Source organism: Acartia tonsa, chromosome 12 (assembly GCF_053477335.1).
Source record: "Acartia tonsa isolate MP-2025a chromosome 12, ASM5347733v1, whole genome shotgun sequence".
NCBI classification, from domain to species: Eukaryota; Metazoa; Arthropoda; class Copepoda; order Calanoida; family Acartiidae; genus Acartia; species Acartia tonsa.
Genome location: NC_137271.1, coordinates 8,882,483 through 8,954,435, shown reverse-complemented (window position 1 = coordinate 8,954,435; position 71,953 = coordinate 8,882,483). Strand labels below are relative to the sequence as shown.

General features: G+C 31.5%; 4 protein-coding genes across 5 annotated transcripts; 2 read left to right on the top strand and 2 right to left on the bottom strand.

Moving 5' to 3' along the window:
- The first annotated feature begins 15,609 nt into the window (after nucleotides 1-15,609).
- Nucleotides 15,610-43,507, top strand: LOC145334486 (uncharacterized). Its single transcript, XM_080179950.1, has 5 exons — nucleotides 15,610-15,708; nucleotides 16,232-16,419; nucleotides 16,776-16,825; nucleotides 42,882-42,996; nucleotides 43,387-43,507. The coding sequence occupies exons 1-5, from the start codon at nucleotides 15,703-15,705 to the stop codon at nucleotides 43,505-43,507; spliced, it is 480 nt and encodes a 159-aa protein (XP_080036076.1). The 5' UTR covers nucleotides 15,610-15,702.
- A 37-nt stretch (nucleotides 43,508-43,544) lies between these two features.
- LOC145334485 (uncharacterized) lies at nucleotides 43,545-53,194 on the top strand. Its single transcript, XM_080179949.1, has 14 exons — nucleotides 43,545-43,583; nucleotides 44,171-44,247; nucleotides 44,645-44,726; nucleotides 45,337-45,535; nucleotides 45,799-45,893; nucleotides 46,692-46,933; nucleotides 47,326-47,477; nucleotides 47,735-48,456; nucleotides 49,047-49,194; nucleotides 50,037-50,108; nucleotides 50,333-50,521; nucleotides 51,341-51,438; nucleotides 51,865-52,000; nucleotides 52,487-53,194. The coding sequence occupies exons 1-14, from the start codon at nucleotides 43,545-43,547 to the stop codon at nucleotides 52,714-52,716; spliced, it is 2,481 nt and encodes an 826-aa protein (XP_080036075.1). The 3' UTR covers nucleotides 52,717-53,194.
- Nucleotides 53,195-53,429: 235 nt separating this feature from the next.
- On the bottom strand, nucleotides 53,430-58,296 carry LOC145334164 (uncharacterized). The gene is made up of 8 exons (XM_080179521.1): nucleotides 58,142-58,296; nucleotides 57,180-57,299; nucleotides 56,541-56,629; nucleotides 55,856-55,953; nucleotides 55,030-55,136; nucleotides 54,719-54,801; nucleotides 53,953-53,993; nucleotides 53,430-53,612 (listed from the first exon to the last, which is right to left on the bottom strand). Exons 1-8 carry the CDS (start codon nucleotides 58,231-58,233, stop codon nucleotides 53,589-53,591), a joined length of 654 nt encoding a protein of 217 aa, XP_080035647.1. The 5' UTR covers nucleotides 58,234-58,296; the 3' UTR covers nucleotides 53,430-53,588.
- A 1,044-nt stretch (nucleotides 58,297-59,340) lies between these two features.
- On the bottom strand, nucleotides 59,341-64,116 carry LOC145334362 (uncharacterized). Of its 2 annotated transcripts, XM_080179803.1 has the most exons (8): nucleotides 63,914-64,116; nucleotides 63,153-63,263; nucleotides 62,586-62,671; nucleotides 61,967-62,052; nucleotides 61,644-61,753; nucleotides 60,907-60,989; nucleotides 60,204-60,244; nucleotides 59,341-59,473 (listed from the first exon to the last, which is right to left on the bottom strand). In XM_080179803.1, exons 1-8 carry the CDS (start codon nucleotides 63,982-63,984, stop codon nucleotides 59,444-59,446), a joined length of 618 nt encoding a protein of 205 aa, XP_080035929.1. In that variant the 5' UTR covers nucleotides 63,985-64,116; the 3' UTR covers nucleotides 59,341-59,443. The 2 variants fall into 2 exon arrangements, with proteins under 2 accessions (XP_080035929.1, XP_080035930.1); XM_080179804.1 differs by lacking the exon at nucleotides 60,204-60,244 and having other exon boundaries at nucleotides 63,914-64,043.
- Between the last annotated feature and the right edge of the window lie 7,837 nt (nucleotides 64,117-71,953).

Here is a 71,953-nt window from a genome sequence, read left to right as displayed (position 1 = left end):
TGAACTTCTAACTGGATCGTATATAAAGTTGCACTTGGGCAAAGTCCCAAATTTATATCTTTCATTGAAATCATATCATCTTCAGTGTTTTACAGTGGCTACTAATAAGTTTCGTTTTCAACACGCTAAGTTTTAATTTGATTATAGATAATACGAAAACTAAAAAACTGAGATTCAACTAATAATATTATTGTATAGGTTGATAAGAAAATGGTTAAATCAAAACTTTAAAGATAACATATACTTTGTGCATGGCATAAATATGTAAATTATAATTTTCAAAACATTTGCCATTATATAAACACTATAATACTCAGCTGGCTCTGTAGGAGCAAAAGCAAAATGGCGCTTAACAACTTATACAGAACATATTGCAGATACAAAATGTCGTCTAATATGTAGTTGCTCAATTTAAATGATGATGAATTAATGAATTAATAATTAATGAACAATGTGCAATAATAACAACCGTTTCGCAGTAGTCTAGGAAAAGGGAATGTGATTCTGACAAACAATTCTAAGTGAATATTTCCCCTCAACCACCTTCCCTTTTTTCTCCCTTTCTTACCCACTTCCCTTTCAGCTACACCAAAAAAAAAAAATTATACTTTAACTTTACTCCAACAAAATATTTTATTTTCGGCAATTTCAAAAATGGAATTAATTGGCTGAATTACAGCATCTGAGCAGTAGTAGCCTTTAAACTTCATTGATTTTTTTAAATAAGAGTTCCCGGGAACATTTTACCGTGAACTACACCAGCGATCCAAGATACAAATAGAAATAGAAAAGTCCACTTTAGTAAACACTAATCAACCTTTTTTCCTGACTACATAATGTCAGGGGGGGGAGGACTTTGGGCTGTTTATTACACTAGTCCCCAAAAGTTTTATAATTAGTTTTCTTATTCATTGACATAACAACTTTGGGGACTATAGTAAATTTCGATTGGTTAGGTTCTTTAACTTGAGTGTTCAAGCGTTTCAACCACTAATTTTAATCTACAGAAGAGGTTATTTTGTGTATCATCATCGGGGAGGTATATCAATTTATTGACCATTGTCTTATCCCTTTAGATCCCTGACATAATGGAGCTTGGTGTAGAATTACACAATTTCAGCTCTAAAATATCATGTTTCATTACTCGATACTTCAGATATACACAATTTTAAAACTGGGCTCACTTTCTTGACGAATATTTTTTCTTTTTTGGGCTAAGATTAGAGTAAAACACTAGTGTGAGAAAGGGTTAAATAACTGTATCTCCCCATCGCAACCACCTTGCGCAACCTTTCAATGGGGTCATTGAAAATCAACTAATAATGTCACTTTATTAATACAGCCAAGTAGCAGAAAGTAATTTAGAAGCAGACAAAAGAGGTCTTTGATAAAGGAAGGGAGTTTGTTGTGTGTATACTAGATCTTTTCATGAAAATACCCTTTCTCGAATTTCATTCTTCTGCTAACCTAAAAAGTTACTTTAGGGGGCTAGAAATACATGTACAAAATTTCAGCTCTCTATCTCTACTGGCGACCTAGCGCCAGGCATGTAAAATATCAACAGATAACGGTAGCATGGCGGTTTTAATAATATCTCAGTAATGTGCAGGTTTTAAGCTCTTCTGCATATTTCAATTTAAACACATAAGGCCAATGATATTATATCCAAAAAATCTTTTGTCAAAGTCTACTCTACACCTAGCGCCAGTCAGTTTTCTAAAATCATGCATTTTATACCTGTGAAAAATGAAATCGCCAGCGCTAGGTGTAGAGAGTATCTTAGGCCTTATGTGTTTAAGTTGAAATATGCAGAACACCTAAATTTACCTTCCAAGCCATTCTCTAAGCATTTAAATTTTTTTTATGAAATAACGGGATTTCAAAACTGCCTTTTGAAAAGGCCTAAAAAATATCTTTTTTTGTTCCTTTTTTCACTGTTTATAGTTACAACTTATTAAGATATTATTCTCAGTTAAAAAAAAATTGGCGCTTCCAGCACCAAAACCAGCAAAAACAGGCAGTTAAACTTCTGTACCCCTACTTAACCCCCTAACAGACCCCCCCTCTATCTTGGCTCCTGTTACAGATAGAGACAAAAAACTTTTTTCTGGTGGTTCATATAATTAGAGAAAATTACTTTTTCTAGTCATAGCAGTCAGACCGCTCCTTATCCGTTTTTTTTCAGCCAGCCACTAAATATTAAAACTGCTGTAGAGCAGCCAATTTTAAAGATAAGAAAACCAAGTTTGGCGCTTCCAGCACCGAAACTGGCAAAAACAGGCAGTTAAACTTCTGTACCCCTACTTAACCCCCTAACAGACCTCCCTCTATCTCGGCTCCTGTTACAGATAGAGACATAAAACTTTTTTCTGTTGGTTCATGTGTATTTTTAGAGAAAATTACTTTTTTCTAGTCATAGCTGGTCAGACTGCTCCTTATCCGCTTTTTAGCAGCCAGCCGCTAAATACTAAAAAAGCTGTAGAGCGGCCAATTTTAAAGCTAGGAAAACCAAATATTATGACGAGCTATTATTTTTCATAACAAAAAAAATACTTTTTCTGACCATCGCCAAAAAACGACAAATAATGGAAACCGCCAATTTTGGCGGTAAAATGGTTGGCGGCGCTAAGAGAAGCTACCCTGTTATGGGGAACCATATCAGTTCAGCAGTTAGTGAGATCCTTCAGTACAAACAGAGAGACATAAAAACAGACATCCTGTTATCCCCCCTAAATGAAAATATCCTCCCCCCCCGCCTAATAAACAAATTGGACGCCCTTGAAGGGGAGAATGGTAATATTACTACAATTATTTTTTACACTATATTAATATTAAATATTTTACAAAAGTTTATATAAAGACAACCATAGACACAATTTTTCTTACTATCACTGATTATAAACTTTTTTTTTGTTAGATACTATAAAAATAAACACTTATTGTATCCACCTTTCAACAAAAATCAGAATACATTTCTAAAGTCTTTTTATGCATACTAGCACATAAGAATCACCAGCAACTTCGTTTTCTTTCCATGATCCAGAATCTTTCTATCAACAGCTAAATTTTTAAAATACATCTTGCATTTGAAAAGGAAAATAAGAAAGATAATATAGGATGGAAAATACACATGAACAAGTTTTACGTCTCTATCTATAACAGGAGCCGAGATAGAGGGGGGGGGTCTGTTAGGGGGTAAAGTAGGGGTAAAGAAGTTTAACTGCCTGTTTTTGTTGGGTTTGGTGCTGGAAGCGCCAATTTTTTTTTAACTGAGGATAATATCTTAATAAGTTGTAACTATAAACAGATAAAAATATTATTTAACGCCGCCAACCGCCGTTTTAACGCCAAAATTGGCGGTTTCCATTATTTTTCGTTTTTCGGCAATGGTCAGAAAAGGTATTTTTTTATTATAAAAAATAATAGTTCGTCATAAAGTTTGGTTTTCTTAGCTTTAGAATTGGCCGCTCTACAGCAGTTTAAATATTTAGCGGCTGGCCACTAAAAAGCGGATAAGGAGCGGTCTGACTTCTATGACTAGAAAAAGTAATTTTCTCTAAAAATACACATGAACCAGCAAAAATAAGTTTTACGTCTCTATCTGTAACAGGAGCCGAGATAGAGGGGGGGGGGGTCTGTTAGGGGGTTAAGTAGGGGTACAGAAGTTTAACTGCCTGTTTTTGCCGGTTTTAGTGCTTGAAGCGCCAATTTTTTTTAACTGAGAATAATATCTTAATAAGTTGTAACTATAAACAGATAAAAATATTATTTAGCACCGCCAACTGCCATTTTACCGCCAAAATTGGCGGTTTCCTTTATTTTTCATTTTTCGACGATGGTCAGAAAAAGTATTTTTTTGTTATAAAAAATAATAGTTCATCATAAAATTTGGTTTTCTTATCTTTTAAATTGGCTGCTCTACAGCAGTTTTAATATTTAGCGGCTGGCCAAAAAAAAGCGGATAAGGAGCGGTCTGACTGCTATGACTAGAAAAAGTAATTTTCTCTAATTATATGAACCACCAGAAAAAAGTTTTACGTCTCTATCTGTAACAGGAGCTAATATAGAGGGGGGGTCTGTTAGGGGGTTAAGTAGGGGTACAGAAGTTTAACTGCCTGTTTTTGCCGGTTTTGGTGCTGGAAGCGCCAATTTTTTTTTAACTGAGAATAATATATTAATAAGTTGTAACTATAAACAGTGAAAAAAGGATCAAAAAATGATATTTTTTAGGCCTTTTCAAAAGGCAGTTTTGAAATCCCGTTATTTCATAAAAAAATTTAAAATGCTTAGAGAATGGCTTGGAAGGTAAATTTAGGTGTTCTGCATATTTCAACTTAAACACATAAGGCCTAAGATATGATATCCCAAAAATCTTTTGTCAAAGTCTACTCTACACCTAGCGCTGGCGATTTCATTTTTCACAGGTATAAAATGCATGATTTTAGAAAACTGACTGGCGCTAGGTGTAGAGTAGACTTTGACAAAAGATTTTTTGGATATAATATCTTTGGCCTTATGTGTTTAAATTGAAATATGCAGAAGAGCTTAAAACCTGCACATTACTGAGATATTATTAAAACCGCCGTGCTACCGTTATCTGTTAATATTTTACATGCCTGGCGCTAGGTCGCCAGTAGAGATAAATAGCTGAAATTTTGTACATGTATTTCTAGGCCCCTAAAGTAACTTTTTAGGTTAGCAGAAAAATGAAATTCGAGAATGGGTATTTTCATGAAAAGATCTTGTGTATACACATATAAACTATAGATCTGTTGGGCTAAATATGAAAACTGCTGGAAACGCCATTAGCCACTGCTATAGGGGCTAACATATGTTTCTTACTTGAAAAAAATACTGGCAACCTCCCTGACTGTTTCTTATTGTCAGAAATTTTATGTTGGTTGGATATTACTATTTATAAGCCCACATCCCAGAAATATAGGTCAGCCAGTTCATTAGACTTTAAAAAGCAAAGCTTTCCTATAATTAGGGTTGGTCCATCCGACCGTTCATATATGCTGAAGGGTTGACTCTCTTCATTATTTTAGACATGTTAGAATTGTCCTTTAATTAATTTAATTTTAAAACTTTGCACAATAATTCCTAGCAGTTAGGTATGATTTAGGAACTGTAGCAACTATATTATCAGTTTTTGAATAATGATTCCTATGACAGCGGGGTACAATACTGTAATTAAATCCTAAAATAAAAGTAAGTATTTTTACTATATTTTCATTTATGCAATTTTGCAACAAATGTATGTACAATTTTTTTTAGACTTACAGCTTAATGTTAGTCTTATTATGTTCTGACACTCTACTTATGGCCTTCCTTCTGATGTTAAAGCTTGACTTTTATGGATGTTGTCATATTTGTTGATTTCCCTCAAACTGTCTGTAATGTAGTGGAACACCTTTCCATTTTTTTTGTAAATAAGAAGAGGCAGTAGTTTTTTTTCCTTTACCTTAACCTTGAGGTGAGTCCATACTCTGAGGCTATCCATTAGTAAACAAAAACTTCACCCAAAATTATTTTCAATTTATTTTAAAAATTAAGGAGAGGGGGCGATCAGTCTTCAACTTCAACTTAAAGGAATATTTTTTCTGAAAATGTGTAATGCATTACTGATTCACTTATCGACTAAATGCATTTTATTTAAGAAATTGGCCCATTCACACCAAAGCCCTAAAAAGAATGTATAAATTTCTCCTTAATTTTTAAGAAAGCTGTTCAAAATATAATTTTTTCTTTCACATAAATTCATTCGAGGTTAAGAAAAGATATGTAATCTGAAAAAAAGTATTTTGCCTCAAAACTTTTAAGCAAATAAGATTATTCAGAGATGTTTTTGGTGCAAACCCCGGTATTTTCAACTTTTATATAAGCCTTACGGTTATTTAAATCCTTCGGAGCCCAATTTCTACTAAACTTTCCTTGGGCTAACCTAATCTAAAATAACTATGAAAATGTCTTTTGTTTCTAATTTTCCTTCGATTAACGTGAAATTTTGAGCAGTTGTTTTTATCAATATAAAGATGATAAAGTTAATAGGAGTTGCTTTGCTTCTGAAACTGTTGCTAAAACAATTTTTTTTCTAGCGAGAATACTCTATAATTCAAAATGTACGTCCGTCCACCTGTCCGTTATAATCGGTATATGAGAAACGTGGGTTTCAAGGCTGCTATTTATTGTCTGTTATGACGGAAAATAAATTTATGAAGAAAAATTCCTTTACAACTTTAATTGACCGAATGATTTCTTGTATTGACATTTTTCATCCTTGTTGCAAAGCTGGAATAGTTATTCATCCCATCGTATCATAGACAGCTTTCCGCAGATATTAAAATGAATAATCACAAGATTAAAACTTAGAGGGGTCGAAGGCCCGGTTTAACAAAACTGTTATTCATTTTATATTTTTTTTTATTATATTAGTCGTGGAAAATTGTCTGGAATATGATGATATACATGACCTTTCAGTAGGGCTAATCCAGCGGATATTCATCGGTTTCGAAGCCATAATAAATTTTATCTTTCAAGATGTGTTATTTTCATTTGAATGTAGCATATCTGCAACAAAGCAATCTTAAATAATATTAAATTTTATTTGTTTTTCTTTGTTTAATTGTTTAATTCTAATAAACACATTTTCTAAGTAGAACATTTAAAGCAAAAATAAAGCCATTCAAGAGACTTTAATGAATATAATGAACATATTTTTAATTATTTTAATTGTTAAAATATTTTAAAATTAATTAAAACATAATAGAATACCTAATATTTGATACTCAGGATGTTAAAATTTAAATTTGTTGTCCAACCTAAGCTTATACTCTGTCAGAGATCTAGGAATAGTTATTTCTCGCATCGTATTATAAACAGCTTTCCGCAGGTATAAAAATGTACAATTATAAGAATTAAACCAGTTTTGTTAGCTTTGAGATGACGAAGGCACGGGCTATTATGTTTGTACATTTTTATTTTTGTAGAAAACTGAATATAATACGATGCTAGACATAGTTTTTTTTCGTATGGATGAGAACCGGTTCTAATCCACCGGATTTGAATGAATACGAGAATAATCTTTCCAGTATAACATCGAAGCCGATCAATATCCGCTGGATATTAAAAACAGTTTTGTTAGCCCGTGCCTTCGGAATCTCGGGTCTAACAAAACTGGTCTTAATCTGATAATATTACATTTATAAATAACTATTGTTACTTAAAAGTAACATGATCTATGTCTGTCTATCTGTGTTTATAACGAAGAACTTCGCTAACCACTGAACCGATATGGCTCTCCTTTTCAGCGTAGCTTTTATAGGGTACCAACACCCTTCAAAGAGAAATCGCCCCTTTTAATTTTTAAAAATACTTTTTCACATTAAATAAAATTGAAAATCTTAAAATGTATAACTTCATGATAGTAAATTGATGACAACATCCATTAAAGCGAAACTCTGAAATGGAAGGACAACCAACATTAACACTTGTAGAGTGTCAGAACTGAATAAGCAGAATATTAATGCATAAGTCTAAACAAAATTGTAAGTAATTTTATTGTAAAACTGCTTTAATACATGATAATGTTTAAGGACATACTTACATTTATAAAACTTGATTATAGAGATGCTTTGCGTTTAGTATTGTACCCTGTTGTAATAGGAATCAGTATTCCAAAAATCAGATGATTTGGATAATTTAACATACAATATTTGTTGTAAAAAAGTAAAAAATCAGCATGTTTAAAATAAACTTTCTTGTTACGATTATAAAGCTGCTACGCTTTCTAAATTGTACCTGACTGTTTTAGGAATAGAGAAAACTGTTACGGAAGGACCGACCCTAATTATAGAAAAGCTACGCTTTTAAATATATCTTACTTACGGAGAAGCTATCCCTATGTCCATGAAGGCTGCAGTGTTCGGTGTTCGGATGGGAGTGAGAAATTTGATACCAACATATCATATTTCAAACTAGAGACTAGAGAGATATAAGCACAGTTTTCTAAAGTTTTCTCTTCATCAGAACAACCTCAAAACGCGGTATTCCTTGCCTTCACAAACATTGGTTCGAATTTCGAGCAAGAACATGTCATAATTAAAGACGTTAAAAGTTGTAACTACTGCTGATATGTCAGATGCGCGATATTAATAATGTTGTGGAACAGGCACAACTGCACAATAATGGTCATGCTATTAAAGGGTTGGTTGTCTTTGATAGTTTGGATGTTAGTTCAAAATCTGGCCCAACATTTTTACAGTCGTTCCCCTTACTGGCCGTTTGACGGACGAACATACCAAAATCGTGGAGAATTAAAAAATTTGATAAATTCACTGAGTGAAAAAATACTTCTTAGTTATTTATTCAAATATATTTTGGTGAACATTGCACCCTCTTCAGTCTAAATGACATAAATCAAATTAATTTAATTTACATATTAAAAGATAAATAAAAATAAAGAAATTTGTAACACTATAAAGGCATAAAATGTTGATGGTAAAGGAAGTTTAGAAAAAAATGATATGATCAACCTTATAGTTTTTTTAAATAAAAAAATCCTTAAAAATCTGTGTTTATTCTCCGGGTGCTATGGACGAATGGACGGACGGACGGACCGAAGGGAGTTACAGTGTGTGAGAGAGAGCGAGGGGAAGAGAGAGAGAGAGAGAGAGAGAGAGAGAGAGAGAGAGAGAGAGAGAGAGAGAGAGAGAGAGAGAGAGAGAGAGAGAGAGAATGAAATACGAGAACAGCTTTACACTGTTCCTACAAAACCGACAGTAAAATCCAATCCAATAATATAAAGCAGTAAGGTTTTTTGTCTAAAGCTTAAGATCTCAATGACTACTCTATTGGGTTCTCTATTGAAGTAAGCTTAACATAGGTCCTGTGGTGGTTTTAGACTAATCTATTTCTAGATTAAAGTCTTGGATGTTTTTAAACTATTTTCCTATCCCCTATTTGCCCCTTATTCAAATACAGTTTCCCTAGGTGCTAGGGGCGTATTCACATGTCATAAAGAGGCATGTCTTCCTCTTTATTTACCCCCCCTTGCAAAAACCTGTGCACGTCAAAGACTTTTCTCTCATCATTGAGGTAAAAAAAATAGGTACTCTGAAGTATTAATAGATTATCTGTTATCATAACAAAGAAAAGAAAGGGAGAGAATATGTAAAAACTTAAAATCACGAAGCCTTAAAAAATAAAGCTTATGTCTTGTAAGTTGTAAAAAGAAAAGCATTTCAAATTATAGAGTAACTTCACCACTAAAATGACTAAAGCCACCTAGTGATAGAGAGCACTTCAATTTATATTTTTTTTTACTGAATTATATGCTAACCGTTTTTCCACAACAAAGTGATAAAGGGGAAGGTTTTGTTTGAATAGGGTAAAGGATATTACGTTATCATGGAGGGAGGGAAAATGTAAGAGAGATGGGGAGAGGGGGGGGGGGGTAGTTATTTCTTGTCCGTCGCCTCACCAAGGTCCTGTGAAAAAGAATAGTTAGGGCACCTAAAAAAAAATTCATTAAATCTTAATGTGACATTTTTTCAATCTTGAAAATTATTTTCTAGTACTTTTTGAGTGTGTAAAATTAAGTGATAATTATGATTCTTGTCTATGAAAAGGACAGTTATTCCCATAAGTGGCACAGCTATTAACCAACACTTATAAATTAACAAGGATGACAACATTCATAAGTAGCGAAGCACAAAATTTCGTGGATGGGACTGGGGAAAATGTAAAAAATATAAAATAGCCAAAAACCTGCAAAAAAAGGCAGTCTGACCTTCATAGTTGTTTTCTTCAAACGACGGGAAATTTGATTTTGATATCTATAACTGAAAAAATTTTGAAAATCGGATCATAAACACCAAAGATATGGGGGAAAATGTAAAAAATATAAAAATAGCCAAAAAACCTGCTAAAAAGCCGTCCGACCGCCATTGCTGTTTTATAGTTAATTGTGCTCCTTAATGATGGAAATGTTGTCAGAAAATCTCAGAATTCTATCTTTTATAGGAGCTAGCTGAGAGTAAATTCTATTTCCCCCATGGCGTTACGGACGGATGGACTGACGGACAGACAGAGGGAATTATAGAGTAGCTTCGCTACTAAAAAAAAACAGTAAAGATAATGTTATAGGCAGGGCTCGGCCGCCGTGACTAAGCCACAATCAGTTCGGATGCTTTTAGTTAATTTTTTTTAAATTTGTCAATTAAGATGAAAAATGAAAAACAGTCTAATTTTTTTTACATATTTACCTAGACGTATGGACATTCAGATCTTAGTTTTGTAGTTGCTGCGAATTTAATATGTACTTCCCTTAAAGTAAGGCTGGGGTCTTCAGGGACAATACAATGGACGATAAATTGATTTCTCGCATTCATCCATACGAAAAAACTATGTCTAGCATCGTATTATAAACGGCTTTCTACGAATATAAAAATGTACAATCATAAAATTAAAAACAGTTTTTTTAGCCCGTGCCTTCGGCACCTCGGGGCTAAAAAACTGGTTTTAATCGTATAATTGTACATTCTATATCCGCGGAAAGCCGTTTATAATACGATGTAAGAAATAACTATTAAAGTGATTTTAGATAGTGAATGTCTAAAAACTAGGAGCATTTTTTTCCTCGCGGAAATCTCTCCACGGTGTTGTTTTGCCCCCTCCAAATAGTTTAAAAACTTCCATAATCTACTGTAAAATATCCATTAAAATTGTCCTACTGGTTCAAGTATTTGCGACTTTTTTTTGTTGGCTAGCAAATTGCTTTCTGATCTTTTGTAGTGACTTGGCTGTGTTAATATTTTCTACGTTACAAGCTTATTCAAAAACCCAATTGAAAGTTGGCACAGGTCCCCCACTTCATAAACATAGAGTTAATTCACCCCTGCTCCATCTATTCTTTTACTTTAATTTTAACCATTTTCATGTGGAATTAGCGTCAAACCTTTGATCTAAATAATTTCAGATAATATTTGCCACATTTATAATACTTGCTGTATAATACTCCACTGTTATTTATCATCAATAGAATTATTATTATAATTATGAATATGAAAACCTAATTTCTTTATTTCAGTTAATTTTAAAATAAATTAGAGCAATAAACAAAATGATTTGAAGCCAGTATGTTGAAAAATAAGGCAAGTAAATTTTTCATGCGGCAACACTATTCTACAACTTGGGTTGAAGTCTGTTATGCTTTGTTAGCTCCAAACTAAATTAACTTGCTACTTTTTTTCATGAACTAGCGGCTACGCCTCTAGAGGCCTCTAGGGGCACTTTCTCCTATCCTTTTTTAGGGGGGATGGAAATTTTTTCTTCAGAATAATTCTCTTGGTCGGAGATACCCTCCCCAAAACAGTTGAAAACCTTCCCTGGACGTATAAGAAGCAGAACTACGTCAGTTCACCCAGTAGCTCTGTATTCAAAGGGATATGGAAGGGCAGAAAATAGCCTAAAACCATCTTAGGACCTATAAGGAACTTCACTGTAATGGAAAATCATATCGGTTCAGCAATTAAGGAGATCTTTAGCTTTAAACAATAATAACTTTACATCATAAATACAATCAAAAAGAATTCCCTGTCAACATTTTGTGTGGTTATGAAGTCATTAGAAAATTTAATATTTAGTTGTGTAAACAATTAGTCAGCAAAGACCCATTTTATTAAATGTCACATCGACAGCAGCTCTTACCAAAAACTAAATTATTTTGAGAAAAAATCACGAAACCTCTAAGTGATTTTCAGCTGTCGTTGTTGGACAACACTTAAATTGGCGACCTTTTTATCTTCCCCCTAAATATTATTTTAGATTTATTTCGATTAATTGTTGGTTGTATCGTCAGGAAACATTAATATGTTTTTTTTATATTGGTTGTGTTTTAAAATTTTATTTATCAGAAGGCAGAAGTTGCACAAATAGGTATATAGGAAAAAGTTTAATTCATTCTCTATTGTACTATCCCTTTATCACCATTGTGAAACTCAGAGAGAGAGAGGAGATAATGTGCTGATTATTACACTAGTACCCAAAGTTTTATCATAACGTTTTCATATTCGCTGGCTTAAAAACATTTAGGACTTTTCATTAATTTTGATTGGTTGTTTTATTAAGTTGAGTGTCCAAAAGTTTCTACACCTAATTGTAATCTAAAGAAGGGGTTATTTTGTGTATTACCATTGGGGAATGGGATGTTCATCAATTTATCAGCCATTGTACTATCCCTGTATCGCGACTGTAAAACTGTTCATATTACACCAAAATGGTATCATTTTACACAAAGATACACACAAATTCGTTCGAGAAGGGAGGGGTAAGTACCCCTCCTCCCCCCTAACCTTCTAAATTCAATTTCTCATTTATTTTTATTAAAGTGTTAGATCCATCCCCCTCCCTTAATGTAAGAATTATTAAATTCAATAGTTACTTTTATTGTTTGTAGTGAAGGATCTCGCTATCTACTAACTATTTTTGGGGGGAGGGTACCAACACCATCCCAAGAAAAATCACTCCCTAAGTATTTTTTAATTTTTTCTTTTAAAACTAAAATTAATAGTTAAGGGGTCGACTCTCCCCCCCCCCAGAGGGTATGGGGGGGGGGGGTATTGGTCCCCTTGCATTTTTTGTGGGAAACTACCACCCTAAATATTTTACCTAAAAATATTTTTTTTGTCTAAAAAGTAAAGGTCTGAAATGTCCATTAATACACATAAGATTTGACACTCACATTTTTTAGAAGCGCCTCTTCTCTAAACTAATAAACCGATTGGGTTCTCTCTTTTAGGTAAGCTTCATAAGTTCACATAGGTCCTGTGATGGTTTTAGTCTATTCTTTAACGATCTACTTTTCTTTGCTCTTCAAATACAGAGCCCCTGGATGTTACGGGCGTAGTCGCTAGTTCAACTATATATGTAAAAATTTAGGTTTATTTGTCTGAAGTTTAAGATTTCATTAAATAACCGATTGAGTTCTCCTTTTTATGGAAGCTTCTCATAGGTCCCTGGATAGTTTTAGGGTACTTAATTCTTACATTTAAGTTTGGTTTTAGGCTATTTTCCTACTTTCCCTAAGCTTCACATAGGGTCTGAGATTGTTTTAGTCTATTCTATTTTCCTATTTAAGTCTTGGGATGGTTTTAAGCTATTTTTCTTCATCGTCTCTGCCCCATTGAAACCAAATCCCCTAGCAGCTAGGGGCGTATATGGTAGTATTGAATGCAGTGCTTTTTAATCACTCTCCCTCAATATCTGAAATGCAGGAAATAAAAAAAGTACCTAAGTTTTTGAGCAAATGAATAAGATTACATGATCAAAAAGTTTGGATACCAGTGTTATTTACAGCCCAATGTCCCCTCCCTCCCTGGGTATATAACGTTAACGGTATGGTCAGGCCTAGCTATTCTAACAATCAATTCTACAAAAATCACGAAACCTTTAAAATTAAGGTGGTGGTATTTCTTGTTTTTTTTTCTCATCTAACTGAAGAGGGGTGGGTAAGAAGGGGGAGGAAAGGGGAAGGGTTTATAATTGTTTGTCAGAATATCACTCCCTTTACCCTGGGTGTAGTTAAGGGGAGAGGTTTGTTATAGCAGTTTTGATGATTTGAGAATGTGATACATGTACGGAAATGAAGGCATACCCGAGTATAGTATCAGGGAGACAGAGGACATTAGGCTGTTTATTACACTAGTCCCCAACGTTTTCTTATTTGTTGGCTCAACAACTTTGGGGAGTTTAATTAAATTTTGATTAGTTGGTTCAAAACGTTGAGTGTCAAAACGTTTCTACCACTAATTTTAATCAACAAAAGGAATAAATTTGGGTGTCATCAATGGGGATGTATATCAATTTATCGGCCATTGTCTTATCCCTTTGTATCCCTGACAGTATATTGTAGCGGATGGTATCAAATATCTAATGTAACCTGATATCTACCTACATAATCAACCTAGGCTATTCTATACACTAAAACACACACACACACACACACACACACCCATACACACATTGGATTAATAGAGGGTTTCAAACATAACTTTTTAAAATTTTGTGAAAATATGCATGATCAATAGTGGATATATCATTAAATGGATGTTACACCAGAATTTCATGTTCTCTAATAAACTGAAACACGCAGCGGCTAAATCAACGATACTTCCCTCCTTTCACCCCCTCCTACTGGATGAACTGACCAATAAATGAGTTCCATGTTAGCAAGCTAGAATGACAACTAAAAAAAATGCTAAAAAAATTAGTATGCCATTGTAGTGCTTCGTTAGTGCTGCCTTCTCTATTTAGATAATAGTTATTTATCGCATCGTATTAAAGACAGCTTTCCGTGTATACTAAAATAAAAGGTTGTAAGATTTAAACCAGTTTTGTTATCCCTGACGGGTCTAAGGTCCGGGCTATCAATACTGGCATTATTTAATGATTTTTATTTTATTAATATAGGAAAACTGTCTGTAATACGATGGCTGATAGTCGGTTCCAATCCAGTGAATATTAATCAGTTTGAAAACCATACCAGATAAAATATTCATTTGAAACCCTCTAACAAACATAGAACGCATTAAATATGCTGAATTTTTGCTGTTTTGTTAATTATAAGTTTCTATGTAATATTATATTTCATTCATTTCTTAAGCAGACATTCATGCAATTAATAATCAAACTTTTTTTTGCCATTCTAAGCATTGTTTTTTTCATATACACAGATTACAAACGACCAACAGCCTAAAGATAGCCTATAAGAAAGGGATAAGACAATGGCCGATGAATTGATGTACATCCCCAATGATAATACACAAAATAACCCCTTCTGTATATTACTATAAGTGGTTAAAACCAACCACTCAAAATTTTTTTAAACGAACGAATAAGAAAACGTTAAAATAAACCTTTTGGGAGCAGTGTAATAAACAGCCCATTGTCCCTTCCCTCTCAGGGATACACCACAAGATCTTTTTTTGTCACATCTCTGAACCATATCTTGCTTAATTGCTGTGCATGATTATATGGTCACACGCCCTTCAGACAACCAACACTTTGATAACAATACCTTTGTCTGGAAGTCCTAATTGTGCATGGTAATGAGATGCGCCTGTTTTGGGCCAAAGCTTTCCCCCTTTTAAAACTTTTTATGTTTTGCAACTGACAAAGCAGTAGAAGGAACCCCTTTTAACGTCTTTGGTTATTGTTCTTTTGGGCCGAGATTCGAACCTATTACCTTCCCGCCAACATGCGGATGCACTAGTGCAACGCCACAGTCGAGGGTTTATTACAAAGTTTTCTTATTTGTCAACAACTTTGGGGACTTTTATTGGATTATGATTGGTTGGTTGGTTGGTTGTTAAGTGGAATGTCCAAACGTTTTAACCACTAATTGTAACCAACAGAAGTGTATCTTATTCTTCATTAGGGATATACATCAATTTATCGACCATTGACTTATCCCTCTAGATCCCTGATAAAACTTTCTTTGGAATGAACACTAAAGATTGCTGGGTTCCCACGACCGAAATCTTACTGGACACACACACACATACTCAAACACACACACAGACATCCTACTACTTAATTTAATGTGCTGTTTTCTTTTAGGAATTTGCCCGTGCCCAAGCGAGCAAAGAGAAAGAGAATGAAAATAATATCAACGAAAATATTGATAATGAAAATCATTCGGAAATGAAGGTAAAAATTGACAGGAATCTAAAGGGATAAGATAATTATCTCTAAATTGATGTACATCTTTTCAGATGATTCATAAAATTACCCCTTCTGCTGATAACAATCAGTGGTTTAAACGTTTGGACACTCCAAACTAAACAAACCAACTAATCAAAATTTAATAAAAGTCTCACTAATAAGGGTTAGCTCTTTTCATTAATTTAGACATTTTAGAATTGTCCTATCGATTTTAAACTTTACCTGGTGATTTCTATAACAGTTAGATACGATATTGTAAGCGTAGCAACTCTATAATCGTTACCAGGTGTCCATAATTATTTAAAATATGCTGATATTTTCTTTTTTTGACAATAACTTTTTGTATGATATAAACATCTTATTCATCTAATCTTTAGAATACTGATTCCTATTAAAACAAGGCAAAATATTATATGCGAAGCATTTCTATATTCAAGTCTATAATATGATGCGATAAATAATTATTATTCATTAAAAAATCTTTGTATTGATTCCTCCTTTTTTACAGTTGAACGACGAACCAACCAATTTAACTACTGAAAATCGCCCAGCAACCAATAAACTTGCAATCAAAATACCGATGAGACGCCTAGAAGAAGAACAAAACCCGCCGAAATCGCCGATTTCTCCCGCCATGGCGAAACACTCGCCCGTCGAGAATGGAAGAAAAAGTAGTTCACCGATTTCAAGAAGCAGGTGACATTTTGGAAGCAGCTTAAAGTGCCTAAAAAATGACGTCATACAATGCAAAAGACCAACGATATGCCAGTTTTATACATTTTAATTGACAAATGATTTGAGATTTTAGAATGGATTTCTTATTACTTGGATCTTATACCAGATTACCATTTACTCTAATAATGAAGTGAAACTTGTAGCTGGCTAAAAACGAAATGTTATGTGAGAAATGTAATTTTCTCAGCTACTATTAGATATAGACAGCTTAAATTTTAGTAAAGATTCCTATGATATACGCGGATTTAATCTATATGTTGTTTTTATCTTTTTGTCTGTAAATATTAGAGATTTTTCAATAGATCTTTATTTTTCAGGTCCGTCACCCCTGATTCCAACCCTAAACGGCTGAAAACACCACCATCAGGTATAATCAGGGATCTAAAGGGATAAGACAATGGCTGATAAATTGATGTACAATAAATTACCCCTTCTATAGATTAAAATTAGTGGTTGAAACGTTTGGTCATTAAACTTAATGAACCAACCACTGAACTTACTGAGATCTTTTTTTAGGAAAGCTTGAAATGGGCAAACTACTTTAACGGGCAGACAAATAATAGTAATTCATCGCATCCTATTATAGATAGCTTTTCGCGGATATAAAAATGGAAAATTATAAGATTAAAACCAGGTTTTGTTATACCCGAGGGTCTAAATGCCGGGGCTAACTAAACTGTAATTCATTTTATGATTTTTATTTTGATATTCGTGAATTTATCATTAGTTGGATATTACTTCAGAAATTTATGTTCCCTAATAAAGTGAACCTTGTAGCGGTCTAAAATAACGATTTCCCCATCCTCTTTCCTCCTACTGGATAAACGAACTGACCAATAAAGAAGCTCTTTATAGTGCGTATAAAAAAGGGGATAACCTAAAAACTTTTGGTCTAAGTATCCCGAATGACGTCATATTAGAGTAATGGATTATTCTAATATAACGTGATTTGGGAAACTTCTGTCAATTTTTTTTGGAATTTATACCCTTTTTTTCATGGGCACTATAAAGAGCTACACCAATAAATGACGGAGGATTTAGCAACCTAAATTGACGTTAATTTTTCCCCTTTATAATATACATCCATTTCTATCATTAATAGACTTATTTTTCTATCCTAAAAACTGAAGACAGTACAAAAACACAAATAGGAAAACATACATAATGTATTATACATATTATTATTTTCAAGTCTAAACTTTAAACTTTAAACACTCAGTTTTTATAGAAATATCTTACGTATTTAAAAGATCACATTTTCTCGTAATCATTCGAATTCGGTGGATAGTAACCGCTTCTCATCCATACGAAAAAACTATGTCTAGCATCGAATTATATCCAGCTTTCTACGAATATAAAATGTACAATTATGAGATTAAAACCAGTTTTTAGCCCGTGCTTTCGGCACCTCGAGGCTAATAAAACTAGTTTTAATCTTATAATTGTACATTCTATATCCGCGGAAAGCTGTTTATAATACGATGCGAGAAATAACATTAAAATTATTTTTTTTTCAAAAGGAGGAAATTTTTTTTACATACATTTTAAAAGCGAAGCTTTTATATTATAAAGGTCAGTCCGTCCGTCTTGCTGTAACGAACAGCTCTTTATTTAGGTATATTAGAATTGTCCTGCCGATTTCATACTTGGGTACGATTTAGAAACCGTAGCAACTCTATAATCGTGGAAACCGTGATTCCTAGGAAGCATCTATAAATCTAAGTATGCCCTTAAAACAAATAAACAATATCCTATATTTGATAAATTTTCCACAAATTTATACATACAATTTTGTTTAGACTTATATATTTATAAAATGCTGTTTTACAGCCATTATATCAATTTATATATGTATTATTTACACAGACTGACATACATCCAATTACTCTTTAAAATTGAATTAGAGAAATAAAAGTTATTTATCGCATCTTATTATCCGCGGAATTCAAAATTAAGATTAAAACCAGTTTTATTTCCCCAATGGGCCAAAGGCCAAGGCTAGTAAAACTAGTATCAATTTTATTATTTTAATTTGCTATTTGTGAAAAACTGTCTGTACTACGTTGCTGTATATGATTTTTCAGTATGACCGAGCATGGACGTCCAAGTTTTTTTTATTACATGATATAAGTTTACCCCCCCCCCCCTATTTTTTTTTATTTTCAATTTTTTACCCCCCCCCCCAAAAAAAAAACAACAAAAACTTGGACGTCCTTGTGACCGAGAACCGGTTCTAATCTAGTGGATATTAATCTCAGTCATACTGGAAATAATTTGTTTAAAACCTGATCTGAACTAAAGTATTAGATATCAGATCGTCAGTGAAAAAGTTAGTTTTAACGTTTCAAATGTTGAAATTTAATATCACTTACTTCATTTATCTTTAAACAACTCCGCACAACTTTGCGCCAGGGAGGGAGGGGACATTGGGCTAATTATTACACTAGTCCCCATAGTTTTATTACAAAATTTTCTTATTCATTGGCTCAACAACTTTGGGGACTTTTCGTTTTATTATTCGTTAGCTCAACTACTTTGAGGACTCATATTAGATTTTGATTGGTTGGTTCATTAAGTTTAATAGTTTATAGAATGGGTAATCATTTTTGAGGATGTACAATAATTTATCGGCCATTGTCTTATCCCTTTAGATCTCTGACTTTTTGCCTGGGTTGTTTTACTTAAAAGGAGGGAAAATGTATAGATTTATTGATGAAACCTGCTAAAGAAGCTCGATCCAAACAAAAATTTTCCCCTATTAGACTTTTGAAACCAATTTTATTGGTTTATGAATGGATATAGGATATACTTGGATTTATTGACAGGGCTAAATTTGTCGTCAATTTAGCCTACTAATATGGACCTCATTTATTGGCCAGTTTGTTCATCCAGCAGAAGGAGTGGGGGATTAAAGGTAACGTTATTTAAGCCAGCTGCAGGCATTATTAAATCAGAGTACAACCAAATTTGGTGCAACAACCTTGTGATAATATATCGAATTCTTTATTTAAAATACTAGCGTGTAACAGATTTAAATACTTGTTACCTTAAATGTATGTTATATTTTTGATTTAGAATATATAAAAATAGAAATTACTTTTATTAGAAGCAAAATTACAAACAAAAATCAATATTTATGTACAAAATTTCACCATAATTAGTAAATTAGAATTTCCAATCTGTCTTTGATAGCAAGTGTTAAATAAAATTATGATTATTATTTTGTAAAAGAATTATGTTTAGTTGATATTAAGACCCTAGAATATAAAATACAAGTTTTGAAATTACTTTAATTTTGTTGATTATTCACCGTATAGACGTCACAGATTGGCAACCCATCACAAGGTCAAATCCAGACTTTTCCTTTGAAAACTTTTGATTTTTGATTTTGAAAAAAATTTTTTCCAGACGGGTGATTAGTAACTTTTAATTAAAGTAAATCTTAATAAGATTAGACATAATATAAAAGACATAATTTAAAACTGTTTAGAATTATTTCAATAAAGAAAGTGATATCAACTGTGTTGGTTATTTATTTGCTATAAATTTTGTCTGCTAAAAATAGAGACAAGTGCCATAAATCAAAGTTAATTAATGTTACATTACGTTTTTAGGCTAATAATAAACTTTTTCGAATTAATAATTATTGAATTTAATATAAAAAGAAAAAGTTTTGATCAGTCATTAGGTCAAGGACACAATTTCTCTGTGTATGAAAGTACATTTGCATTAAAAATTGGTGAAAATTTGCGAGCGTTATATATCACCTTTTTGCAACATATAATTTCAGGGAATCAGTGCTACGAAGATATAATCTATTTAGGAATATAAATTCAGCCATACTCAGAAGAGAAGCGGATCCAGATATAAATATTAGACATATTAACAATAGAAATATAGAAACTACAGGTCAAGTTGTCTTTAGTCATAATTTAAGTGCTAGAAATTTTCCAAGAAGACAAATAACAGTTAGAAATAATCAGCGAAATTCAGAAGAAAATTATAATTCACCTTTTCCCCTTAGAGATTTTGAACCAGGTACTCTCTACATTTCTGATTCAGAATAATCTATGATAAAAAATAATGCAATAATTTGTGTAGAGAATTGAAATAAATGTAATATAGGTAATAGACATATGATATAATAAAGTTGAGAAGTAGAGTAAAAATTTAATTACTTTATTGTTAAATTTTGGAGATTATTTTCATGATTTAGACGCAAAAGAAAGTTTAAATTGTGAATTAATTTGTTTAAAATAAATTTAAAGACATAATTCTTATATTTCAAACACAAAAGAAAAGTTTGGAGTATAAGTTAGTTAAATAAGTTTGTTAAAAAAACATTTTTTATATATAATTCAACGCAAAAGAAAGATTGAATTGTATATTAATTTGTTTAAAAATATTGAAAAAATTTGATTTTTATATTTTAAACACAAAAGAAAAGAAAAGTTTGAAATTAAAAAATTGAATTAAAAAATTGTTGTACAATCTCATTAAATGATAAAATTTTGTTTAAATTTCCTTGGTATATGGGAAGTAAAAATTACAGTCATTGAAACGATAGGAGTATTTGGGACAGAAAAAATTCGAAGTTGTCAAATTTATTTTGGATTTATACATATTTTGAAAATTAGGTATAAGTATACAATAGAATAAAGTCTTAGGTAAAAGATATAATTTCATTGTAATAAGTATTCTTGATTGAAATTAATAAAATTCTATAAAACTTACATGTTAAGATATTTTGCCAAAATTGTTCCTGTTGCCTTAGAATCTTGCTAAATTTTGATATCTTTATATAAGATATTTTGCCAAAATTGTTCCTGCTTAGAATCTTGCTAAATTTTAATATCTTTATATAAGATATTTTGCCAAAATTGTTCCTGCTTCTTACCCCTCAACTTTTGTTGTGAAGAAATATAATTAAATTGTCTGTGAAAATCGCTGAATCTTGATATCTTTTTATAAGATATTTTGCTAAAAATTTCTTAGATTAAATTGTGAAAAAGATTTGAAAATCATACATTTGAAAATCACGCAACCTCGTCATATAAAGCCATATTACTACTCAATTTTAGAAGAAATTGCTAAAAGTTACTGTTATATTTGAGATAATTGGACACTGTAAAAAAGATTGTACACTGTAAAAAATGTCAGATACTGAAAACGATCCTGTATTTAGGAGATCAAGACGGAGAAGTTTTAATGATTGGTTTATAAAACATAAAGAGAAATACTTAGAAAAAATTCAAAAATATAAAGATAATTTGGAAGCCATGAATCAAGAAGATTATAATCAAGAAACGATGGAGATCCTGCGTAATAGACAAACAGATAGTATGATAGGAAATGACAATTTTTCAGATTTACAGAATGATGAAATGTCACTTAAAAGTTTGAGAGACCAAAGAGATAGAGAAATAAATAATGAAAGAGAAAGATATGAAAGAGAAAATTTTCATGATTATAATTATGAAAGAGATAATTTTCAACAACCTAATTTTGGCAATAATGAGTATAGGTATCAATGGAGCAATAATGAAAATTATAAAGGTTTTGAGAGTAACCAAGAACGGGAATATGCAAAAAGTGGAGATTATTTCCAAAACAATTCTAGAAATTCTAGACAACAAAAAAGAAATAACTATCAAGGAAATAGGGATTTTTACTTTGATAAAAAATACATGGAACAATTACAAAAACAGATTGAAGATTTACACCTAGAAATTAAATATTTAAAAAATAAACCCAAAAGGGGTGAAAGATTTGAAGCCAGAACAATGTATAGGTCTTCGGAAAACAGAGATACAAGCCCAGCAGGTTTGTCTATAACTCATGCTGCACAAGTGGTTGACCTGTTAGATCAGTATTTGGTATCAAACCAAACAGATAAACATAAACTAAAAGAAACTTTTGTCCAACAGCTGTCAAAAATTGGTAAAGTTCAGACATTAGAGAACAAATATCATTCGTCCAAGTTTTATAATTCAGACAATTTTACACCTAGCTTCATAGACACAAGTCTTAGATACTATAATGTAGAAAAAGTGAGTGACAAACTTAAGATAATTAAAAATCAACTTTTATCATTGAAAAATGTAGGATTGATAGATTATATCAATCAATTTGCTGAATTTGATTTCGGAAACTTCTCACAATATGAGTTTAATGCTGTGTTTCATAACTCTCTTCCTAGAGATATCAAAGATAGAATTGAATGCAAAAATATTATACCAGCTAAATTAACTACTAAAGACTATCTGAACACTGTAAGTGACATAGTGAACAATGGACGTGTGTCCAACTATGAGATTGATTACATATTAGAGCAATTCAAGACAACAAAACGAAATATTGAAGATATTTATGATGAATATAGAAGAAAAATAAATAATCTACCTCCAAATGTTATGTCATCTAGAGAAAAAGAAAGAAGAATACACTCCCATATGATAAAATATTTGCCAGCTAATTTGTTGTCTATTTTAAGAATAGAAGAAGCTAAATTAGGTAGAAATTTTAGTACAGACACACTTCATGATTTTATTCTTTTGAACAAGGATCAAATCAACAGACATCTTAGATTTGTGCATAATAAAACTATGGCAAAGAAGATACCAGTAAAAAGAATGGAAGAAAATGAAATAGACGAAGAAAATGCTACAGAAATAAATTATGAAATGGAAAGTGAGTATTTAACTGCAAGTAGCGATGAAGATAATGAGGATTCTAATGTACTAAAAGTAAAAAATGAACCTAGACCATTTAAAAAATGTAAAATTTGTAAGAAAAATTATCATAATCAAGAGGAATGTATATTTAACCCCGATGAAAATAAAAGAAATAAAAATCAACAAAAATTGAAGATAAGATATTGTCTAAAATGTAAAGGACAACATAGAGATAATGATTGTGAGATATTTAAAAATTGCTAACTTTAAAACCCTGTGAGTGCTGTGAGTCTGCAGAGAAGTATGAATATTTTCATACACCTGAAGAATGCTTAAAGACTAATTTTTTAGAAAAAATGACAAAAAACAACCAGTAAACCATAAATATGTATCTTCTTTTGATTTGAAAAAATGTTATTATAGTATCCCATTATCAGAAAAAGCAAAAGAATCAGGGCTATTTAATGTTATTCTTCCCCAGGGAGTATATAGATTTAATACAGCAATTACTGGTTTAAATTGTGTACCTGCGTACATAGTACAAACTTTTTTAAAATATTTACATCTTGATGAACATGAAAAATTTAGCTATATAAAGGACTTAATTGTCTTTATTGATGATATAATAATATTCTCAGATGGAGATTTAGAGGATCATGTCTGTAAGGTAAAAAAGGTCTTAAAAAGATTGAAAAAAATTGGGGTTAAAGTGAGTCCAGAGAAGGCACAAACCTGTATTGAAATTAATAATGGTGAGATAGAATTGCTTGGATATAAGATAAAAAACAGAAAATTTTGTATACCAGATAAAAAATAAAAACTATTACTGAAATGTCATATCCAGATACATTAAAAAAGTTACAAGTATTTCTAGGAAAACTAAATTATTATAGAAATATATTCAACCTAAAAATACATGAAGCGCTAAATAAATTGTATAAAAAATTGTCACCATTTACTTATGATGATGAGTTGAAAGAAAATTTTGATGTAATTAAAACAAAATTAAACACGGAAGTTCAATCCATTGATACTATTGGATCGAATAATGTAAATATTTTATTTAGTGACAGCAGTTTTTATTCAACAGGAGGAGTTTTATTAAATCTTGATATGAATGAGGCCTGTAAAAATTTGGTACACAAAATAAATAGTTATGAATTTACAGAGGAAAATAAAGGAAAATTTTTGAAAGAAGGAGAAGATTTAAAAATTTTGTCATGCAAAGAAAATTTTATTGAAACATTAATTGAAACTGCAAAAATTTTGAATTATAAAACACAAATTACAAATGACGTGCAAGCTTTTATGAATTTAGCCTTTATTTATTGTCAATTAACAGATTTTGAAGGTTTTTTCTGCTTAAAAGAAAATGAAACTGAACAAATAGCACTAAAAAGACTGGAAAATAATTTGTTTTATAAAACATATGATGAGATAAATAAAACTTTTATGAAAGACTACAATGATGAATTTAATTACCTCTTGGCAGGTTTTTCGCATCTCCTTGATGTAACTATCCATGTCTCCAGCGACTTCCACCAATCTGCTTTCAAGGTTGGACACCATGGTTCTGAAATATTAATAATATATAACTGTGAAGAAAATTTATACTATGGGATAAAAGTAATAAAATCAGAAAGATTCAAAACTACAACGGTAAATTTTTCACCAGAACTTATGCATAAAAATGATCTAAAAGCATATTTTTTGAAGCTAATAAAAGAAAACACTTATGAAGAGAACAGAAAATTTATAAAAATTTTGGGATATTTTTCTAAAGCGGTACCTAAAGGAACAGAAAAATTGGGTATTGCATTTTTAGAATTATGGGCTTTATATCTTTGTTTAATGAATTTCGAACCATATATTGTAAATAAGCCTACATATATATTAATAGATAGTAGTGTAATTACTGCTGTTTTAAATAATACTAAACTTATAAAAAAAAGTACAAAATTGGATAATTTAAGCTCCAGAATTACATCATGGTACAGTAATGGAAATATTTATTTTATTCACTGTCCAGATAGAGAAAATTTAGCGGACATTTTTTCAAGGTTGTCCCCTTCTAGTGAAAATACTGGTTTTAATGAAACATTTAAACCATTGTATAAGGATAGTATGTTAGAAATAGTATCCTTAAACCAAAATTCGAGAATAAAAGAAAAGTCTTATGACGAGCCCCAGCAAAGAATTTTGAGAAAAAATAACCAGACAAAGGAAGTGGTAAAAAATATACAAGATGCATTAAAACTACCGGACCCTGGAAGATATATTATAAACAAATTGAATAATATCATAAACACAAAGGATTTTATCCATTTACAATTGCAGGAGAAAAATTGCCCTAACCAAAATCCTGTAGAAATAAAATATATAGATCGGAAAATTTTATTACCAGCAAAATTAATTTTACCCTTTATATGTTTGTTTCATTATTCTTTGGGACACATAGGTAAAAAGAAACTACGAAGCTATATTTTTGATAATTATCATATAAATAATAAAAAATATGCTCAAATGATATGTGAAAATTTGACTAATTCATGTATGGGATGTTTAACAAGTAAACAATTAGTACATAAGTATAAAGAAGGTTCAACAGCATTTATAAATTCAAAGAGACCAAATGAAACAATTTATCTTGATCTCCTTGAATTTCCAATTATGGAAAATCATTTAAAGAAAAAAACTAAATTACCAAGTGCTATTCTAGTTATAAAATGTGTATATAGTAATTATATTTCATTATATGTATTGAATGAGAAAAAAGATTATGTAATTAGAAATTGCCTTACAAACTACTTCTGCACCCACAATATCCCCCTATATTTAGTCAGTGATAATGCAAAATTATTTAAATCAAAAATGTTTAAAAGTTATTTGTCAAAATTGCGTATTAAAGTAGTGGAAAGCTCAGCTTTAAAATCAAAAGTTAGGGGTTTTATAGAAATAGCTGTCAAAAAGGTTAATTATCTTTTAAGAGTATTAAGAGAAGATAAAAAGTATTTGGATGTTCATCATATCATTTCAACTGTAGCATATATGTTAAACCATACCCCGTATGGACAAAGTAAATTAACACCATATAATTTAATGTATCTTTCAATAAAAAATATGGATGGAACTATAAAAAACCCGGGAGAATATTTATTTGATTATAAATTTAAAATAGACTCAGAATTGGAAAAAACTTTAGAAAAATATCACCAAGACTTCTTAAATATGGTTAAAGAATGCAGAAATAGAATAATTAAAGAAAAACAGAAGGTTATACTAAAGAAAAATAAGAATAGAATGAGTCATAAATATAAAACTAATGATTATGTCATAACAAAAACAAATGATACGAGCTACGGAGCAAAATATAAACCAATTTTTGGGACAATATTATATAAAGTCATAAAAACAAGAAGATATGTATTACTTTTAGAATCTACAGTAAGTAAGCAAATAATTACCCGACATATAGCGGATGTAAAACTGATTGATTTTGAAAAAATAGCACAATTAAATCTTCCAAATTATATTGCTGAAATGTTTGGGGGAATAAATCTAAAAAATTTGAGTTCAATCTTTGATATACCAAACATAGAATCAAAAAAGTCAAGAATAAAAACCAAAATAAAAGAAACAGAAGAAAAATTTGAAACCATAGATAGTAGCTCAGAAGACGAAAAGTTAATTGCAATGAATGAAGATGAAAAATTATCAGACATTGAAGAAGAACCATATGTGGAAGGCTTAGATGATACTTTATAATGAAAAAATATGTTCTTGTTAAAAATAAGAGTTAGAAAATATCTTTTATAAAAAACATGTTCTTGTTTGCATGAGTAAATTAATTGCAAATCAAGAATATAAAACGATTAATTTCCATTAAAAATATAGGAAATAATTTTAGAACAATTTGATTTACAGAACACAATGGAAAAAATAGTTAACTAATTATTAAGAAACTGTGTAAAAATTATGAAAAGAATCTGATTGACAAGAGAAATTTGAGAAAATCAATATTTGTACTGAATAAGTTGCTTAAAATATTGTAAAAATATAAACAAAATGAAAATCTATGAAATTGAACACTTGTTTTAGCTGTATTTGATATCTGAGTCAGAAAATGTAAAATTTAGACGTCATAAATATTTTTAGCATATGTAGTTCAATGATATGTTTTTGAATATGATACTTAATAACGTATAGATGTTAAAATCTAAAATGAATAAAATTGTTGAAATATGAGATATTTCATTAGTTGCTGATTAGTTAAAAATCTTGAGACATAATTATATATTCCTCAATAGTTAATTTTGCAAAATTAGAATCATTTGTGAAATAAAAAGGAAACTTTGTATAAAATGCTTTTTTAATTATACAAATGAAAACTTCAGTTTAATTAAATATAAAAAAAACGCTAAAATGAATAATTCAATCTTGTCATAAAAGAAAAATCATTAGTAGATTAAACAGTAGAAAATTGGATATTATGAGTAATATGGAAATTCTGAATGTGAGTAATTAAATCAATAAAACTAATACATTTATAGAAAAATAAAGAGTTATTAGTTGTCTATATGAGTAATAAAATCAATAAATTTAAGACACTTGTGAAAATAGAAACAAAAAATTATTAATCCTTTTATATGTATGTTTACATAAAGAAAATGATTCATTTACATTTTATGGAGATAAATGTACAATAAATATGAGTAATAAAATCAATAAATTTAAGACACTTGTGAAAGAAGAAACAAAAAATTATTAATCCTTTTAGATGTATGTTTACATAAAGAAGATGACTCACTTACATTTTATTGTGATAAATGTACAATAAAAACTTTTGTTGTGTAAAAAACAAAAAATAATTCAAAATATCAAAGCAGGAGTTTAAATATTAAAAAGAAACTCATATAGTAAAATTTATTGGTAAACAGTATTACTATAATCAAATAAAACTTAATGTAATATGAAAACTAATCTGTTTTAAAATATTTTAGATTGAAATCAAAGGAAAATGTGTGATTTTGACATGAAGAAACACTTTGAAATTGCTGTTGAATTTTGGGAATTTATAAGGGAATTTGATTTTGTACACATTCGAGAGATATTGGAAGAGCATAAAAATGACCATCTAGATGAAAGTGTAAGGGAATGTGCAAAAAAGTATTTAGAACAACTAAATAATGTATTCAATAAATTTAGTTTGAGCCGTCCAAGATATGGGGACCATTTTAATGAATGGTATCAAAAAATGGATCTAATATTGAATAATTTAAACATTATGGAAGATGAGTTCAGAAAGATTGTGCAATCAAAAGGGCTTCGAAATTAATTTGATTTTATTAATTTGAGAGTGTCCTATTGAATTAAGAACAAAACATAACAATTGGATGCACTACAAAAAATGATTAAATATTAAAAGGAAACTTAATTAGTGTGATTTATTCGAAAATGATTTTCCTTTAAAAATTTAATAAAAATATTAGCAAAATTGAACGTTCTTTATTAAAGAATCAAAAATAGTTAGATTTTCATTAAAATCCCGTTAAAATTCGCCATTTAAAAATTTTTTTAGACATATATAAAATATTTAAGTAAAATGTTAAAAAAGATAACATTAGAAACTGTTTTTTTTCTTAAAAGAAACACTTGTAGTATGATTAATTGAATAGGATCTATTGTTAAAATGATAAATCTAAAACTAGGACTGTCCTATTATAAAACACCTTTCCAATGGAAAGAAAATAAAATTTTGTCATAAACTACCTGGAATTAGTTAACCTAGCATCTTATAGGAGATACAATATGATAATGCAAAATAAAATTAAGATATTAGTTGCTTTTACCATTCTATACCAGAAACATCTAATTAAAAAATTTTGTAGACATATTAGAAGATTAATTAACTTTAAAAATTTTATAAAGCTGCAATACTTAAGCTAATAACTTAGTATTTTGGAGTATATTAAAATATTATAGTCATGACTGAAATATTTTATGCAGTACTTAGAAGAATAACTTGTAATTTTTTGTCAAGAATTAAAAATGTTATAGTCATAATTAGATATTACTTAAATTTAGTATTTTATAAAAAGCGATAGTACTTAAGTTTTAGTGACTTTAAAGTATTCATAAAAGTGATTGACAAATGTGAATAAGTAATAAGGTGATATTAAAACATAATATTTTTCCAGAAGAATGGACAAAAAGGACAAAGAATCAGTAGAAAATCAGAGAAAAAACAGAGACATAGAAAAAAGGTAAAAATTTCCTTACCTTATATCTTCAGTTCCCTGTTCTTTTACTTTCTCTTTCTTTCTCTCACAATAATTCCTGAGTTGTTTTCTAACCCAACGAATGAAGCTTACACAATAGATGATAGGCATAATGACCTAAAATAGAAAAGATGAAGTTCACCCAAAGTCTAAGATACAGTGAAGGAGAAATATGCATTAAAATCCTTTAAACCACTGGTATACTGATATCCCTCAATTTAGGCTAATTAAAAATAAAAACCTAGAACATATCAGATATTCTGTCTTAGCAGCATTTCTTTAGATCAAGAATTTACCTATAAATTGGTCTAAAGCTTTCTGGGTTGAGAGATTTCTGATAAATCAACTTAGAATTTTGTTCCTAAGCTTTCCTGAGCTAAAGTTTTACCGATATTAGGTTAAGGAAAGTTGTTATTCTTATTAGAATAATATGTCAATTTAAGATTGAAAAATTTTGATGTCAATTTTAAATTTAATAAATTATTTACCTGAAGGACCATGACAACAGAGTAAGCTAAGAATAGATATTTAACCAACTCGTAGCGCAAACCCAGCAACTGTTGTGAGAGCAGACTAAGAAGTGATCCATCCTTAAAAAAGAATTTTTTAAAATTTTTGTTCCTGTTTATGTATCCCCACTTATATTAATAATCAAACAAATGTTGATTCTCTAATTTATGTACTTTACAAATACTAAATGACATATTCATGAAATATTTATGAACTAGAGGTTATGCTCCTAGAGGCCTTTAGTGGCACTTTTATTTAAAATATCTAATTACAGAAATAATTGGTTTTGTTTCGTTCAAGTCTCTTTCCCGGGAAAAAATTTTTTTTTCTAAAATGATTTCTCTTGAGAGGGGGGGGGGGAGTAAAATTTTCCCCCAAAATAGTTATAAAACTTTTAAAAAACTTATGAAAAGACTTTGTTAAAGAGAACCTAATCGGTTCAGCGGTAAGCAGATCCTTTAGTACAAAAACACAGACAAACAAATAAACACAAAGACATCCTGTTAATTTGATATAAGGATAGATAAAATTTAGTGCCGTGCTAAAAAAAAATTATAATATAACAATAAAATACAAACTTGGGCGTGTAACAGATTAACCAACCCAAGTTGAATCTTTTCTTGGGTGGGGTAGGAAGCATTCGCCCAGAATTGGGAAAGTCCATCATTGAGAATTGTAGGTTGTTGGCGAGTAAAGTTCATCCTTTTTAAAAAAAATTATAATTATATTTAAATAAAAACTTTTTAAGATAAAGTATTGTATAGACATAAAAAAGTATTCTAAGATAAAGTATTGTATAAAATCTTAAGACATAAAAAGTATTCACTATTTTTTTAAAAACATTTGACTAAAATCTGTTTGTATAAAATCTTAAGACATAAATAAGTTCATATTTTGTATTCATGTTTTAAATAAAATTTGATAAATAAGTTTGTAAAAAGTTGTTTAAAAACCTTCAAAGACATAAAAATTTACTCGCTATTTTTCTTGAAATAAGTTTAGAAACCATTCATAAAAAAATTGACATTTTTTAACTAAAGACATAATATGTATTTGCTAAATAAGTTTTCCAGCTTATGTATCCATATTTTCTCATTTCTTAAAAGTATCCAATAAAAAATAATTATCTTATGATTTTAAAAATTATGACTTTGTTATAACTTACATGAGATTTAGAACAAATTCCTTTATAATATTTTGAGATAGTGCGATATCATCACTAGTCACTGTCATATTAGTTAAAAGCTCGGTTTTATATTCCATTAGCTCACTTTTGCAAGCTAACTCGCAAATATTAGCTCTAGAAATATTAAACATTATGAAAAGTATGAGAAGTATGATAACTAAACTTAAACTAAAATACCTTTCTATGTATTAGAGATACGTGATACATTGTTTACTTTTCTTTTCTGAAACATAGACAGATTATTGGAAATGAATGAAATTTATACATTATGTTTAAAAATTTGTTAAGAACGTAGTTTTTAATAAAATATTATACATAATTATAAAATGACATTGAATTTAATCTGAAGGAAAGTTGCTAAATAACAAAGATTAAAATTTTAATTCAATGGTAACTAGGAAAAACTTACTAGGGTTTTAAAGGGATCGTGAAAATTTAATATAGAAGAAAGAAGTATATTTAGAGGCTTTTATAATATATAATGAAATTGTTATATTGCGATGTAATATATGATAGTAAAATGATAAAATAAGTCCTTCAAATTATGGGGGTTTAAAATAGAAAAGTATAAAATAGATAAAATTGAAAATGAAGTTTAAATGTTTAAAATTCTGATAAAATTATGATTTAAAATGGTGGAACAAAGTTAGATAAATAGTTAAATATTCAAACTAATAGAATCAGGAGGAGATATTACAATATTGGGCACAGGGATGGAAGTCTCATGTATAGTAGAAAGTTGAGTGAGTTGGGTGAGGTCAACTTGGAGGCTTTGAAGTATCTTCATTTGCTTTCTATTATTCAACAATTTCTTAAACAGTAAACCTAAAATAATTAAAATTATTTATTTTTTTTTAGGTACAGAAGCACCTCCAAGGATAGAGGGATAAAGAGAACTAATCAATCCAGCCGTGACCGCGTGGTACAAGAAAAAAAGATGTACTTGGAGAAAAGCCATAAAAATGTTCCAGGACAAAGGGCTGGTAGCTCTACCAGCAATAGTTCAATTGAAGAAATAAGTCAACATGCCATAAGAAAGACCTACAAAGTAGGTGAACAGAAAAATACAATGAAAAGCACAAAATTTTTTGTGTCACATAGAAATTATGAAGTGGTGACTATGCTAAGTGAAGTTGAAGACTGCCATACTTTATCCATTCAAGAAAGACTATGGAGGAATCAGGATAAATCTGTCATAGATAAGATAGTGGAAGACATAAATAACAATGATCCAACAGTGATAACTAAGGTTATTTTCGACCTTGACATATTCGAGTGTCATTCAAGTGAATATTATGACAGACATCTCGAAAATTTTATTAAAACATTGTTCGAAAATATCTATGCAAAAGCTGACTTTGACAAGAATAAAAGTGTAACAATGATCTTAGCTAGCTTCCCAACTGGCTGGCAGGAAGATATTCACAGTCGTGATAAAAACTGTGCTCAATTCTTGATATAGATTGAGAGAGAAATGTAAGCTCAACATGAAACAAATGAAGATAGAATATCTTAGCCATATTAAAATTGCTTCAACAATATCAGTAATGAGGAGAAATAATCCTAACGAAAGAAGTAGCACATATAAATAATATGTGAATGTAATTAGGAGTAGAAAGATAGGAGATGTTAGTGTGCCAATGCATTTCCTATACAACATGGAGAACTCATATAAATACTGGATACAGGCCAGGCAAAGCATCAAAGCTATGGAAACAAAGTTATTCCTGTTGACTATGACTATCATCTTAAATGATTGTGATGATATTTATATCAAGTACAGACAAGTTCAATATAAGGAGATTGAATATGGTCCAGTAGAAGACATAGAAGGGAATAACGTGGATATCAAGCCAACTATTAGAGATAGTGAAACTCAACAGTTGAGATGTCAGAGAGAAAAAGTAAAGTATTTGAGTTTAATGAAATTGAAAGCAGAAAATAAACTTAAAGAAATGGTAGAAAGTAGAGAAAACAAGAAATTGGAGGATTTGACCAATAAACTCACAAAAATGGAACATAGGCGATACGAGGAACCTGAGACTCTACAACTGCTGAAAGAATATATCATTACACTAGAAAGAAATGAGAAAAAACTTCAAACCGAAGCTGAGAAAGAGGAGGATCCAGAAATAAAATTAATGTTGGAGAAAAAGTGTGAGAAACAGAAGAAAGAAAAGGAAGAACAACAAGAGAAATACAAAATTCAAGCTGAAGAAAGCAAGAAAGAATTTGAAAAGGAGAGAGCTAAGAAAATTCAAGATCTGAAAGAAAAAATTGATGCTAACTTGATCGAAAATAAAGAAACATGCAAACAACCAGAAGATGAAACTGATGAAAGGAAAACAGAACAACTGAAAAAGATTGACAGCAAATGTAAAATGAATCTTAAAAAATTAGAAGATATTGAAAAATATTTTAAGGAAATAAAAACTGCACAAGCAGAGCTTATGGAACATCAAAAAGAGATAAAAAATGGGGATGTAGAAAAACTAAAAACAGAGATAGGACAACAGGATGAAGAAATCACAGAATTGACCTGGAGACTCTCAAATAGTGAAGGCAGAGAAAACGAAGCAAAGGAAGAGATTTTAAAATTGTAAAAACAAAGAGAAGAAATGTATGAAAACTACAGAAGGAACCATGAACACATTGTGGATAATAATTGCGATCTACATGAAGCTGAACAAAAAATTAAGTATCTAAAACAGAAATTGGACGAAAACAATATTGAGTATACCGGAAAAAATGATGACACTGAAGAAGATGAACCTGATTTGTCTGCAGAAATAGATTTTATGGAAAGGGTTCCTGGTGATGCCAACGAAGAATTGAAGGTAGAGGTGGAACAGGAATAAAAATTGTGTCATGACATGACATGGTGAATGTAAATAATTGTACAGTGGATAATTATGTGGAATAATATTTGATTGGGAGTAATAATTGTGTCATGACATGACATGGCATGTGTAAATAATTGTAAAGGGAATAATTATGTATAGATGTTGAAATAATGTAATGCGTCATGATATGACATGGCATGGGTAAAAATAATTGTACAGGTGATAATCATGTATATATATTAGGGGATTTTTTTTTCCCGGCTTTTTTTGAAATTCAAGTAGTGCCGTTGCAATCATTATGCCTTTTGGTGAAAAAACACTTGTGTAAAAATTTTAACCATTTTGGACAAGTATTATGCCCAGTAATTTCACTTTGAAATTTTGACGCCATTTTTGAAAATTGGCCAATTTTTATAGGTTTTTTGAACTTTTCTCAGGCTAGGAACGAGATATTTTCAAAATTTCAAAAATTCCTGATTCTACTCCTCAAGACCTATTCAGGGAGCACCATGAAGCCATAGTTCTGATGCAATGATTTTTTGACCCCCATAAGGGGGGCGTCAAAATTTCAAAGTGAAATTACTGGGCATAATACTTGTCCAAAATGGTTAAAATTTTTACACAAGTGTTTTTTCACCAAAAGGCATAATAATTGCAACGGCACTACTTGAATTTCAAAAAAAGCCGGGAAAAAAAAATCCCCTAATATATATGGGAATAATATTTGAATATAACCAGTAAGAGTTAAACCTTTAAGCTATCAACAAATAAATATTATTAGTTGTGGAAAATCTTTAAACAGTAAATACAATTTATAACTTGAAGGAAAAATTTGTAAGCCATAATTAAGACTTAAGTTTATTTGTTTAATAACCTTAGAGGTTGTTAACAAAATAAAATATTATTAGTTGTGGAAAATCTTTAAAAGCAGTAAATAATATTCAAAACTTTAATCTAAGAAAAAATTTCTAAGCCATAATTTAGAATTTAAGTTTTAAAAAATTTTTAGTGAAGATTTTTTTTGTAGGCAGAAAATAATATTTAAAACTTAATCTAAGAAAAAATTTCTAAGCCATAATTTAGAATTTAAGTTTTAAAAAATTTTTAGTGAAGATTTTTTTTGTAGGCAGAAAATATTATTTAAAACTTAATCTGAGAAAAATTTCTAAGCCATAATTTAGGATTAAAATTTACAAATTTTAGTAAAGATTTTCGTTTTAGTTTTAATTTTATTTTAAAACATAAACTAAGAATAATTGATTGTCTATATTTTGCCATAATATTTAAGATTTAAGTATTTGGAAAAAAGTTGTTTTTCTATGATATTTAAGAATAATTGATTGTCTATACTTTGCCATAATATTTAAGATTTAAGTAGTTTACATTTGGTTTACATTTGGTAAATTTAATCTATAAAAGTTAAGAATTTTACACGTGTAAAATTACTTTCATGACTTATCCTAATAAAAAGATTTGTAAATTTAAATTTTTAAAGAACAAAATATTTCTCATTATTGGGAAAAAAGAAGTTAGAGAGGTTAAATTTATAAAAATAAAAACCAAAACATTTATAATTATGAGCCATACTTTGGTACAAATTGTTAGATTTAAGATATAATTATAAATTGCGATAATTATTGATATTTCTATAACTTTGTTATAACATCAGCTATAATTCTACTATAATTACTTATAGTATTTTGTCATAAAACCTTGAGATATAATCATCAGATATAATTCTACTATAATTATTTATAGTATTTTGTCATAAAAATTTGGAACATAATCATCAGATATAATTTTACTATAGTATTTTATAGTATTACTTTGTCATAATCCTAGATAATAATCACCAGCCATAATTTTGTTATAATATTTTGCGATAAATATTATAAAGTTGATTAGAAATATTTGATTGCTATAATTCTGTTAAAGTTCTTGAAATAAGTTTGATAATTAATAACTAACTCTGCTCTTTTATTTTTGCAATAATTAAATATCAAATTACATTTTTGAAAATTAAGAGTAATTTTGTTTAAGAATAATTTTATTTTCAGACAAATAATGAACATAAAAGCAGTGTTGATAATATCAGCCATACTAATAGCCATAAATTCAAAAGTTAAAGGAGAAGAAGATCCTTGGATACCTGGCGTCTCTCACTTTGAAGTAAGTGAAATATTACAAGGGAGTTTTAAAAAACCAGTCATAATTAATATAAAAATTTTGGGTATAGAGGAATTAAGATCTATCAACCTAGAGATAGAAAAAAATCCCTTTTATATTATATTGAAAGGGGAACCAAATGTCAATGATAAATGGAATGAAATAAAACAAAAACTTAGCGAATTTAACAATGTTGCCATAAGTGATGAAAACGAAAATACTTGTTATGTTACTAATTTGATTGAAACAATAAATTACATATTAAGTAGTAATTCAAGAGAAAAAAGATCCATTGAAGAAATTGATGAACTTACTGACGAAGAGATAGAAAATTTATTTGTAGAGTTAGAAAAAAATATTAAGGCAGAAAATAAAGAAATATATGAAAAAAGCTCAGATTTGGTGCAGAAAATTATCGACGCGGAAACCGCTGAAAAATCACAATTGCGATTCCATCATTTTAGATTATTTTTAATTTGTCAAGTAAATAATAAAAAAAGAGAATTGCTAATGATTATTGCGTATAACCTTATTAGTACCTCTCCCCTTTTAAAGACTAGAGAGGAATTGAAAAATATTTATAAAGCAAGTTTAAATGATTTAAGAATGAAAATAATTAATTTGTTTAATATTATTTTAGGAAAGGAATTAAGCAACCCTGCCATAAATGAAGATGAAGCATGCCATAATAATAATAATGATCATGAAGACATTGAAAATAACAGCCATAATAGTATAGATAATGAAAATGGTAATGGTGATAATAAAAGTGAAGAAAATAATGACAATAACAGTAATAGCCATAACAATGAACCTAATGGAAGTAATAATAATGGAGAAGACAATAATGATAATAATAATAGCCATAACAATGAATCTAGTGGAAATAACAATAATGGAGAAAGTGAAGACAATAATGACAATAATGATAGCCATAACAATGAATCTAGTGGAAGTAATAATAATGGAGAAAGTGAGGAAAATAATGACAATAATAGTGATAGCCATAATAGTGAAACTAGTGGAAATAATAATAGTGGAGATAATAATGACAATAACAATGATAGCCATAATAGTGAAAATAGTCAAAGAAATGACAATAATAATTCAAACACAGAAAGTAATATTGAAAATATTGATAGTGATATAGACAATAGTAACAATCAACTATATAGTTTATACAATAGTATTCGAAAAATGGTTTTCTCTTTTGTTAGTGAAGAAATGGATAACAAAATTGGAGAGAAATTACATGGATTATTAAATGAAATTGATAATCAGTTGTCAAAAATCAAGAATGATTTGTCTAATGATTTTAAAAGTGAGGAAGGAATGCATTCTTTAGAAAAAATATATGATTTATTGAAAAATACTTTTTCAGCAATGTTAAGTGAATTAACTGAAGAGGAAAGGGTAAAACTAGAGGAATTAAATACAGTTTCGGGGGAAAGTAGTAATGTAAAAATCAACATATCTCTCAAAATTTTGAGCATGGTTGAGAGTTTAAAAAATATGGTTAAACAAATAAATTTAACTTTTAAGTCTTACCAAATAAATAGTATTGATAATTCATTCCTTACTGATATTAGAGATAAAACTGAGAGGAGTGCTGACGGGGACATATGTCATTCTACACCCGAAAAATGTACGAAGGATGGAATAGATATATCTGAGATGAAAGAAAAGTTAAAAAAGGTATTAATGTTAGAAAATTTGTCAGACATCGAATTTAATAATGAAAAAGAGAGTTCAAAAATTTATGAAGAAATTATTTCTTTAATTTCATTTAAGGACTACCTTAATAAAATTTCAGTTTTTGAAAAAAGTAAATTAAATTTCGCAACAGAGAAAAAACCTTTTAATATTGAAGGACTGAAAGAATTTTTAGAAAATGGTCAAAAAAATTATAGTGTAATGGAAATGTTAATAAACATTTTAGATTATTTGCTAAACTTGGATAAAAGCTTGAGACATTCAGAAATAACTATCTTAGATAAAAAAATATTTTCAGGTTGTAAAATAGTAGAAAAAGTTAAAAGCTTAGTTGTTTTAAATAATACGCTATATGGATTTAAAAAATTTCATGCCCCTGTATACAAAGTAATTCCTGTTCCCTTTTGTTTTGATAAAAAATGTCTTATTTTGGATGCTAAATCATATGTAATAGATAATTTGGGAATATGTGAGGAGAAAATTATTAGTAAGAATAATTATTGCCTTAAAGAACTATTAGAATTACCCTGCAAACAAGAGAAAAAACCCACGGACAAATGCACTTTTAAAAAAGCAAAAAAAGATCAGACTATTGAATTATATAATAGATTATACACATGTAAAAAGATTTGCCAGTTTAAAAGAAACGGGGTTGTAACAGAACCATCTTTTATAACATATAAAGATTTCGAAAACAACTTTTCGGAGGAGAAGACGATATTTGAAAGACTCGCTTCTGAAAATATTTACACGCAAATTAGTATTTATATGGTTAATTTAATTTTAGGATATATATTACTTAGCATTTTCAAAAAAATTATGAAAAAATGCATTAAAATGTGTTTTAAAAGAAAGAAAAAAAGAGATATTGAAATGGTTACAGTGATAAATGAAGAAAATAGACCTATAGTTAGACAGCCTAGAACACAAAGACGTATTCAATTTAGCCCAAATGCTCCTTAAAACTAATAAAAAATTCTTTTTTTTTTAGGAAATACCTGCTATACATAAGAGAAAAACGTTGAAAACAATGCTGATAGAGAGACATATCCACAGGATGGTAGCAGAAAAACTGGTTGCAGACAAGTCATAATTCTCTAAGAAAGGAATTTTTTCCTAAAATAAGATAAAGCACCATAGACATAAAACTATAGATATAAGAAAAATACTTGCAAAAGACATAATGGAGATATTTTACCTAAAGAAATATAAAAAAAAAAATATTTGCTATATGATTTTAGTTATTGAATGATGGAAAAAATTAAAAAATTATTGCTATAAATTATGGAAAAATGTTATTCAGGAATATATCAAGATGAGAGATGAAAATATTGCTAAAGATTCAGGACTTCCAAAAATAAGTAATAGGAAGGATGCTAAAATTATTGCTAAAAAATTATACCTTCAAGGTTTCCAAAGATAAATCCAAATTTCCTGATAAAAATAGTAAAGCACTAAAAGGCTCAGTGATTAAAAATTTAAATACTTGTTGAATAGAAAAAAACGACAGTAATTTTGAGAATTGAGTGTAAAAAAGATTACTGCAAGTAGACATTTTCTGAAAAAATTGGAAAAAATATTTAGCTATAAAACTTATTAATTTCCGGCTAAAGAAAAATTAATGGAAAAAAATACAAGCTATACAAATTTCTAATAAATAAATTATATATATAATTTTTAACAGACATAATTATGTATCACTATAGATATATAGATATATAAAACAGACAAAATTAGCGGTCAAATTTATTTATAAACTAGTAAACTTGTATTAAATACAACAATTTGAAACTGGAACTCAAGGAAAAAAAGAATAAGTAAATTTACAAACAATTTTAGTTTATTTTTGATTTATTGTATTGAAATAGTCTCTCTTTCTTACTCTTTTTAGAAAATCGTTTTAATTTAATAGCAAGTAAATTTAAAGTTTTAAGATTTTTCTTTCATACTCTTTTTGAAAAATTGTTTTAATTTAATAGCAAGTAAATTTAAAGTTTTAAGATTTTTTTTATAGTAAGAAAATTTAATATTTCCAATATTTTCCTTTGAATTTTCTTTTGGTTGAATTTTAACAAAAAAGTAAATTTCAGTAATTTCTATAATATTTTCCAAAAACTTTAAAGATTCTATATAGATTTTTTAATTTTCAATTTTTAAACTTTGGGATGTTAAAAATGCTATAATCTGCCAAAACCGTGTTCGAGTTTTGGTATGGAATCAATATAATTAATTGTGATTGGAAGAGGAATCATTATCACTTATTCCTGAAGAAAGCCATCTACATTCCGTATACGAGTCTGGAGATGATGATCACTTATTGTTGATGTACTGAAACTTTATCCCTGAGGATCAGTTAACTGCCAGAAGAAATCCAATCAATGGACATTCATACAAACTAACCTGAAAAATATTATTATTAATCAATGAATGTTCATATAACCTTATTATATTGTATGATATGTAAAATTATTAATATTCCAAAGTAAAGTTATTTTAAATCTTGAATAAAAAGTTTTTTTGGAATTTTTCTTTTAAAAGTAAAATTAAAGCTTTAGTAGTTGCAAATAAATTTTTACAATGAAAGTTTTAGCAGTTATAAATGAATTTTTTTAAAGAAAGAAATTATTTTTTAATTTTTAATTTTTTTTACTAAATTGAAGGAAAGTTTAAGGAATTATTAGTTTTTTTTGTTTAAAAATTAAATAAATACTTTAATTAAATTAATCTTTTAAAAAGTAATGTAAATAAGTAAAAATTTTTTGAGAAAGAGGGAGATTGTAACAGATTTAAATACTTGTTACCTTAAATGTATGTTATATTTTTGATTTAGAATATATAAAAATAGAAATTACTTTTATTAGAAGCAAAATTACAAACAAAAATCAATATTTATGTACAAAATTTCACCATAATTAGTAAATTAGAATTTCCAATCTGTCTTTGATAGCAAGTGTTAAATAAAATTATGATTATTATTTTGTAAAAGAATTATGTTTAGTTGATATTAAGACCCTAGAATATAAAATACAAGTTTTGAAATTACTTTAATTTTGTTGATTATTCACCGTATAGACGTCACAAGCGGCTACGCCTCTAGAGGCCTCTAGGGGTACTTGATGAGGGGAGAGTCTTTGATAACCCAATTTCTTATTTTAGATTTTAAAAGAAAAAGTAAAACAAACATACAAACACACAGACAAACATACAGACAAACACACAGACAAACACACAGACAAACATCCTGTTACTTTATTATAAAGACTAGCGGCTACGCCCCTAGAAGTCTCTAGGGGCACTTAAGGTAGGAGGGGGAAAAGTCGACCTCATCCCATTTTAAATTTGAGTTTCAAATGAGTAAAAAATTATTTTTTTTTTTTTGGGGGGGGGAGAGTTGAAAACACCCTCTCCAAAAATAGTTTAAAACCTTTCTAGGACCTATAAGGATCTTCACTGTAAAGGAGAACAATATCGGTTCAGCGGTTAGCGAGATCCTTCGGGACAGACAAAAAACGCTTACTACTTTATATAATAGGATATGTCTATAGAAACTAAAGTTTGGGTAATCCTGGGACTTAGGCCCCTTGAGGCTAGTAAAACTGGTTTTATTCTCATAATTCTTTTTTATATATCCGCGGAAAGCTGTCTATAATACGATGCGATAAATAATATTCTAATTCTCAATTTTTCAACTTTAAATATTGCAACCTTTATTTTCCCCTCCTCGTTCTCTAACATTAACCAAATACTTTTTTTTAAAGCTGAGACAGGGATAGATTAATGAACGGGGAATCAATCCTTCTCCCCTCAAAAGATTATGACATCGTATTATAGACAGCTTTTTGTGTATAGAAAAATAAAAAATATAAGATTAAAACAGTTTTGTTAGCCACGAGGGACCGAAGGCCCGGTCTAATAAAACTGGTATGAATTATATTATTGTATATAAGTATTTGTGGAATATTTCTGTAATACGATGCTGTTTTGTTTGTCCGAAGGCCCGGGCAATCTTTTAAATTTTACTTTTACTTTCCGCAGAAAGCTGTCTATAATACGATGCGATAAATAACTATTCTGTTCGTTTTCTATTCTATTTTTTATTACTCTATGTCGTTGAAAAATGATATGTTTAGTCCAATATTTTTGTAACATAATACCAGTTTTACTCATTTCAAATAAGATAGTTCTATTTATATAATTCTATTTTAGAAATTTAATTAAGGATCAAAAAGATTATTATATGATAATTTTCAGAAATTATAGTTTAAAAAAGTAAAATTTTGTAATTTATACATCGATGTATTAATTGATCTTAATGGGTAAGACAATGAACGCTAAAATGATATACAATACATCCACGATGATTTTAAACAGAATTACCACTTCTACTGTAGATTTAAATCATTGGTTAAAAAGTTTGAACACAGTTAGTTTGATCCAACAAATAATTATTTAAGAAAAGTTAAAGTACAATTGGGAAAATGGATAAAGAATAAACGTGAATATTATGATAGCGGAAAAATTGTCGTCAATTTAGGTTACTAACATGGCACTCATTTATTGTTCAGTTCGTTCATCCAATAGAAGGGGATGGGTAAAGGGGGTGGATCGTTATTTTAGCCAGCTTCAAGTTTCAATTTATTTAAGTGTATGACAATGTAGTGTCAGATCCAAGTAATAATACATCCATTATTGGGAATTAATGTCTTGAGGCTGTATAATATTATATTATTATTTTTTTTTTAAATCGAAAGCTAGGCGAAATATGGTCATATTTGTCCTTTTTAAAGCCTAGCCTTTGTTTCCAGTATGGCTTTGAAACCGATTAATACCTGCTGGATTAGAACCGGTTCTCAGCCATACTGAAAAATCATGTAGTACAGACAATTTTCCACGAATATAAAGGATAAATATAAAGGATAAATTATAACAAGTTTTGTTAGCTCGGGTCTTTGGCTACTCGGGGCTAACACAACTAGTTTTAATCTTATAATTTTTTCATTTTAATATCCGCGGAATGCTGTCTATAATACGATGCGATAAATAACTGTTTTAGGTGCTTGTGATTGGTGTTTTCGAGTGTGTACCGCCCAATTTTCCCTGCCTGTGACGGACAAACACAGAGATGAAGTTAAAAACTTTTGTTCAGAAGCTTGTTTTGATCATTACAGGTGAGTGGCTGCATCCTTAGCCTTTATAGTCAGGGAACTACAGGGATAAGACAATGGACGATAAATTGATGTACATGATGATACACAAAATTACCCGTCCTCTGGATTACAATTAGGTGTTGTAACCTTTGGACACTCAACTCAAGCCAACAAATAATAAAAAGTTATTATAAAACTTTGGGGACTAGTGTATTATACAGCCCAATGTCCGCTCCCTCCCGACTCTAGATAAAGAAAGAAAGCTTCCACAAAATAGAGTTCTCAGTCGGTTAAGTAGTTGTCGAAATCCTAAGCTATAGAAAAAAAACACACTTTACTACTTTATATAATAGAATATCTCGAATTAATCTATCTATCTAACTATCTGTATCTGTCTATCTATATATCTAGACGTGCAGCATTCAAGAACGGACGTGGAGCCGCGAGCATGTGTAGAAACTGCAACAAAACTATCTATCTATCTATCTTCTATCTATCTATCTATCATCTAACTATCTATCTATCTATCTAGGCGTGCAGCATTCAAGAACGGACGTGGAGCCGCGAGCATGTGTAGAAACTGCAACAAAACTGCTCCAGAAATATATGTTGTTCAGGAATGGATAGGATAGGACAGGACAGACAATCATTTCAGGGAGGGCTGTTTATTGCACTAGTCCCAAAATTTTGATAACAAGATTTTCTTAATTGTTTGGGTCTTTTATTGAATTTTGATTGGTTGGTTCATGGGCATGTGTACCAAGTTATTGGCCATCCTCATATCCCTCTAGATCCTTGATTGGATACTAGAGCATGACAGACAAACATGTCAAACCTTTTTTTAGACAAAATAATTTTTCTTGTATATATATCTGCTTAGAAGCATATTAAAATGCTTACACTTTCTTATTAAGAATAAAATATGATATTTCAACATTTCATTCTTTGTCGTAGGAGGCAAAATAGATCCCCCCCCCCCCCCTTAAACTCTAAACCCCTCATTTTACCCCCCTTAATATTAAAGAAATACATTAGATTACTCTCCTCAAACCTTTGAAACCTATCTTTTTACCCCGCCCACAATAAAAAGCATGGACGTCCCTGCCTTCTTTCTTGGTTACACTTTTAATATACTTTGTAGCTTTGCCTCTACTTGAAGTTGTCATCCTTGTTCCATTCTATCCATTTGATTCAGGACGGAAACAAAAAGCTGTACTTTTGTACGACCCAGTGCTTAAACCAGTTTAGAGAAACTCAGCTGTCGAATTTAAGGTATTTACTTATTTATAAAAAATCACGAAACCTATTGGAGTTTGAAGTAGCCTTTTTAGACTTAGGATTATAAAAAAGGTATGCCATCTTATGTAAAAAATATCAAATTTTCTTCTAATGTCAACTATTTTTAGTAAGTAATTTTCTTGGGTATATTTTTAATTGATTTACTTTGTCAGAATGTCTGTTTGTCCTGTTTAAAAAAATTTTCATACCTTACCAATTTTTCATAAAAAAATTCTGTTTTCCATGAATATTAAAATAAAAATCATAAAATTAATATGTTTTGTTAGCTCGGGCCTTTTGCTCCTAAGGGCCAAAATTGGTTATAAAGTACAATTTTTATATCCGTGGAAACCTGTTAATAATACTATGCGATAAATAATTATTATTCTAGTTTGCCTGCAGGAGACTCGACGGATGTAAGACCTGTGGTAAAAGTGAAGCCAGATCATCTACTCAAATCAACTGATACAAAGGTACCTTAATTTGGGGGGGGGGGGAGGGGTTTCCAATAGATGTTGCGCGAATTTTATATCCCCCCTAAAATTTCCAATGGTTATTGGTTATTACCTCCACTATTTATTTATTTTTTTTTGTTTTTTTTTGGGGGGGAATGGGTAATCAACTGTTTACCCCCCTCCCAACCTTGTACAATTACATACTTGGATTTAATGTAATTTAGTAAACCTTAAACATATCATAACTTTATAGACCCTCAAACTTTGCTTTGTTTTCATAATTGGTCTACAGTTTACATAGCTTAGCCCATCTAACTCAAGGAATTATTGGGAAGTATAAAGCAGCTCAGCTTTTGTTACCTTTAAATGGCTATCTGTGGTATCAGGGATGTAAAGGGATAAGACAATTGCCGATATATTGATGTACATCCCCAATGATGATACACAAAATTACCCCTTATGTAGATTATAATTAGTGGTTGAAACGTTTGAACGCTCAACTTTATGAATCAATCACTCAAATTTCACTAAAGACCCCAAAGTTGTTAAACCAACGATTAAGAAAACGTTATTATAAAACTTTGGGGAATAGTGTAATAGTAAATGTTATTTGCAATCTATTGTCTAGGTCAAAGAATCTGAGTGTAAAAAAGCGCGGGTACAAGCCACCCCACCTACCCCACCTGCAACCACAAGAAAAACTCCAGTTCGTGACCGAATCTCCTGCACCCGTGACCGTTTATCCGGTGCCTTGTCAGTCACTGCAGGTGGTCAGGTTCGTGACCGCTCGGCGGCTTTGATTGACCGCCACAGAAAATCATCGCCAGGTAAATATTTTCTGGTTATAAATCCAAAATGCAATTTGTCTCTGTTCTATCAATTTGGAATACTTGGATATTATGAAATATTAGGGGAAATATTTTGGTTAATTTAGCTTGCTATTTCCCCCTATCATTTATTGAGTGAGCCGTTCATCCAATAAAAGGTTAGAATATGGGCTATACGCGTTTCAATATATTAGAGAACATGAAAAAATGGTTTAAGATCCAACAAATAATAAATTCATTGTTATATTAAATATTTATTTTAGAAGATTCTAATTCTCGAGACGCCATGCCACGCCTGGCAAACGCTGATTCTGTGCCTGGCAATTCTGGAATACAGGTGGCTACTCTACCTGCCAAGGTTTGTCATCCTTTATTATTGGGTACCTCTAGAGGCCTAAGGGCCTTTGAGGGGGGGGGGGGGGTAGAATTCGACAACCAAATTTTTTATTTTAGTTTTAATAAGAAAAAGTAAACAAAATGTTGAGTTTAACTCGACTTCTCTTGGGAGGGTGGTGGTACCCTCCCCTAAAAACAGGACCTATAAGAAGCTACATTATAAAAGAGATATCATATATATTAAGGCGGGTTGATTTTCAACTTTTTTGGAATTTCACATTTTCCCACATTGGCAAGGGTCACTAGGCCTATATAAAACCCTGTGAAAATTGAAACAGGTTTTTTAATCCAAAAACAACGGGTGCGCGGGGAGGAATAAAAAGTGCCCACCCCCAATTAAAACCAAAAATTGAAATTCCTTCAAACACAGGCATGTTGCATATCAAAATGACCTCATTGAAATGCTGATCTGAAGGAATTTCAATTTTTGGTTTTATATATGAGGGGGTGGGCACTTTTTGTTCCCCCCCGCGCGCCCGTTGTTTTTGGATTAAAAAACCTGTTTCAAGTTTCACAGGGTTTTATATAGGCCCAGTAACCCTTGTCAATGTGGGAAAATGTGAAATTCCAAAAAAGTTAAAAATCAACCCGCCTTAATATATATATATATATGTCCTAAAAACATAAATATAAAAACAGAAAAAATCTACATTATCACATTCACAAAAAATCTTTTGACTGATTTAAAAAAATCTTTTGATTAAAAAAAATCGGTTTGTTCAATCTATTTCTTAAGTTGTTTTATTTTGTTTTATTTAAGGTTACTGAACAGCTAGATTTACTTGGGTTACAACAACTTTTAGCTGCTAATCAGCAACTTCCTGCAGCTGTCATTCAACAGCTTTTAGCAGCTGCCAACAATAAGTTCCCAACCGCTAGACAGCCACCTAAACCTGCTAATCAGCCGTCACCATCAACAAACCGAGCTGTCACGCCACAGCTGCTGAATGAGCCAGCTTTTCAACAGCTTTTAGCCGCCCAACAAGCATCCTCTAGTGATAGGAAAGTGTTTTTATCATCTAGATTTTTATCTTAATATGAAACACATGATTATTCTACAAAAAGAAATAGTTTATGGGCTGTTTATTACACTAGTCCCCAAAAGTTTATAAACCCGTTTCATATTCGTTGGCTTAACAACTTTGGAGACTTTATTGTGTAATTTGATTGGTTAGTTAATCAGGTTAAGTGCTTAAACGTTTTTATACTAATTGTAATCTACAGAAGTGTAATTCTGTAAATTATTATTGAAGACATACATATACTTATCGGCCATTGTCTTATCCCTTTAGATCCCTAGTTTAATCTATCTTTTTACTTATTTTTGGGCTAATAGTCACTAATCTAACCAACAAAAAGAAAAGTCCTTTGTAAAAAAAAACATTTCAATTCAGTCCGAGATATCCTACTGACTCCCAACAAATGTCGTCCTTGATACAACAGCTGATTTTTCAGCAATCAATCAATCAAAAGCAATCAATTAATCAACACAGTTTGCCGCCAAATATTCTTCAATTGCTACCACCTGGTTTTTGTTTGCCTCCAGGTACTTTACTTATTTATAGCGGTTGCGTCCTTAGAATCTAGGGGATCTTTGTATAAAGGGTAGGGTAAATATTTTTAAACCTAAATTTGAAACATAGCTTGAAACCATTTTTGGACTTTAAAAGAAGCTTCCCTAGAACGAAGAAATTGATTAGTCAATTGGTTAGTTAACATACAAAAAAAAACTTGCAAATTTATTTAATCTTGGATTGTAATAGATTTAAAGAGATTAGTATATTTGAAATATTGCTTTTACAGGTCTAGAAATGTCAGCCTTATTTGCCCCACCACCACCTTTATCCCAACCAAGATCAATACCTCAACCTTCATCTACAGCAAACAATTCAAATGTAGCATCTGCTCCTCTACGACTTATGCCACAGGAGTCAGCATGTCCTCCATTGTCAGCACCAGAGATAAGCCTACCTTCCTCTTTAAGTGTAACCGTCAGTAGAAGTTCCCCTTCCCCTGCAAACACAACCCCACCCCCTTTAAACCCACCCCAACAATTTTCCCATCCGCTGCCATTTTTAGCCTTTCCAAATACGTTCCAAAACTTTCTACCCCAACCAACCCACCAACAACAAACCGGTTTTCCATTCCCGCCAAATTTAAACAACATGGCGCCTTTACCACCACAACAGCAACCACAACCACTTGGTATGACGTCATTCCCACCATTTTACATGCCGTCTGCAGGCTCTATAACGCTGCCGTTTCCGCTGATTTTGCCTGTGCCGTTTCCTGTCCCAATACCAGTGCCAATACCGTTTAAAAGTGACAATTTCATGGATTTTTCTTCAGAAAAGTCATCAAACGAACAAGAACAAAGTGGTTCATCCAAACGAAAAGAGCCATGTGAAATGTCCCCAACCAGTCAACGAAAATCCTTGAAAGTAGCAGAACATATGATAAATGCTCATTGTACTGATGAAAATGGACTTTCAGAAAAAACAGCTGATTTACCAAACAATAATGATGTAAGTTAATTTTTTATGCTTTTGTAAAAATTAGATTTTGTTTCCAGATGTCTGTAACTTTTTCTTTAAGTATTTCTTAGTCTATATTATTACAATTTAATGTTCTTTTATCTAAATAAACCTAATTTGCTTCTTTAACGCTCGTTATGATAATGTATGTCTTTGTACAGAACCTGTTTATTGTGCTAATAAAAGGATTTTATACAATAAAAATTACCAATTATAGGCCAATACACTAAGTTACCAATGGCACGTGACGAAGCCCAATCTGTCCCACTTTTGAGCAAGACGATTCCCTTTTCTCCCATCTCTTTTGAAGAGATTTTCTTCCCCCCTTCCCTTTTTCTTTTCCCTTAATTTGACGTCATATAGAAATCGCCTTGCTCAAAAGTGGGACAGATTGGGCTTCGTCATGGCACGTCAGTAAATAAAATTTGACCAATCTGACCAATGGCAGGCCAGTATACATTTTAATTGACCAATGGTAGGCCTGTGTAACGTCATTTTTATAGGCACTATAAGCAGCTTTCTTTGAACAATTACATCCTCTCAAATATATTTTCACAAACAATTAAAAAACTTTACTGTAGGACAAGACTGAAGGAAATGGAAGAACCTGCAGTCCACATTCTCAGGTTGCAGATGCCAGAATTTCTAGAAGTCCCCCAAATCTCCAGGTGTCGGCTGGGGGTGGGTCAGGTTCGAGGCCATCTTCAGGAAGCTGTAATTCTCCGCCAGGTAAAGTAAGGCAGGGATTGGATAGTACTTTTAATAAAGTAACAGGATCTCTGTCTGTCTATTTGACTGTCGGTACAGAAGTACTCACTAACCGCTAAACCAATAAGGTTCTTCTTTACAGGGTAGCTTCTTTAAGGCTCTGGAGAGGTTTATATTTATTTTGGGGAGGGTATTACCACCCTTTCAAGAGAAATTGCAAAAAAACCAAACATAACTAACCCCATTTAGTATATAAAATATATTTTTTGGAAAACAGCGGATCCTAACATAGGGTTAAAGAAAACATTTTACTTGCCCGTAGCTGATAGTGACAAACAAAGTGTTCTTTCCTTTTATTCTGCAACATTTATAAACTCAAATTTTTGATAAATGTTACCGTCTGTCCCTCGGATTTATACAAATGTAGCTGGTTAAAATAGCAATTATCTCCCCACCCCCTTTGCTCCGTTCCCTCCCCTCTTATTGGATAAACGAACTGACCAATAAATGATGTCCATGATAGCAAAATAAATTGACAATAATTTCTCCCCTGTCATAATATCCACGTATATTCTATATTCATTATATGAATTGACATTCGATCCAAGTTTTAGTTGATCTCTTATCGGGCTGAAATAAACCTAGTAATAGTGTCTAACTTTTTATCTTTGTGACGTAACAAAAATCCATCTCTTTTTTAGGGGTTTCCTTTCCCACCTCCCCTCTCATCCTTCGATTTTTGTTACGTCACAAAGATAAAAAGTTAGACACTATTACTAGGTTCGGCTGAAATGTTTTTAAAGATATCCTAGAATATGTAACAATCAAATGGTTTTCTCAAAATTCATATTATTATTATTTAGGTGTAGTAAATTGTACAGTGACTACTCCGAATTTATCCTTCAAAATACCTATCAGTATACATAAACTACAAGGTAATCTATCTTATCCATCTATTATCAATAAGATAATTTCTCCATCACTATATACAAGTTTCTATGAAAATAGATATATAATTAATCAACAGGTTTAAAAAAGATTAACATCATAAGACCTATTTTTCCTTTTTTAAGTATTTTTCTAAGTCCTACAATAATATATTTCCTATCAACAATATTTCTTAATAAAAAAATCTAATGATTATTTTAATATTTGTTAGGTGAATTATTAAGAAAGGACTCTAGCTTACTATCATCTACAAAATCAACAACTAGCAACCAAAAACCTTCTTTACCTACCTCTTCAATGACCAATTTAATGTCCACTTTGCCATTGATGACCACTGTGACAACAGCTAAGCATAATAATGGTCAGCTGTCGCCTAAAAGTCATCCAGATAATTTTACAGGTAGGGAGGGCACATTGAGCTGTTTTTTTTACTTCTGAAGGGGTAATTTGGTGTGTCGTCATTGAGTATGCACGTCAATTTATCGACCATTGTCTGATACCTTTAGATTCCTGATAATGTTAGCTTTAGAACAACCAGCTGTTGAGGAATTGATCATCATTAAGTTTTCTAGGAGCGAAGTTACTTTGTAATTAATTTTGACAGTCCTTCTATTTTACGCATCCAGTCTCTGTATTGTTTTGTGTGTCGGTCTGTCGGTGATGCTATTATATCATTTTATGTGATTTTTCATAACCTGGATCTTAAACCAGATTATCATGTACTCTAATAAACTGAAACTTGTAGCTGTCTATGATATCGATACCCTCAATCTCATCCATCCTCTTGAACCACCCCCTCACCTCTTACTGGATGAACGAACTGATTAATAAATGATGTCCATGTTAGTAACCTAAATGAACGACAATTTTTCCCTGTCATAAATTCATGATATCCACGTATATTCTGAATCTACATACATTTTACAAACTGGTTTTGCATTATGTACTTCGCTACTTTTAAGTGTTGGTTTAATAAGGTAAAAAAATGAAGGGGCAGGGTTAAATAGCTGTATGTTCACTGGGTTGAAACCCTGTACCGACTTTCAATTGGGTCTTTAAACATCAGCCAATAGCGTCGGAATCAGCCAAATCGCTACAAAAGAACAGATAGCAATTTCTTAGCAGACAAAAAAGTTCCCCACTACGTGCACCAGGTAGTTGGCTGGGTTATACATCTATACTTATACATTTATTGTTGACATCCTTGTTTTTAATTTAGAAATGACTGAAAAGAAAAGAATGATGGAAGAAGTGGCGCCTCCTAGTATAGAAGCAAATATAAATCAAACACACAAACCTCCTACTCTAATCAAACAGGCATTTTATTCATTTTAGATAACTTTGGGAGTAGTTGCACGAAATCAATTTATTCTTGAGTTTAGGGAATCGGATTTTTTTCCTGTTCAATGCAATGGGTTTAAACAACGTTTATGGAGCATTTATATTTAAAAGAATATCAATTTTTACAACGTAGTCATTTTTTCGCACTCTCATGGTTGATTTACATGATTTTTTTCTATTGACTTGTTTTACTTAAAAAAACTATGATACATTGTATCTAAAAAATCAGCCATGTGACGTCCTGAAAATGAGGGATTAACCCTCTTTTTTAGGGGTTTCCATTCCCTCTTCTCCTCTCACCTCCATCATTTTTATGACGTCAAAGGGCTGATTTTTGAGGTACCATTTTTCTTGTTTCTAAAAAAATAATACAAAAACTAGTAAAATGAATAATGAAAAAAGGTTGCAACCCCCAAATGTTCCCCTCCAACAACACTCAGTCACAAACTATCAACAGCAGAGCCAAAGCTGTTGTCATCACCTCCAAAGTTAATAAAACAACAACACCAACCCAATCCTTCAAAATTGGTTAAATCAGGTAGACTAGGTTATAATTGAAACAAGAATTACAACATCAGACGGGCGGCAGACAAAGTAAATTGTTAAGGATCTTCTTTAATACAATACATTTAAATTAAAATAATTTGAAGGAGGAGGGATATTGCACCTTAACAATAACTATTTGACTCGTTTTTAAAAAAAAAGATAACAGTCAATTGTTTATTTCATCAATATAGTAATTTTTATTGGTTGAAAAGTAAGAGAAAACATAGTTCTTTGCCTTTAATGGCATATTATGAACATTAATATTGTATGTAATTATGTTTATGTTATATGACTTATTGTTAAATTATTTGGATCATGGAAAGAAAACGAAGTACTGGGTCACGTCGTATTTTTAAAGTAGCGATTAATATGTTTTTTTTTTTAGGTTAGGTTAGGTAATAGAAATAGATAAAAGCTACTGTGAAAATACAACGAAACCCGCTATTTCGTTTTCTTTCCATGACCGAATTTTTTTTAGCAGTTTCTGGAAAAACTGAGGCACCGGTAGGCGTTTCTTTACCTACGTCTACCCCAACAACTGCATTCTCAGCACAAACCAACTGTTCTCTGGGGACAGCGCGAAGCATGCTCAAATTTACCGCTGCCGCCGCTGGTAACGGTTTTCCCGCCGCAAACCGTCTGAGCACACCGCCGGCCCCAGAAGACATGGAACGGAGAAAACGCCGTGCTCTTATAATGGACAGATAGTTAAACATTTTAAACATCTTATAATAATCAAGTTATATTTAAAAGTAACAGGATGTTTGGCTTTGAATTAAATGCTAACTGCTGGACACATACGGTTCTCCTTTACAATAAAGCTTTTAGGTCTAGGAGAGTTTTATAACTAATCCTTCCAATAGAAATCACCCATTAAAAATATTTGAATTCAAAGGTAGAGTGGCCTTTAGGGTATAGCTGCTAGTAGAATTTGAAAAGCAATAGAAGAAGTTTCTTAAACATTATTGTAGCTGTGCTACTATGGGCAAACTTATCAAAAAAAAAAAAAATTTGTTTTGTATAAACTGGTGAAAATTTGTTATTTGACTAATGATACTTTAAACTAGTCCCTAAAAATGTGTACAATAAATGAAATATTTATGTAAATAATAAGGTGCTATTAAGAACTGAAAATAATTTTTATACTTTTGTGATACATGCATTATAAACAATAAAATATTACTATCATTTATTTTTAATTTATATAACATTAATATTAATTAAAGACAACAGGGAATTAATTATACTATCATTGATAATAATTTAATATTTTTGAAGCTTTTTATAGTGCCTATAAAAATGATGTCATACTAGCCTACCATTGTTCAATTAAGATGTTTACTGGCCTACTATAGGTAAATTAAAATGTAATTTATTCTGTGTATTGGTCTATATATCAATGGTCATTTGTATTGTATGACGTCTTTTTTATAGGCACTATAAGCTGCTTCAATCTGAGATGTTAAAGTCAAAATAGTTTTTCCATGTTAGAAAAAATTCTCCCAGACATTTTTAAACATTCAAAACGATAACTTGGAACACTTTTATTAATCATATATTTATGCATAAGAAAAATACTTCTACTTGCAAACAACAACAGGAATCTAAAAAATAAGTGTGGATGTGGATGTGGATGGTTGAAGGGCTTTTTAAAATCACATCAGAGTAAAAAATTGCCGTAAAGGAAATCCTTATAATAAAGTAAAAGGATCACTGTCTGTCTGCGTAGATTAAAGGATCTCGCTAAACACTGAATCGATATGGTTCCTCTTTAGAGGGTAGCTTATCATAGGTCCTGGAAGGTTTATAACTATTTATTGGGAGGGTACCACCACCCTCCCAATAAATTATTCTATATTTGCTATAAAGGTAAAAGAGAAAGAAATTTGGCTATTATTGGAAGTATTAATTTTTTGCTAAAATTAAAAATTAGATAAAATGTACCTTCTGTTCACCTGGAGGAGGCCATTTCAAGCTATCTATTCCTGCAAATTTTAAAATTCAGATCAATTGAAACCAGCTCATACCAATAACGAAATTAATTCGGAAGAAAATCACGAAACCTATACGTGTTTTTCAGCTGTCGTTGGGGGGCAACACATCGTAAAATTGACGACCTCTCCATTTGCCCCCCAAATATTATTTTAGTATTATTTTGCTTGTTGGTTATACCTTATTCCTGAATTGAAACAAGCTTTTAATAGTGCCTATAAAATATGACGTCATACAGGCCTACCAATAGTTAATTAAAATGTATACTGGCCTGACATTGGTAATTTAGTCAGTTTATTGGCCTATCATTGTTCATTTGTATAGAATGACGTCATTTTTTATATGCACTAAAAAGAGCTTCGGTTTTAAAATCTAAAAATGTTCTACAACCCAAAACAATTTGTTTGTGTTGGTTGGACTTCTACGAAACATTCGACAACGTATTATAATGGGAAAAAACATAGATAAGACAATAGGCGATATATGGATGTATATCCCCGATGATTATATACAAAATACCCCTCCTGTAGATTACAATTAGTGGTTGAAACGTTTGGACACTCACACTTAATGAACCAGCTAATAAAAATTCAATAAAAGTCCCAAAAGTTGTTAATCCAATAAAAAGTAAACGTTATTGTAATTATATTTTGGGGACTCATGTAATAACCAGCCCAATGTCCCCTCCCTCCCTGGAAATTTTTATTGATGAAATTACCTGAAAGCTTTTTGAAAACCCTCATAATTGCATAGCAGTGTAGAAAATAGAGACTACAAATTACAAGTTTAACCACTCCGAAGCTAAACAGATATATTTTTATTGAAATTAAGATGTATGCCTGTCTGTGTGCCCTTTAAGATCTCAATCAAATCTTTTAGTGTCAAAACTTTTAATATCTTTTACAGGAAACATCATCAAAAGTTTAAAATCTAAGAATCCCAAATTAACGAAAAGGCTAACCGTTACATTTGGACGGTTAGAACAGACCCTAATATAGAAAAACTTTGCCTTGAAAAAAAAGTGCTTACTAAAGAAGTATATCTCCATAGACGATCATCGCTACACTTTGAAAGAATCCAAAGATAAAAGAAAAAAGAACATAGGATATAGCTGGGACTAGGAATTTCCATTTGTCCTGAACAAAAATGACAATTTTTATGAAAAAATACTTCATACAGTACAAATGACCAATGATAGGTCAGTATACATTTTACGATTGGTCAATTATAATGTATACTGGTCTAACATTGCTTCTAAAAGAGGACTTATTTTTATCAAAAAGGAGGACGAAGCCCATTTTGTTCCGAATTTGTATCACTTTTGAAAAGTGCGACTCCAGTTACGTCATATTTTTCTTTCCCGAAAAAGGGAAGGGGGAAAGAAAAAAGGGAAGGGGGGAAGAAAAAAGAGATGAGAGAAAAGGGGGTTTTCTCCATCTCTTTTGAAGAGATTTTCTTCCCCCCTTCCCTTTTTCGGGAAAGAAAAATATGACGTAACTGGAGTCGCACTTTTCAAAAGTGATACAAATTCGGAACAAAATGGGCTTCGTCGAAAAGGAGGCAATTTCAAATGATGAGTTTCTATGAAAACTATTCTTATTTACTTTAACGCCACTTTCTTTCAAATATTTCATTATTTTGAAATGGTTACTAAATACAAATCACTTATGTATTTTGTCTTAAGTTTTGCCTTATTTTCTTCAAAATAATGAATTTTGCAAGACAATTTTTAGAACTTTGAGACAAGATTTGTTTCATCTGTTTTAATTAAAAAGAATAACCGCAACTTCTTTTCTTAAAATCAGTCCTTGTCTAATAAGCTAAAAGATTTCTTGTTTCAAATGAAAATGAAAACCTTTACAACGCCATATATAGAAGCAGCAAACATGCAGAAGTCAACAATATCCTGTAAGATGCTAACACTTAATCCAACTTTTTCCATCCTTTTATCCTCTAAAATAAAAAAACACAATTGGTTAAAAATAATTTTAGATATTATTGAAAATAATTTGATAAGTATTATATATAATCAGATTGTACATAAATGTCGTAATTTTCAGGGCTCGGCAGCCGCCTGTAAGCCTCAGGAGTCACCATTTTACAATTTTCAAAATCCGCTTGAAGTCTAAACCTGACCGAAATATGGATATCCCTTTTTAAAATAATTGTCAAAACATCCAAACGGGTTTAAATTTTAGGTCTTAGTAATTTTAAACATAATTTAACTAATTAACCAATTCAACCATGTTTACTCAATAAAAGCAGAAAACAAAAATATATTTTGGTACACATTTTCCAGTATTACTTCTAAACTGATTAATATCCACTGGATTAGAATCAGTTCTCAGCTATAACGAACAATCGTGTAAAGCATCGTATGGCAGACAATTATCCACGAATATTTAAAAAATCATAAAATTAATACCAGTCTTGTTTTTATTCGGCCTCTGGGGGCTAACAAAATTGGTTATAATCTTATAATTTTCCAATTCTATATCCGCAAAAAGCTGTCTATAAAACGATGCAATAGATAACTATACCTTCATCTGAATCAGGTGCCTGGAGGACCATTATAAACTGATAAATAATGGCAGCCACACTAACTGTACATTTCAGCGACGATAGAACTCTAAAAGCACAAATAGATTACATAATATTTATAAAATTTGATAATTAAGTTTTAGAGCAAATTTCCTTCAAAATGTAGGTATCGTTCCTACTCTATCATTTTTAACTTTTTTTCCCGTTTTTCCGTTGCTTTACATATATGTATTGCGATCCTTTTTTTATCTCCATATTCTTACTAGATTATAAGCTTCAGATAGACGGACAGTCATTGTTCTTCTTTGTATTATAAATGTTTCTTCATACGAGTTAAGAAAAAGTGACATACCAACCAAATCCAAAGTCAGGGAGAGAGGGGACAATGGGCTGTTTATTTCACTAGTCCCCAAAGTTTTATAATAACGTTTACTAATACGTTGACTTTGTGGAGTTTTTTTTTAAATTTGTGAATGGTAGGTTTATTAAGTTGAGTGTCCAAACGTTACAACCAATATTTGTAATTTACAGAAAGGATAATTAGTGTATCATCATTGGGGATTTACATCGATTCATTTGTCATTGTCCTATCCTTTTAAATATCTACTTTATAGAAGCCTTGCTATTAAATAACTTACATGATAATCCTCCTACACGTATTCAATGATAAATATCCGTCATCTGGCCTCTCTGAAATGGGATACTCTCCAATTTTGTCCACGGGGATGTACTCCACAGTACATTCTTTAATGATGGTCCTATAAACAGAGAGAGTGGGGACAATGGGCTGTTTATTACACTAGTCCCCAAAGTTTTATAATAACGTTTTCTTGTTCGTTGGTTTATCAACTTTGGGATTTTTATTTTGATTGGATGGGTCATGAAGTAGAGTGTTTAAACGTTTCAACCATTAATTTAAATTTCTGAAGGATTATTTTATGTATCATCATTGGGGAATGTACATCATTTTATCAGCCATTGTCTTATCCCTTTAGATCCAGCTGTCCTACAAAGCAAAGTTTTGGTAGAACAGCTAAGTTATACAAGGAACATTCTGTTTCATGAGGCTTTTCTTTATCTTCTAATTTAAAAAAATTGAAAACAAGTATTTGCTATAGTACTTAGAGATATTAATCTATTGCTTTTTATTTTCTACACAGTTTAATTAAACTTTACTTTTTATAAACTTAGTAAAGTGTTTTGGTTTATACGAACAGTATATGTATGTAAAATCGATAACAATCTATTGTTGGACGTACAGCATATCTTTTAGTTAAAGAGTAGCCGAAGATGTGACCGAATCCTAAACAATTCTTAGGAAAGCCTAGGAGTTAGGATTTCTTAAGTCTTACATATTCCATTACATCTATGTAAGTCTATAGAAACCCTAGCTCCTATACTAGCCTAGAAAATTTTGAGGGATTTGGTCTAATCTTAAATTATTTTATGGTCCGCGGAGAGAAAATTAAAATAAATATGGGATGGATCCTTTTAAACTATACATAACATGTTTGTTTTCAGTATGGTTTATAAATATTTCTGATCCAGCTGAAATTAATCGGACTCGGAGTTATTCCAAAAAAAAAACTTTGTTGTATACCTGTTTCTCTGTTCATCCTGCTGGCTTGACCGGCTTGGCGACTTTTGTCCACTTTTTGAATTCGACCTGCTTCTTGATCCTTCTCTCTGCATTTTTCTCCAAGATATGTTTTTTTTACCTTCTTTTTTGTTTTTTGAAATTCATGGATTTTTATCGAAAAATTTGGAAGATTTTTTATCTCTCGTTTAAATAAAAATTATTTGATTAAACATAAAAAATAAGTTAAATGAATTTAAAAAAAGGACGTTTTGCCCATGTATGGCGAAGCGAAAATAATTTTATAATATAGTATGAATGACAAATTGTAATCTAAAAACTTGTTATTGAGGGCTCGGCAGCCGCCTGTAAATCAGGAAAATAATTTTTTACAATTTAAAAAACCTGACCCTAATATGACAATACCTATTTTAAAAAGCGAAGCTTTTCTATAATTAGGGTCGGTCCGTACGTCCGTACGTCGTCACATACGGATAGTTTTTTGATTGATTTTGGCATGTTAGAATTGTCCTATCGATTTCAAACTTTGCATGGTTATTCCTTTAGTACTTAGAAAGTGTAGCAACTCTATAATCATTACAAGAAAGTCCATTTTAAACAAGTTGAGTTTTTTTTACTTTTTTAACAACAAATTTTTATGTAATCTAATCATTCGATTGATCTGATGTTTGGTATGTTGATTCCTGGGACAACAAAGTATAATGTTATAAGCGAAGCAACTCTATAATCAAGTCCTAAAAATGTAAGTGTGTCCATAAACATTATCCTGTATCAAGCAGTTTTTAACAAATTTATTTACAATTTTGATTTTATGGATGTTATCATTCTTGTTATTAAAAAAAATTGCTTGAAGTCTAAACCTGCCCAAAATAGGGCAATCCTACTTTTAACAAAATTCTAAGCATCCAAACAGAGGTGAATTCTTAAAAAAAATTCTGCCCCACTAAAATTTTAGTGAGGCAAAATTATCCCCTCTAAATTTTTAATTTGCCTCACTGATTTTATTGGGGCAAACTGATTTTAGTGGGGCAAAAGTTTTTTAAGAATTCACCTCAGGTTTAAATTTGAGGCTTAGTCAGGGCTGACGCTTGACTGCCGAGCCCTGCAGTTTAAAAGTTATATTTCATTTTATTAACTTACATTGACGTAAGATGGAAAGGCCATACGTTCAGAGTAGATGAGCTAATAATAAAAAACGACTATAACACTAGATAATTTATTTCAAAGATAGATAAAAAATAATACAACTATAAAAATTCCACTTAAAAAACAGCAAAATTAAACCATACTACAATTTTTAGTACTCTACACTTCAGACTCGCATACAACTATCACCTGAAATAAATTTATTTTTAATTCATAAACAAATAATTAGTTGACACTGCACCCTTAGGGTTTTCAAAGTAAAATGTGTCAAACTACTAACTTAATTTTTGCGACGCGTAAAGAACACAGTAATAGTGTCTGACTGATTATGACGTAACAAAAAAAAAATTAGCCAATGAGAGGCCGTTATTGACCAATGGTAAAATTTATAGTGGCCTCTCATTGGCTAATTTTTTTTGTTACGTCATAATCAGTCAGACACTATTACTGTGTTTCGCGTAAAGAAATATTGTTTTAGTTATAAGCGCAGCCATTCTATACATTGGGTATGTATGTAAGTGGGTCCGTCCATACGTTTGGCAATTATTTATCTTGTGTCCTCTAAGGAGCGAGTGATGCGACAAATAAAGAAAGATTCTCACGCAGCATTTAATGTTCTCACTTATTAAAGTTTTTTATATAATTTTCAATTTTAGTTTTATTTTTTTTTATCTTTTTTTGGGGGGAGCGTAATTTTTTTCCGGGCGATTTTTCTTGGGAGGATGGTTGTATCCTCCCCCAAAATAGTTTTAAACCTTCCAGGACTTATCAGAAGCTCTTCTGTAAAGAAGAGTCATATCAGTTCAATGCTTAGCGAGATCCTACGGTACAAACAAACAGATAAACAGATAAACATACTGTTACTTTATTATAAGGATTTTAAGACAGTCTAAAAAGGTTTATCAAAAAATATTGATACCTTTCCGTTGTCTACTGGCCACCTGCCATTCTTGTCAGCTCCTAAATTAATATTATTATGTCAAAAAAGTAAAACATGAGCATGTTTTAAATGGACGTACGGACTTTTTGGTAACGATAATAAAGTTGCTACGCTTTCTTAATTGTACATAACTGTTAAAAGAATCATCATACAAAGTTTGAAATTCTACCATGTCTAATTAACGAAAAAGCTAACTGATACGGACGTACAGACGAACTGACTGGCACTAATTATGGAAAAGCTTCGCTTTTGAAATATTTATAAATCCCATAGAGGATAAGGGCGCAACCTCTAGTATCTACATAATTAAACTATAGTATACTTATATTGTCACATGTAATCAAAGAGAAAGAGATAAAACAAATGTGAACTTTTTTCAAACATCAAAAAACTCTATTCAAAACACTTTACATATAAATGGAACGAGGAAGACAAAGCTTTATAGAACACTCTATATGCAAGAAAATACAGGGATAAGACCATGGACGATAAATTGATACTTCCCCAATGGTGATACACAAAATTATGACTTCTGTAGATTACAATTAGTGGTTAAAACGTTTGGATACTCAACTTAACTGAAGAATCAGTCAATTACAATAAAAGTCCCCAAGTTGTCAAGCCAACGAATAGGAAAACGTTATTATAAAACTTTGGGTACTATGTGTGTTTAAAAATATACCTGACATATACTTGTAGATCTTGAGTAATGCAAACAAGCGGAATGCATATATGACGACTCCAAATATACCAAATAGACCAATGCTGAAATAATCAAGGATGACAACATTTATTAAAGCGAAGCTTTTAAATCGTAAGGAGTGACAAACGAACATTAACTCTTGTAGAGTGTCAGAACTTAATAAGAAAAACATAAATTTGTAATTCTAAATAAAACTACACATAGATTTGCTGCAAATTGTGTAAATACAGGATGCATTAAAAGGACATACTTTCATTTTTAGGATTTGATTATAGAAATTCCTCGCTTTTAATATTGTACCTTGTTGTTCTAAGAATCAATATTCAAAAAATTCAGAAGATAATTATATCATACAATATGTTGTAAACATTAAAAAAACAAGAATGTTTTAAATGGACGAAAAGGGCTAACCGTCACGGACAGATGGACTGAACCTAATTATAGAAAAGCTTTGCTTTTACAAGGATCAGCTGTGAATCTTTCGTGATACAACAAATTGCTTCTTCTTGTATATAGTTGCATCAATTGTAATGGAAGAGCCTTTTTTTTTAAAAAAAACCTCTTGTTTAAATTGGAATAAATTATGTATTTGGTAGTTATGTTAGGATAGGCCAAACAGAGATAAAATAGGCTTAGTTAACATCCCCCCTCCGTTCCATAAGTGCCCCTAAAGGCCTCAAAGGGGCATAACATGATAGTTAAATGAAAGTACTTACGTAAAACCCAACAGAGATTCCTCCGCAAAATATTTAGCAGTCCTGAAGATGGTGAAGAGTAATGTAATGATGGTCCATGCCAGGGCAGGACTCAGAAACTTGTACTTGTTCTAAAAAAAAGTAGCTATTTGACTGAATTGTACCTAACTGTTATAGGAATCATCATGCAAGGTTTGATTTCGATAGCACAGTTCTAACATGTCTGAATTAACGAAAAGAGGTAAATGTTACATATGTACGGACCGACCATTTGCTTTTGAAAATCAATGAATCCCCATTCGCTTTTATGTAAGTTGTCATCCTTATTATTATCGTATTATTACCTTTAGAATTGCATAGATAGCACAAGCCCAAACAACAGAATCAATTATGTCGAATATAATCTCAAAAACATTACTAATTGTCTCACCTACAAAAAAAATTTATAACAAAGAAAACATTTTAAAAATAAAGCGATTTAAGGTTCAATTATTTATTAAATTTGTTTAGAATATTTTTTTAGACAGGGCAATATTAAAAAGTAATGTTTTTTGTCTGTAGCTTAAGATTTCTATATCTACTTAAGCCATTGAGTTCTAAATTACAGGGAAGCTTCACATAGGTCCAGGGTTGTTTTATATTATTCAATCAATAGTATTTAATGTTGAGTTCAATATTATAGGGAAGCTTCAAATAAGTACAGGAGAGGTTTTAGAAGCTAATTTTAATAGACAGGTTTCTGCGGATATTAAAAACAATTTTGATAGTCCTGAAGAGCCAAAGGCTTGTTTGTCAAACTGGTATTAATTTTATGATTTTTATTCAAATTTTTGTGTAAAATTGTCTGTAATACGATGCATACATGATTTTTCAGTATAGCATTGTCTAATCCAGCGAATATTAATCGGTTTCGAAGCCATACTGAGAATAGTTTAATCATAATATGAAACAAATGAATACTACCTTTAGTAAGTTGTTTCTTAGTAATTGTATTAATAGTTGTAAAAATTCCAACCAAATTAAACAGGATATTAAAGACTGATATACATCTAAAAACAAGGACAGTTATCATTACGTCCATAAGAAGCATAGCATTGCATGGAAATAAAACAATAAACTGCCTTAAAGATTTAAACACGTTATTGGATGTAACGTTATTGTAACAGACAGAACGAGAGAGCATCTGCAGTTCCAAGTGAGTGTGAGTTCTTGGAACTTACTTAAACCAATAAGAAACTTCACTCTAAAGGAGAACCATATCAGTTCAGCGGTTTGATAGGTTCTTAGCTAAACACGAATACAGACATCCTATTACTTTTATACCAGGAATGAGGTATAGTTAACAAGCGAAATAAATCTGAATTAATATTTGGGAGGGGGGGGGGGGCGGGGGGGGCAGATATAAAGGTCATAAATTCCTTAACGACAGCTGAAAATTACGCATAGGTTTCGTGTTTTTTTTCTCGAATTAATTTCGTTGTATAAAGTGCTTATATTTAAAGAAGGATGATTTATGAATAAACTTGTTACATGATAGATATCCTGCAACAGCTAAGAGTAAATATTCCCGTATCTGTAGTAGGATTGTAGCCGCCAGATCCTGCGGCATCTGCGGGTATGTACTCGCGGCAGATACCAGGGCTGAAAAAGAAAAAAAGTGTAGTAATTATTTATTGCAAAGTATTAAAGACAGCTTCCCGCGGATTTCAAGATTAAAAATTATAAGATTAAAACAAGTTTTAAGGACCGGGCTATAAAAGCGGGTATTAATTTATGATTTTATTTTTATGATTTTATTAGTCGTGGAAAATTGTCTGTATTACGATGCTAAACATGATCTTTCGTATTTGAACACTCAACTTAATGAACAAATTCAAATTCAAATTCAACAAATCAAAATTAAATTAAAGTCTCCAAAGTTGTCAACAAATAAGAAAACGTTATTGTAAAACTATGTGGACCAGTGTTTACATAGTCCAATGTTCTTTCTCTAACCGTAAATTAACCTATTTAAACTGAAGAATCATAAAAGCAAGTAAAAAAGGACAACAACGCCTAAAAGCAGCAAAGTACGTGAAATTATAGATAGGGAATGCTCAATTTTTATGGAAATATTGAAATATAAAATAAACGCCCCTTAAGAGTCGTTCCTTGAAGGGTACTATACCCAATTTTTTGAAAGTCAAATACGCTCAATTTGATATCATCTACGAAGACAAGTTTTCACAAATATAAATTTCACGTTAAAGATATAACAAAATTTAATAGAAATTTAATTATTTATGATTTACCTGGAATCCGACTTTCTTGACCGACTTGGCGACCTTGATCTGCTTCTAGAACGACTTCTTGACCTTCCCATGGTGATAAATTCAAAATTAGAAACAGTCAGAACTTGATTGAATACTGCGATATCATTTAGCTTGACAGATTTTTTGTCCAAATTTTGGAAGATTTTTTTATACAAAATTTTAACTTATCATTAAGTCACGAAACCTTTCAAAAATTCAAAAATTACTTTTATGTATTAAAAAAAATAACACATGAATATTCAAACTATTTGTTATTGCTCACCCCAATTGAGATAAACAAAATTATGCTCCTTTTGATAAGAGTTAGTTTGTACCATAACGTTTTTTGCTTATAAAGTTTTTTTTTAATTTTAATATTTTGAGGCTATGAAATGTTTTTAAGAATATTCTACTTGATTCGATGACTTGATTTAAAAACAATAAATAGTCGAAGACATGTAAATAATTTTATATTGTTTTTAGTGGCGTAGCTACTCTACAACTAGGGCATGAATGCAGATAGAGAGGGGACAATGAGTCCCCAATGATTTATAATAATGTTTTCTTATTGGTTGTTTGCTTTATTTAGTTGGCTGTCCTAACGTTTCAGCCACTAATTGTAATTTACAGAAGGAGTAATTTTGTTTATTATCATTGGGATGCACATTAATTCATCGGCCATTGTCTTATACCCTTTAGATCCCTGGTATGTATGTAGCTTTGACATGTATGCAGCTATTTTAGACTGTAAATTATACTGGTGCCCAAAGTTTTATAACACATTCTCTTATTTGTTGCCTTAAAAGTTTTGGATTCTTTATTAAGTCTTTATCCTTATACTAAAGTAACAGGATGTTTGTTTGTCTGTGTGTGTATCTGTGTGTCTGTACCGAAGGATCTCACTAACCGCTGAACCGATCGGGTTCTCCTTAACAGGGTAGATTCTCATAGGTCCTGGGAAGGTTTATAACTATTTTGGGGGAGGGTACCACCACCCTCCCAAGAGAAATCACAATAAAATCGAAAAAAATGAAATATTCCTGCCGCATAGTGTCGCTAGCGTATGAATGTCTCTACGAAGCGTAGTTGCGCTGCGTAGATACATGAATTTATTATTTAACAGCTGATTGACCATAGACAAATTATTTCTTAAATTAGATATTTGAAATAAAAAAAAACATTTAAATGCCACTAGAGGCCTCTAGGGGCGTAGCCGCTAGTCCTTATACTAAAGTAACAGGATTTCTGTGTGTTTGTGTGTTTGTCTGTATGTTTGTACCGAAGGATCTCGCTAACCGCTAAACCGATCGGGTTCTCCTTAACAGGGTAGCTTTTCATAGGTCCTGGGAAGGTTTATAACTATTTTGGGGAATGGGTACCACCACCCTCCCAAGAGAAATCGCCCTAGAAAAAAATTATTCCTTCCGAAAAAAAGACTTGAACGAAACATAAACCAATTATTTCTCTAATTAGATATTTAAAAAAAAAAAATACAAAGTGCCACTAGAGGCCTCTAGGGGCGTAGCCGCTAGTCTACAATAAAATAATACAACTGTGCACCAATAATTTTAATGTACAGAGCTGGATCTTTAAATCATTTCAATGGTGCGCCAAATCGGGGTGAGCCAACTTGCCACCCATGAGAGAACAGCATTTTACGAAATGCCAGGCTGTGATTGGCTGAAATTCGGCGCACCCCGATTTGGCGCACCATTGAAATGAATTAAAGATCCAGCTCAGTATAATTTATAAATCATAATTGGGAGCGTGAGTTAATTTATCGTCCATTGTCTTATCCCTTAAGATCCCTGTTATGTATCTACCTTGATTACTGTAAAAAAGTCAGCTTATGGTATTTAGTGATTTATTGACAATGTCTATTTGAATTTATTTCCCAAGAGCCTATTGGTGTGCTACTTTTGAACATAATTGTTCTTGATTTAAGCTTTTATTGTTTATTGACAATTATCAAAAATAATATAAAAATACCAAATATATGAATCAAGTTATCCGGTAAATAAGCAAAAATGTATTTTCTAGAAGTAGCGTAACTTCTCAATACACATCAATAAACATTTTCTGAGACAAAGCCCAAATTGTGTTAAAATTGTGTAAAAAATGATCCATGTGACGTAATAAAATGAGGGAGATGAGAGGAGAAGTGGGAAAGAAAACCCCTAAAAAAGAGATGGATAATTCCTCATTTTTTTTATGTCACATGGATCATTTTTGACACAATTTTAACACAATTTGGGCTTTGTCTCAGCAATTAACACAATTTGGGCTTGTACTAGTCCCTCAACAGATTATGACGTCATACGACAGAATAGCCAATGAGAGACCAGTATACATTGTAATTGACCAATGCAACGGTTAAATTTATGTTGGCCTCTCATTGGTTATTTTTATCGTATGACATCATAATCTGTTGAGAGACTTTAATCATCTATGTTCAGCTTTGGTATTAATTTGCCTTAACAGTACATTTACTTTAAATTTGGTCAGGTAAGGTTTTAGGCTATTCTGTACGACACTTCCTTTACAAATTAGAGTAAAAACATTTCTAAAAAAATATCTTTTCTTTAATTTTATACATAATGTGTCAATATAAAAATCATCAAATTATGTATCATCTTATTTATTTATTCTTGTTATTTGTGTAAAATAATTTGCTATAAAATATATACAGTTGTTTTGTTATTATACCAATCATGAAACGATCATGCCTTTGGGCTAAATAATCAAACATACACAATCTGAGACATGGATATTGCACCCGTAGAAACAAAAATACTATTTTAAACTATCTTAATAATCCTTAAAATAAAGTAACAGGATGTCTGTTTGTCTGTCTGTCTGTAACTAAGGATCTCGCTAACGGCTTGATCGATGTGGTTCTCCTTTACAAAGTAGCTTCTTACAGGTCCGGGGAAGGGTACCATCACCATCCCTAGAGAAAAATCCAAAAATAAAAATAATAAAAAACGCCGTTCTTCGGATATTTTTGGCATAAGCTAAAAACTAACAAAAATAATTTTGCTGAATAGTTGATTTGAACATAGATTGCAAAGAAACAATTTTTCGTGTCCATAGAGGCCTCTAGGGGCGTAGCCGCTAGTTTTTAAATAAACTAGTGGCTGCGACTCTGGCATCTAGATGCTATAAAGAAGAAGCGATGGAAAGAAAAATAGCTTAAAACCATGTAAAGCTTGATTTAATTGGAGAACTCATTATGTTCAGCAGTTATTGAAATCTTAAGCTTCAGAAAAAAACCTATTAATTTATATTACAGTATACTTAAAAATAATATTCTGCTTATTTAGTTCTTACACCCCATGCGTGTTTGTGTTTCTTGTTTCCTACAGTCTTATGTTAGAGCTTCGCTTTTAAGGATGCTGCCAAACTTGTTTTAGAAATAATTTCATCAAAAAAAGAGATAGAAAAGAAGAAAGAATTCGATAAATAATCAAAGCAAAAAAAGAGAAAAAGTACAAACAAAAAAAATCAATATAAAATTTCTTTAAATTTGTTGATTTATTTTTGGCCTTGCAGTGAATTTCGCTACTAGCGTCATCTTGAACTTTTAAATATATGTATGCGTGTAAACATATTGGACCAACAGGTCCGTTGGTAGAGCAGCTATAACAATTTAATACATATTTATATTTAAAAGAAATTAGTTGTAATGGCTGTATAGTTTAAATAAGAATGTGAGAATGTGTGTTTGGAATTTTTTTTGATATCCACTTTATTAAATTTCGATTGGGTGTTGCAAATTAGTATTGTAACTTTTCCAACTTTAATCTTGATCTACATTATTGTTTATCATCATTGGGGTTGTTAAATGTACATAATTATACTTTCCATTGTCGCATTTCTGAACATATAGTTTTAAAATGTTTATGAATTAATTTCTTTCTTAAATATTCACTAGCGGCTACTCCCCTAAAGTCTTCTAGGGATACTTGAAGTGTCTTAGTTTTAAAACTAAAAGTACCCTCTCCCCAAATAAGTAATAAACCTTTCGAGGACCTATGAGAGCTACGTTATTAATGAGACCCATGTAGGTTCAGTTGTTAGCGAGTTCTTTCGGTACAGACATACAGATGATAATTGAAGAGTAACTTTAAATATTATGATTAATGTGCTACCCTCGTAAGATGAAATTATTAAAAACAACAAATTAAAGCAAGAAAATTAAGCCACAAGCACAACTTATAATATTCAGCAGAGCGCATACACAGAATTTTGTAGATAGGGTGCGCAAAGCGCATTAAAATATTTCAGAGGTTTTTTTTTAATCCAATAATTTTTAAAGGCTAAGGAAGTTGCCCTTCATTTAGAGAACCCGAAAGCACACTTAACTTTTTATTCCAACAGACAACTAGTCTTTGATTTCACGACCTTTGTTTGAAAAGTTCTAACTGTGCATGGTAATGAGTTGCGCCTGTTTATGGGCTAAGGCATTCCCTCTACTATAACTTTTTATACCGCGAACCTGACAGAGCAGCAATAGGAAAATTTTTTTATGTCTTAAGTTATGACGCGGTGTCATGCCGAGATTCGAACCTTTTACCTCTCCGAGGACGAGCAGGGCGCTATGTATTGAGCCACGGTTGTGGGTTAAGAAAGTTACCTTTAATATATTTTATTTCAATATAAAACAATTCCTCCTTTGGACCTTAAATTATACTGATCCCCAAAATTATTTAAAGTACACTATTTTATTCGTTGGTGTTACAAACCTTCAGTGTTCAAACTTTTCCACCCATTTAAAAATATTTTAGTATATAACTTTTTAAAGAACCAACTCAATGGGGGGGGGGGGGTTAAACTCTAATAGATTGTGAGGGAGGGAGGGGAGATTCAATACCCCCCCTCGCGCACGCCTCTGTTTTCTTCATAAATTGTATAGAATAATATAATTCACTACTGCAACATATATTCAAGTTCATCAAACAAGGACGTATATTTACAGCGACTTTTAAATGTAAAGACATTGAAATAATTCCTTAAACATCTTCTCGTTTCGTTATAAGGAGGACTCCTATTAATAAAGTAGTAAGGTTTTCGTTTGATTGTGGTTTAAGATTTTGACAACTTCTATACTGAACCGATTGAGCTCTTCATTTTAGGGATGTCTCACATAGATTCTGGGTTAGTTTTAGGCTATTTTATTTTCAGATTCAAATTTTAGGTTGGTTTAAGCTAAACATGATTTTTCGGTATGACTGAAAAACGGTTCTAATCTTCCGGATACTAACCGGTTTCAAAGCCATACTGGAAAAGGATATATTTGACTAGAGCTTTTAGCGAGAATATTTTCACAGTCAGTCCTAGAGTAGCTATGTTTCTAAAAATATAATTTAATAAAACTTTCTGGTTGATTAAACATAAATGAATGCATATTATTATTATTAATCTTTTATGATTATTTATATACATAATTAGTTTGGATCAAGTTTAAAAGACGAAAATAGTTATTTATCGCATCTTATTATAGACAGCTTTCCATGGATATTAAATACATAAATTAATTATAAGATTAAAATCAGTTTTGTTATTTGTGGAAAACCGACTGTAATTCAATGCTATGGGCAATATTAGAGTGATATAATGGCCAAATGGCTAGTTAAATTCTTTAAAGGGATAAGACAATGGCCAAAAGATTGATGAACATTGCGTATTCTTTAAACTAATGAATAGACCCGAAAAGTTGACGCCAACGAAAGAGAGAATGTGCGTATAAAACTTTTGAGTTCAATAAAATTTACATTCATATATCCTTCTTATCCTTATCAGCCGTTTAGCAGTAAGCAGCCAATAAAGTTATCGAAAATACCTAGGACATAGGATTTTAAATCATGCTGGTAGACTCAGTGTTTTGATTTCCCAGAAACTTTTAGCAATTCAATTATATTTTGATTAAGTGGTACAAACTATCATTTTCCATACGTTTCCATCAATAATTTATATTATTCAGAAGGATTAATTATGTATATCATAATTGGGGGTGTATAATTTATCTACTATTATCTTATCTCTCAAGATACCTCTTAAGATCTTTCGTATATTGACAATTTTCTCAAATAATATAAAAATATGCCTTTCTTCGTAATTTCGGCATGATCCCAAAAATTGACATGAATTCATCAAATGTTTGTAGGTTTTTTTAGGAGCATAGCGTTCTATAATTAGTTTTGTCCACAGCCCGAAACCTTATCTTGACCTATATAACACTTCCCTTAAAAATAACGAATGATCGGAAAAGCCTTCTGCGGACAGGCAAACAGACAGATCTGGTAAGCCGAGCGTTCTCGGCCCACAGGGTAACGAGTTCGGATTCAACGAGCCCTAGCCTTTAATTATTCTACCAAAATAAACAAGCAGGATTCAACATACAGAAATGATATATTTAAACTGAATAATATTTACAAGTTATGTTTACTATATATATACAACAGATTATAACAATGGTTAGGTTTGAAGGGGGTGTGGGGCGCTAGGGCTTAGCTCCCGACGGTAGACAGGCTGTGGGGGCAGCGGTGGTAAAAGGGGAGGCAACGCCTCCCGGTTATATAAGCGCGTGAGGGACGCGTGATAGTTGCATGTTTGAGTCCCCTCCCCACATTTAGGCAGGCCAGTTTGACCGCTGGGTGCGGGGTCAACAGCGGTCATGAGATAGATGGTGATATAATAGGATTAGTGCAGGGGGTTTGTTATCATAAGTCACAGCGAAGCAACTCTGTAAACGGCCTGTCCGTCTGGGTGTCGTATTACCACAACCTCCCCTTCAAGGGTTGCGTGGCTCCTGAGCCACCAGGCCTTGAACCTGGGGATACGACAGCCTATGCCTGCGCAGGACAGGCAGTTCTTGGGGCACAGCTCGATGGAGGACAGCTCTAGCTACACAGGCTCCCTGGGACACTTGTTGCTCGGTCTGACTGTGGTTGGTGATCAGCATTGTCAGCTCCTGGTTGGCTTCTAGGCGTGGGTTGGCGACGGCCAAGCCCCGCCGCTGGAAATTTTGCCTCGTCTGCAGGATTAGTTCTGTCTCGGCTGGTAGCTGGACACGGAGGCCTAGGCAGACTCTGATGGTTCCTAAGGGTGGAATGGCGATGGCAAAGGGTGCATAGAACTCCATGGGGGCGCCTGCTTGATTCAGGTTGCTTGGTCTCATAGCTCCTACCCGGATGGGGATGGCTGTCATCAGCAGGGGGCACATGGCTTCAGCTTCATCTTCTGGGGCGGCCTCTTCCATCGCAGTGGCTGGTTCTTCTCCTACAGGCTCGCTGCTGGCTGGCAGGTTCTCCATGTCCGCGTCAGGGTTCCAGATGGCATCTCTGGGTGGCTCTGGAGCGGGCGGCGGCGGCGGTGGTTCGTTGGGCTGCTCCTGCAGGTTCTCCTCTACTGGGTCACGATCTTGGCCGCTAGGCTGTGGGGCGGCTGCGGCTGGCTGGTGCACTGGGAGCTGTCCTGGGTCGCTAGCTGCGGGCGCCGCCGCTCCAACTGGCAGCTCAGTGGCATCCTCGTCGCCGTCCATGTCAACTTGGATGTCTGCTGGGATCTGGTGGGCAGTCACATCTCCAGTGTATTTGCGCAGTCGGCCTACATGCGCGGTAACTTCTGAGATCCTGGCTACTGGAGAGGCAGGTTTAATGACATAATGGACTTCTGTAGCTTTCCTCACTACTTTCCAGGGGCCAGTCCATCTCTTGGTGATCTTGGCTGCCTTCCCTGGCACCAGGCGGGGGGCCAGGTACCAGACCAAGTCTCCAACCTCATACTTGGCCGTGCCTTCGTAAGCTGCCGCGCTCCTCCTGATGGCTCCCTCCTCCTTCTGCTGGATGGCATCATACACTGCATAGTAGCGCTGCAAGAGAGCTTGGACGTTGGCTGGAACTGAAGCACATTCGGTCTCTGGCAGCCGTAGTACCATGTCCACCGGAAGTTTGGCCTCTCTCCCAAAGAAGGCCAGGAACGGAGTCACGCCAGTGGATCTGCAGGCCTTGGTGTTGTATGCGAAGGCGATGGCAGGCA

Coding starts and splice junctions, on each gene's coding strand:
- LOC145334485 (XM_080179949.1), top strand. CDS start 43,545: ATGTGTAGAAACTGCAACAAAACTGCTCCAGAAATATAT. Junction 46,934..47,325: donor CAAGCATCCTCTAGTGATAG/GAAAGTGTTTTT, acceptor ATTTCAATTCAG/TCCGAGATATCCTACTGACT. Junction 52,001..52,486: donor TTCAAAATTGGTTAAATCAG/GTAGACTAGGTT, acceptor AATTTTTTTTAG/CAGTTTCTGGAAAAACTGAG.
- LOC145334486 (XM_080179950.1), top strand. Junction 16,420..16,775: donor TCACCGATTTCAAGAAGCAG/GTGACATTTTGG, acceptor TTTATTTTTCAG/GTCCGTCACCCCTGATTCCA. Junction 42,997..43,386: donor GCTTGTTTTGATCATTACAG/GTGAGTGGCTGC, acceptor CTATATATCTAG/ACGTGCAGCATTCAAGAACG.
- LOC145334362 (XM_080179803.1), bottom strand. CDS start 63,984: ATGGGAAGGTCAAGAAGTCGTTCTAGAAGCAGATCAAGGTCGCCAAGT. Junction 63,264..63,913: donor TCAAGAAAGTCGGATTCCAG/GTAAATCATAAA, acceptor TTTCTTTTTCAG/CCCTGGTATCTGCCGCGAGT. Junction 59,474..60,203: donor GGCCAGTAGACAACGGAAAG/GTATCAATATTT, acceptor AATTTATTTCAG/GTGATAGTTGTATGCGAGTC.
- LOC145334164 (XM_080179521.1), bottom strand. CDS start 58,233: ATGCAGAGAGAAGGATCAAGAAGCAGGTCGAATTCAAAAAGTGGACAA. Junction 56,630..57,179: donor ACGTGTAGGAGGATTATCAT/GTAAGTTATTTA, acceptor TTGTGCTTTTAG/AGTTCTATCGTCGCTGAAAT. Junction 54,802..55,029: donor TATGGAGATATACTTCTTTA/GTAAGCACTTTT, acceptor ATATCTGTTTAG/CTTCGGAGTGGTTAAACTTG.